The following is a 72,089-nucleotide window of genomic DNA, read 5'->3' as shown; positions in this document are numbered from 1 at the left end:
AGCGACGTGTTCATAACACTTACGCGCACGATTCACGCAACCTGCCCATTTCGGTAATTTGACACGTTAGGAATCTAAACGACGACCAATAAATCCGATCCTCCACATAAAACGACAACGAAATATTCATGGATCACAAGCACATCGCGCTCTAGATAAACCGAACACCACCATTGCCAAGTGCCAACGACCCCCACTATCTCTCCACGCGCCGCTCTCTCTCCCTCCTCCATGGCGATCACTCTCCACCTCTGCCGAATTCCGCCGCGTACCGATCTCTTCTTCTCGGAGAGCCTCACCGGGAAGCCATCTCTCAGTTTCCGGAAACCTTTCTCCGTCCGATGCTCCGGGGACTCCTCTTCCTCCGCCGTCGAGTCCGACTTCGACGCCAAGGTCTTCCGCAAGAACCTCACTCGAAGCAAGAATTACAACCGCAGAGGCTTCGGCCACAAAGAGGCGACTGTCGAGCTTATGAACCGCGAATACACAAGTGAGTAATCTATAGACTATAATCAGCTGCAGCTACTCCTCAGAATCAGTAATTAAGCAGCTAATGAGTCGATTAATTCATTTTAATTGTTGAGTTTTGATGATTTAAGGCGATATTATTAAGACCTTGAAAGAGAACGGGTTCGAGTACACCTGGGGAAACGTGACGGTGAAGCTCGCCGAGGCGTACGGATTCTGTTGGGGCGTTGAGAGAGCCGTGCAGATTGCTTACGAGGCCAGAAAGCAGTTCCCCGATGATAAGATCTGGATCACCAACGAGATCATCCACAATCCAACGGTCAATAAGGTCGCTATTAATTTTTGCAATTTAATTTGGTTTAATGTCATTCATTTTATTTGTAAAATATATCGAATGTATTAAAAAAAAGTTAGTTAATTATTTAATCAATTTTTTTTAGGTCAAACAATAGATTTTGTTAGATTAATTATTAGATAATGTAAGGGCTTAACAAAGTGCCACTTGCTAATTATTTAATTAATTGAGTTGAGATGAAATCGGCAGAGGTTGGAGGAGATGAAGGTGGAGAACATTCCAAGAGAGGAAGGGCAGAAGCAGTTTGATGTGGTGAACGAGGGCGATGTGGTCATTTTGCCTGCTTTCGGAGCCGGAGTGGATGAGATGCTCAACTTGAGTAACAGGGATGTTCAAATTGTTGACACTACTTGCCCCTGGGTTTCCAAGGTTGGCATTTTACTTTTAGTCCATCGACATTTTCGGCGAAAATTTAAATTGGGTCTGATATGTTATGACGATGTTTTCGCGTGAAGGTTTGGAATACTGTGGAGAAGCACAAGAAAGGAGATTACACTTCGATCATTCATGGGAAATATTCTCATGAGGAGACTGTGGCCACGGCTTCTTTTGCCGGGAAATACGTTATAGTGAAAAACATGGATGAGGTATACAAGTGTTTCGTACTTTTTCGTAGATTTTCTGGCGAATTTAAAATTTTTAGCTTCAGTTTATAGTGCTTCTCTTTGTCAAGCTAATGAGTTATTAATACTAATTTTATTTCAGGCAACATATGTGTGTGACTATATTCTTGGCGGTGAACTTAATGGGTCTAGCTCGACTAAAGAGGCATTTATGGAGGTGCTGTTTTGAGTTGCTTATATGGATTCAATTGGTTTTGTATAGTATCACGCAGTGTTGAAGTGTTTTTGTCTTTGTATGCAGAAATTTAAAAAGGCACTTTCTCCTGGGTTTGATCCGGACAGAGACCTGGTAAAAGTAGGCATTGCAAATCAGACTACGATGCTTAAGGGGGAAACGGAAGAGATTGGTTAGTCTTTGAAGTTATGTTAAGTTAGTCCATCATTTGGTGAACAGATTATTAGGGTAAATAATGGACTGCCTCTTTCAATCTAACAGGAAAATTAGTAGAGAGGACCATGATGCGTAAGCACGGAGTGGAAAATGTCAATGACCACTTTGTGAGCTTCAACACAATATGTGATGCAACTCAGGCAAGTTCTTTCTCTTGTTCATGGCTTTTCTGGTTAGAATCTTATTAGATTTCTATTAGAACAATGTGTAACCATGCCTTGTCTTTTATCCTCTCGTAAGATTGTATTTATTTTAATACCCCACAGCAGCAGTTACGTGCACACCCTTGCGAAACTTTTGCCATTTGGCTTGAAGGCAGGGTTACTTTAAAACACTTGCTCACCAACAGTTTTGTATACATTTTTTTGAACGTTCCGAGAGATTTAAAATGTGATATGTGTTCCGTTTATAGGAGCGACAAGATGCAATGTACAAGCTTGTTGAGGAAAAGCTTGATCTTTTGTTAGTCATTGGTGGGTGGAACTCGAGTAACACCTCTCACCTACAAGAAATTGCAGAAGAACGTGGAATTCCCTCGTATTGGATCGACAGTGAGAAGAGAATAGGCCCCGGAAACAGGATAGCTTATAAGCTCAATGTGAGTCTCTGAAGCCATAGAACTGCAATTTAGTTTGTTCTGGTTTACAAAATTATGTTATTCTTCTTCCAAAACAATAACAGAAACAAAACTACCTTATTCCGTTATTCGTTGTCTTTCCTATATGGCTTTGTACTTATCATACCTGTCTGTGGTGTTTCTTTGATAGCATGGCGAGTTGGTCGAGAAAGAGAACTGGCTGCCTGAAGGTCCCATCACAATTGGAGTGACATCTGGTGCCTCTACTCCAGATAAGGTAATTCTTATCTATGTGAATGTTATTTGAACCACTAAACCGCATTTGCTGAAACTTGAAAGCCACGTGAATCCACGTTATCTGCCTGACTTTTAACTTCGTAGCTTAATAATTGATCAATTCAAATCCATTTGGGTTTCTCCCAGGTCGTTGAAGACGCTCTTATCAGGGTGTTCGACCTCAAGCGTGAAGAAGCCCTGCAACTAGCATAATCCAAGTTAGGCATCATCGCTTGATAGTTATATAAGCAACAGGAAAGTGTACTGTATCTTATGTACCCTAGAAACGTAATTGTTGCATCTTGTATGATATTAGGTCGAGGTTCCATTGTTGTACCTTGTATGTGTTAATGTGCCTTGATTTGAGACCTGTAAACTCAAGTCCAAATTCCTCAATTACGGTCTCGATGTAACCGAAGTTCTACATATGAGATGCCGTTTTCACGATGGACAAAATCTTGGGTGCAATCAAGTTATATCTCCTATTTTTATCACGTGACATGCTGCTTCATTTGTAGGCCCGTTGATATTCATTTTCCTTTTGAATTTCCACATTTTGTGAAACTGATAATTTGTTTGATAATTACTTCTAATTTTAAGTTCTAAAAGAAAAAACGAAGACTAAAAGCACTTAACAAACAAGTTTTCAGTTTTTAAAACATGAAAATTGAAAACTAAAAATGAAATGTTTATCAAATGGCCGTTAAAGAAACCTAAAATGGGAAGACAATCAAAAGCACAACTCCTCCAAATGCATTCACATTTCGTCAAAGAAACGATCCATTCACAACTTCGGAAAGGGAAGCAAATAGGCACAGATTCTGGGAGCTACATTCACGTACATTTAGGGTAAAGTGCCGATTTAGTTCTTAAACTGTCACTTTACTGAAAATTAGGTCCCTGGATTATTTTTTTAATAAAATAAGTCCCTAAATTAATTAGAAATTGCTAAATATTATCGAATCTTTTGACAATGCAGTTTCATAACAAGTTTTGAAGATTTGGAGCATCAACACTTAAAAACAGTTTCCTTATAATGTTCATCATATATATTGTCGTAAAATGCTTATTTCTAGTGTTTTTAGGTTTGGTGCAGAGATATTAACATTATTTTCGGGATCATCTTCAGGGTCAAGGTCTGCGTGAATAATCAAATCTTCAAGTATGGCGCAACAGGAAAAAAGCCGGTCCATTGAGTGAGGAAACACGACATTAACCTGGAGAAACTTCAGACTAGGGAAACAAGTTACTGAAAAGAATAACTGAGTTCAGACTCAGCTTCAAAGACACCAATGTTTTGCACATGTAAAGGCTCTTGGAAACTCAAAAGGTAGGAGTGGTAAATTTTGCTTGCGCAGGACTTCAAAAGGGACATGTATGTTTGTCACTTAATACTATGGTTTAGTAGTATATTTCTTTACCTGTAAGTGAGAGATCTTACGTTTGAGCACCGTGGATAACGACTTTTATACTCTCATAGTATCAAAAGAAAAAAAAGAAAAAAAGAAAAATGCTCAAGTTCCTCTCAATAAGGCTGAAATGGAAAGATCTAAGCTAGATCACATTGGACAACTTGTTTCCAATCCTACAGAGTTTCAAAAAGAGTGGTTTGAACTTTATCGCATTGCACCTACCCGTTAACTTGACTTAGCCCACCGTTACAATTAGTACAGTAAAACCTTTATAAAGTAATATTCATAACGGAATAATCTCTTCAAAGTCATAAAGAATTTTCAATCCAACTTGGGACCAGTTATGTGTTGAAATAAACTCTATATTGTAGTAAGTTATAATTTTTCTTGATCTTATCCTAAGGAAACACGTCTTTACGTAGTTATATTTGTCAATGAGTACAAAAATATGCAAGAGATAAAGTACTTGGCGTCCAAAAAATCCTATTTAGGAAATACAACATTCAGTAAGGATAATATCTATTAAGTAATAACCTCCCTAAAGTTATAAAATTGGTTTCGTTTTAACAATATAACATTGGAGAGGTTTTAATGTATTTGGATGGATATTTTACTGTTGTAATGCGTTGAAACCTAAAAGAACAAAACGAAAGAACGCAACCGAAGTCAGTGTAAAGAATAGTATCCTTTTCGAATCCAATGAGGCTCAACTGTTACAATGTGTATCGTAAGTTCGATAGTTGTAGGAGAAACAACTGTACAAATATAAATAAATACATACAACTTAAGAGCTTCGAGTTTGCACCAGCCCTGGAAACCATACTGTCATTGGTATAATGCTGGTAAGTATACATATAAAAACACAGTCAGCTGCTCTGCCGATGTGTTGATTTCTGCTTCGAAAACAAAGTTTAGGTTGAAGAACGGCAGCTCAACTGCTCCTCCAATGCGCAGAATTATGTTTCATAAGTTTGTAATGAATGCTCTCTTTTTGTTTGAAGTTCTGTACAATCATTTTAAACTGGAGCGATATCTGGATTTGACTTCGGTGGTCAGAGAGCAGCTATTCCATCTTAGATGCTTCAGAAACTAGCCAACAGTGCTATCTGATTGCCTGGAAAGAGATGAGTTAACTAGCTCTGGAACCCTATCAAGCAAACGGTTCATCTCCTCTGGAAATTCTCCCTTTGCACGGTTAGTTTTTCCTCCTACGATCACTGCTGTTCCATCTTGTAAGGCCCAAATCTTTCATTTGTGCAGAGTAGAAAACAAAGAAACATAAGCATATATGAATAATGTGGGGGAACAGTTTCAATAATCACAATAATAATATCTAAAAAACCGAAGAAAGAAATATCAACGTAACATATAGGCAGACTGCACAATTAGAAATATCAACGTAACATCAACGCATCTATGATACGGTCCTGAACTACACATACTTCTGCATTGGAAAATTCAAGTGATCCTACAATACCAAATTCCACTATGATAGAGACAGACTGCACAATTAATGACACCAATTTCATGTAAGCCTGCTTGATGAAGACAAATATAAACCATTTGAACCATCATCGAACATGGGGCACATGTTTACTGGTTTACAAACACATAACAGTGACCTGTACGATGTATAATTAAATTCTACCTGTGAATGAGAAAGAAAACTGATGCAAGTAGTAAGCATTAGAGCACCAAATCCAGCATATACAACAGGCACTCCTGGGTCAGTCTGATAAGGACAAGGTTTAGTTTCAAGGCTGAATGAATGCAGTTGAAGAAAAATGTATATTTTTACGTATATAAGAACAATTAGTTTTCACCTTCAAGTCAAGACCGCTACTCCCAATTGCATCTACAATAACAATTTTGTTGCCATCAATTTCAATTGGAAGCTTGGAACTTGGTCGTCGGACTCCAGCAAATTTTCCTTCTTGATCATACAGGACAATTGATTGTAGATCCCGAGCAAGCATTGATCTGAAATTAGAGAAAAGAATGCAGATAAGCAACAACTGGAAACAATAATCTGCCAGCGGAGATGTGGCCCCTGCCGCTCCTTTTATAGATGTAGGGGCAGCGGAAATAAAGCAACCTGTAAAAAAGCTTCAAAAACTCTTCATCCCAATTCAGCCTTGGGTAATTGTTTGAAACACTAACAAGAACCCATTGGGAATTTAGCTTCCTTATTCATGTCTACTAAGGTACAAGAAAAGATATAGCTGTTAGAGAGTCACATACATTCCCTTGACATTAGGAGCATTAACATCGCCAATGGGTAAGAAGGACCCATAAAGCTTCTTGTCTCCATTTATCTTAAGAGGTGCCATCGCCAAATTGAAAGGTCCTTCGTTATCCTTGAGTACTTGAAGTGCTGAAATACTCCAATCTGTCTGGTAAATCGTGATCCCTCCATACCTTAAAGGGTTATTTACACTTATTGTTTTCCTTAGCACCTCCTTGCCGTCAAGGTCCAATAGTGAAAGATCAGTGTAAAACTGTGATACCTGAGACATAAACGAGGGGGTGAAAAGGTAAACCACCTAAGCACTTAGCATTACTGATTGAGCACAACTTGGGAGATGATTATGTCATAATAAAGTTTATGATTTAAAACATGTGAGTCAAAAGGTAGCACAAAACAAAAAAATAGAGCACACAAACATTCACCTCACCACTGTCATAGTAGTTCATGTAGAATTTGTTGACATGAACCTCTGTATTAAAAGACTCAGTTGGAGTAGAGAGAAACCCAATTGGGCGCATCACATCTCCTACAACAAAATTCAAACCCTGAGGAACCATGACTGTTCCTTTGAAGCTCCCGCTTGCACTAAGAGTTCCACCTACCATTATTAGCAGCATTGCTAGATGTACTCCAATAGGGGCAAACCGACCAGCCAGCCCCTTGAAAGCATATAAAGAAGGCCCCTTCAAGAATACCTGAAAGGATCAAGAAAACCATAAGGAACACGTAGCTATAACTATAAGGAGATAAAAGAAATTCGGGAGGAAGTATTTACACCTCATATCCAGCTCCCATAAGGACAACGCCCAAATCTTGAACTGATGCTCTTGGCAAAGAGTCCGAAAATCCCTGCTTGTGGATGGCCTCAGAAGATTGCATAAAGTTCCATCTGTTTTTCCAATTAAATCCATGGTTAATAGGGCAGTGGGCAACCCAATTTCAGTTAGGGAATGATGTAAAAATGAAAAACGAAAGCAAACCTTCTCGCAACCTTGACCAGGGGTATTTGCGTAGTGTAAGTGCAGGCCATTAGTGATGCACCGAGGAGAGCCAATAGTGAAAGGAAAATGGGGGAAGTGAACATGTGGTCAAACCCAAGGGTGAGAACCCATCTCCAAGTGAAAATTCCCAACACTGGATTACTTTCAGGGTATTTATCGAAATAGAAATCCGGGGCCTCACCTTGATCAATGAAAGTTCCTGCAGAAGCATTGCATCCACGTAAGGCCAACTTACAATTCTATATGAAGTTAAAAACAAATACCTCATTAAAAAAAAAAAAAAACAAGGCATTGCTTACAATTAGGCGCATTACGAAAAGGGCATTTCGTATCAACTTTATTTTCTCAGGAAAAAACATAATTATCCAAAATAATTAAATCAAATTTGATTTCCATCTCACGGTAAAGAGCCAGGGAAACAGGCTACCTGGACTAAAAATTCAAAAAACCCAAAATTAAGCAACTACTAACAAGCATTAAGCACCAGCAAGTAACCCAATTAAGCAAACAATCAACCAACTAAAAACCCAAAAGCAAAAATCATTAAGCTGCTTATTCAAAGATAACAAAACCCAGAAACTCAACATACCCAGAGCCATAAGACCAGCAATGGCAAACATTTCTCCAATAGCCAAAGGCAGATAAGACAGAACCGAAAGAACCCTTCTAGGAAACCTTTTCACCAAACCCATCACCCCAGTCCCACCCCCTGACTTCACCGGAGCTTCCTCGCCTCCGGCGGCGTCGCCACTCTTCTCCACCAGAGGCGGCGGCCCTCCTTCGGAGAGTATAATCTGCTTAGTTATGTTGTTGCTTTTGTTCTTGCTCTTCTTGCTGTCTTGAGGGGTCTTCAGCCCACAAGTGGTGGTAACTGAGAGGGAGAGAGGTGGTTGCCGGAAGGAACGTCTATGAATTTGGGAAGTGTGGGGAGAGAATGTGGTGAGTTTGAAGGGGCAGTGGAGGAGAGGGGCTTTGAGGAAATGCGTTCTGGGTAGACATGATTTGGGGACTGTGGTGGGGTTTAAAAACTCCATTGATGGAGCTTCGTGAGAGCTCGAGTGTTATCAGATCCAGAGCAACTGTTTCCGTTGAGGGAGTGAGGTGTAACGACCGGTACTTATGTTAGTTTATCCTGAAAGGAGATGTTTATATACAATTAAACTATTTTGGGCCTTTTGAATTGGACATGACATTCGTGCCGTGTTTTCTGAATTGTGTTGTTTTCGTAACATATTCGATCATAAATTGTGTCATGTAACATCCGTTAAAATAAATAGGTAATACGATTTGATCCAAATCAACTTGTTAATATTAACAGATAATATGATCTAACTCATTATCCATTAAATAATACTTAATATATCAATAAATAATAAAATAAAAAACATAATACTAAATTAGTATCTATATATCGCTAGTGACCCTTTACCACAATGGTGAAAATGTGTTAAGTCCTTACATGACAGTGTGAGTTCAAACTCCATCGTTGCCTAACGTAATATCTAATCCAATAAAATCAATCGTTTGACACAAAAAAAAAAAAAATATATATATATATATATATATATATAGTATCGACATTAATTATAAAATATTAAATGCTTAAAGATATGCAAAATAAAAAGAGTATTTTTACTTTTAATAATTAATTAATTTTTTTTTTAAGGTTGTGGAGCATTTATCAAAAGCCAAAGGCAAATTTGGAAAAATAACCAAAGTTTAGACCCGATATGGAATTATAGCCACCATTTTAATTTTATGATAATTATAACTAAATCAAACTTTTAAACAAAATGAGAAATTAATCTTCATCACTTTTTTGTTTTCACTATTCACTTTGCACATGCAATTTCGTATTCTTTCTTCATCCATTGCAAAATATATCAGAATGTATGCAATTTAGTTAGTGAAACACCAAATCCATTGCAAAATATTCACTTTGCACATGCAATTTCGTATTCTTTCTTCATTGCTAAGCATGATGTCAATAGCTACTGAGTGCGCGAATGCATCGTCGATGATCATCTCATTCCTATTCCAAACCTCATCCAATACTGCGTAGTGGACCAAGATTTTGCGATTCTCGGGAGGCCGACATGTTTCGTCTGAAACATTACCGTAATCTAGAATAACCTCATGCGTTGGAACAGATGAGTGAGAGATGCTCGGATTCAAACTAGGGTTACTAGTTAGTGTCATCTTCCTCTTTCGAGGTTGTGAATCCTTTGAACCAAGAGGTCTACCACGCTTCAGGGTTGGAACAGATGATTAACTAGCTGCCAATATACCTTACTGTGTGGAAGGTGAGGCCTCCCCACCTTCGAGGGCGGTCCGGCCTTCCCAGGCAGGTTGTTGACGTACGCGGGGTACATATATCCTTGCAAGTGCGTTTGCAGCGGGTATATGTGAACTTGTCACCTTTGCTAGATCATTAAAACTATCTGGCAGACTGGGCAATGCGGTGATAAATGAGACATAGTGGGAGCATACCATGACAATTCACAGCGTTTTAGGGGAACATTAACATGCTTATCTCCTCCTAACGACGGGAAGACTGTCTCATCAAAGTGACAATCCGCAAAATGTGCGGTAAAGAGATCTTCTGTCAAGAGTTCTAAGTAGCGAATAATTGATGGCGAATCATAACCGACATAGATTCTCATTTTTCTCTGAGGACCCATTTTGGTACGTAGCAGCGACATTATTGGCACATAAATGGTGAACCCAAATACCCACAAATGCGAGACGTTAGGCTCATATCCAATGACCAACTGTAACAGTGAATGTGGTTGAGTAGCGGTGGGCCTCAGGTGGACTAACATAGCTGCGTACAACATTGCATAGCCCTAGGCAGATACCGGCAATTTGTTTCTCATGACCAAAGTTCGAGCTATCAATTGAAGGTGCTTTATGAAGCTTCTGCTAGGCCGTTTTGGGTGTGAACATGGGGAACATGATGTTCCACATCAATCCCTACTGACATGCAATAATCGTCAAAAGTCTATGATGTAAACTCTCCAACGTTATCCAGTCAAATTGACTTAATCCGATAATCAGGGTGGTGAGCCCTAAGCTTAATCATTTGAGCTAGAAGTTTAGCAAACACGGCGTTGCGTGTGGACAATATGCAAACATGTGACCATCATGTCGATGCATCAACCAACACCATAAAGTATATAAATGGTTCGCAAGTTGGTTGGATAGGTCCACAAATGTCCCCTTGAATCATCTGACGAAATTTAGTAGGGTCGTGAATAATCTTTGTAGACGAGGGTTGAGTATTCAACTTCCCTAAAGAACACGCTTTGCATGGCGGGAGTCTAACATAGGGATGTAACTTATGCCCATGTGAAGATTTGAGGATATGACGCATCATGTCACGTCCAGGATGTCCCAAATGGTCATACCAAAGCAACAAAGTGTCCTGGAACTTAGGCATAGGGCCGCCCACATTGTGGGCTTCTATGCTGCTAATGGTTGTGATGTATAACCCACTTGGCAGATGTTCCAACTTCTCATGAATACGCTTTTGGCCATATTCGTATGAAGTGATACAAAGAAATTCAGAACCATTATCTTCTTTGATTTCAATATGATATTGATTATCTCGAATATCTCTAAAACTTAGCAACGTTCTTTCGGAATGTGGAGAATAGAGTGCCTCCTTAATGATTAAGATAGTATCATTGGACAACATGATATGTACCTTTCCGTATCCTTCAATTAGGTTGGATGAGCCTAAGAGAGTTGTCAAAGGAACTTTCTTGGGTATTAAGTTAGTAAAATAGTGTTGTTCACGCAAGATGGTGTGCGTGGTTATATTATCTGCCAGACAACTAACTTCCCCGTAAGACATACCTAGAAATAAATTGATTGAATTGGTCACATGTAAAAATATAATTCCATTCATTCAATTAAGCAATTAGAGAAAATAATATCCATTCAAATAACAATCCATAATTCAAAATAAACCAAAACCAAACAAATTATTCCAAATACTTAGAAAAAGTATAATGCAGATAAAATGATAAATTCAAGAATTATTTTAATTTTAAAAAAAGTATAATAATGACATGTAATTTAGCATGAGATGGTTATTGGTCAAAGCACTTTAATCAAATTTTAATAAGGCACAGATGTTTAATCTAAATGATATAGAAAAACCGTAGTGGATTCTAATTTCCCCAATTTGAAACTATAGGTTCAATTTAGTTTTTATGAACAATTAGTTCATAATGAGAGGTTCCTGCAAGAAACACATAATGCAATATACTAATTTAAATATAATGTATTTGAGGTTCTTTGGGAACTCAAGTGTGAGAGCTTCGTTACTACGAAAGTATGTCACGGTTCAAAATATAAAAATAAATTATTGAATCATTAATGTCCAAAAGTAATCTTTAGGTCAATAATTTTGGATTCATTATCAGATTAATGGACTGCAGGTCACTTGTAATTAATTCAATAAATTTGGCCATGTGGGATCGATTGTAGAGGCTAAATAATATTATTAGATTGAAAAATATAGCCCAAAAAATATTTGGGCTTGGGTTGGGTACCTTGAGTAAAAGGCAAGGCCCAAAAGAGGCATCGGGAATGGGCTGCAGGCCACAAGAGGACGGGAAAAACCCTAGTCGCAGCTGGGTTTCAAGGTTGGGCTAAAGGGAAGGGCATGGGCAGGTCCAGCGCAGTGCTGGCCTGTGGGTTTTGGGCGCAGGAATGCGGAGCCCAGCCACAAAAAGGGCTGGCTGCATGTATGAGGCCACAAGGACTAAGCCCAGTCTTGTGGGCTGGTGTGGAGGACACGGCCGTGACGCGGGCTAAGGCAGCAAATAGACTTGGGGCTTCAGGCCCTGTCGAGGTGAAGTCCAGGCCGAGGCCTGGTTTTTGCGTGCATAATAATGGTGGGTGTGCCGCACCATGTCCAATTCCCTTTTTTTTTTTTTTTTTTTTCAAAATCCTCTAGGGTTTAGGAAACCCTAAATATGCTTCTAATTTATTTTATATAATTTGACTCACATATTCCACATAACAATTTAACTGTGTGATGCATGAAATAAATAAATAAATAAATATATATATATATATATATTGACAAATATATGAACATATACAATATATATATCAAAAGGAAAATATAAACATAGAGGGGTTCATGCATCATGGGGAATGTTTTCATGCTTCATGGATGTTTCATATATCTTCCTTTATTTTAAGCGTACCTGATTAGCAGAAAATGAATAAGCCTTTGAATTTGGTGGAAGATAGCCTCCTCTTACGATGCGTCAATTCCTCAGTTTCTGGCAAGAGCGTGTTGATAACGTGTTGTATGCCTATTTGATTGAACGATCTAGGGTTTAGAGAGAGAGAAAGGAGGCCATAAATATTGAGGGAGAAGAGAGTGTGATTTTATTGTGAGGTGTGCTTGATTCACCCCATTGTGCCTTTATATATAGTAGTATGATAGGTGAAAACCTTTCCCTTTAGGATTACAACATTTAATAGGTTATCTACTCCTAGTAGGAATATAAGGTACATTCCCATATCTACTAGGATTTACACAATCACATTCCTATTCTAAATATGACTGCAACAATAATCACAAAGTAATGAAATAATTGCTTCCCAAGTTACATAACAATTGAAATATTTAAATTACTTGGAACTAGATGCTTTCCATACTACTGATGGTAAACTAGATAAGCATACAAATGAAATATTTAAATTACTTTCGTGTTGTTAGCTAGGATATAAGTAGAGGTGTATGCTCTTATTTTGTGCATGGTTTTGTCTATGCTCTTATTTTGTGCTAAGATTTTTTTCTTTCTCTTTATAGATATGTCTAAAAATATAGTTAGAGATGTACAAGATGCACATGGGGAAGGTAACGAAAAAAAAAAAAGGCAAGGCAATGTGGGAAGATGCAAGTATTAAGACATTTATAAGCATTTGTGTAGCTGAGACATTAGTCGTAAATCAAACAGGTGGTCATCTTAATAGGATTGGATGGAAAAGTGTTATTAAGAAATTTAATGACCTTACTCAAAGGTCGCATGTTCATAAACAACTCAAGAACAAATGGACTACACTTGAGAAAGAATGGCAATTGTGGACATCATTAGTTGGTAAAGAGACTGGCTTAGGATGGGATCCTGTGAAGCAAACTATCATTGCAAATGATGAGTGGTGGCAGAAAAAAATGAAGGTGAGAAATTATTATCCCAAGATAATGGAGAATCTAAGTTTATATTTATGTTCTGTTATCACAATTTGTTAACTGTAGTTGTTGATATTTTAGGAGAATATTGAAGTTGCAAAATATCGAAATAATGGACTAAAAAATGTTGACCAACTAGACATTTTGTTTAAAGAAGGAGCTGTTACAGGTGTAGGTGCATGGGCACCCTCACAAGGGTTGATGAGTAATAATGTTCAGAAAGCTCCAATAGGCGAACAAAATGACGGTCAAGATGATTTGGAGAATGATATAGATAATAATGATGGACTTGACGACGTAGCCGATGCTTAGACACCTCATGATGATGATGAGGAGCTACTTCCGCCTGGACATGAGGAAGATCATGGAGATGAAGAGATTGTTAATGAAAATTTTACTCATCGGCGAGAGTTAGATGTTGAACGAGAAAGAATTGCTAATCTTCTTATATCTAGTTAATAGTTATTTACATTTGATTGTCATGCAACTATAACGTGTCCTTTTTTTTCTAAGAAACAAACATATAGTTTTAATAAGTATGTATCATTTTTTTAATGATTGTTACTATTTTTAATTGAATTTTCATCAACAATTTTAATCAAGTTGTATGCTAATTATATACAAAAAATACTTATGTAAAAATTATTGAGAATTATTAATGAAGGCGCTTTTTCATTTTACAACCAAACACTCTATTTAATATAAAAACGCTTCTATACAATACAAAAGTTGCATGCCAAACAACAAATTGCTTCCTCAAAAAAGCGCAACTGAAAAGTGCTACAAACAAAAAGCGCTTTATTAAATAACACGTCTAAACGAGCCCATACACTTACTGTAATCGTAAAAGGGGCAAACATATACATAGCAAATATATAGAATATTTTAATCACAAATAAATGTGATACTAAGAGCAATCATATAGAGTATTTAATCATAAATATAATTGATTTGGAGAAAAGAACATACAATCCCTAAATATACATAAACCCTAATTTCAATCATACAATCCTTAATTCGCAAATACCTAATTTTACAAATCCTAATTTGAAATCTTACAAATACCAAATTTTATAAAGTCTCTATAAACTATATAACATTGACTCATATTTCAGTTAACCGTAAACGTCGAAATGTGATATCAACAATCCGAACAGTTCATTTTTTTGCATATGCTAAAAGATCATTTTTAAAAATAAAAAAAATTGAAAAATGAAATCCGGTGAGAAGAACAGACCATAGATGACAATCAATGGTTAAATATATATATCTAGGATTTATGGATTATAGTGTTGGATTTCGGAGGTGAGCCATTCACAAAGTTGTAAAACTTGTTATTATGAGTAATTATATATGTTTTTTTTTATAATATTTTTCACACTTCTACATTAATTATGACTTTTATTAATCTTAGTACTCAGACAAAAAAAAAAAAAAAAAAAAAAAAAACAATTCATGAAGTTTGGAGGGTTTTAAAAATCTAAATGACGATGTAACCATTGTCTAAGCGTAGAGGATGCGATCATGAGCATTTAATATTTTTTTTTAACATTTTTCACACTTGTAAATGAATTCAAAATAATTTTTATTATTGTGCTTTGATATTTTTAAATTGCTTTGTATTTTTAATGTGCTTAGGATTGTTTTACTATGACTATTATAGTAACTAGTAAAGTTTTTTTTAGTAGTTTAAAATTACCAAACTAACTTTTTTCTGAGCGGGTTGAGTCGGGTTATGCGCGTGTAAACCCGTTAAGCACCCATTATTAACTGGTTCTTAACGGGTGACCTGATCACTCGTTAAGAACCCAATTAGTTATTGTGCTTGTTATTTTCATGTCGTGTTAATAGGTCATATAAGAAACTGCCATATCTGTTTCTAACCCCTTGCTCTTTCGCAGAAAATTTGTTTAGGGTGATGTTATCCACACATCCATTTTTACCTCACACACACCATTTGTTAATTTTTGTTCTTTGATTTTCTTCAATTCATTTGATCTGATGGTTGGAAATTGTGAGGGGTGTATGGGAGGTAAAAAGGGTGTGTGGACAACACCACCCTTTATTTATATATTATTTCATTCTTTATTAGGAAACTCATTTAACATTTATTTAAAAAAAAATGCTAAATGTTTTTATATCATGCTAGAAGCATTCTAGCCGACCTAAACTATGTTGTACGCTACCCACTTCTTTACAGAGTGTTAAGTGTCCCTTCAAATAACCATAGATAATTTTCTGGCTAAATATTATTTTTCAATTTTTAAAAGTAAATTAAACACAAAATTTAAACAAAAACAAACATAAATTGAAACCCAATAGTCATCAACTTCCTCTACCCACAATCCGGACCACCTCAACAGCAACTCCACCCCATATGTTTTTATTTTAATTTTTTTGTGATGTTTTTGAGTTACATTGATTGCGTTTTACCCTATTTTGTGTTAGTGTGCAGTTACATGTATGTGAAACTGCACACTAACAAAGTTCAATATATTACGTGAAAAGATGTTTTCTTACCTGTTTTGAAGTCCAAATAAAGTTATTGCCTGTTTTGAAGTCCCAATAAAGTTGTTGCCTAATTTGAAGTCCAAGTAAAATTGTTGCATGTTTTGAAGCCCAACTAAAGATTCCAAGGCGAATATGACTTGTTAGAAGACCAAGAACCAAATGGTAAATGAATTGGGATTGCTAGCTAGTTTTGGAATATCAAATAAAGCAAAAACGTTAAAAATCTTGGCTTAATGGTTAGGACCCCTTGCAAATTGCTGCAATCTCTTTTAGCATATAAATAATAGGGTTTCACATCATGTTTACACAAGCCCATTATTGGGAACAACCACATTTATTTATTTTCTCTCTTTTGTTGGCCTTTCTTTCATAAATGAAACTCTATTTCCATTCACCATCCGCTGCCACGAAAGAAACCACGCATCACTTCAAGTACACAGTTAATGTGGAACTCCTTCAAGTACAGCACTGCTACGTGGTTTCCTGGGTAACAGCAGATGGTGGATGGAAATAGGATTTTGTTTATGAAAGAAAGACCAAAGAAAAAGAGAAAAAAAAAAAAATTTGTGGTCATCCCCAAGAGGGAGCTTGTTAAACATGAATGTGAAACCCTGTTAATTATTTATATGCTAAAAGAGGCTGCAGTAGATTGCAAGGTGGTTTCAACCATTAAGTCAATATTTTGAACGTTTTTACGTTATTTGATATCTCCAAATCAGGCTAGTAATCCCAATTCCTTTCTCATTAAGTTCGTGGTCTTCTATCAAGTTAGATTCGCCTTGTAATCCTTATTTGGCTCCAAAATAGACAACTTTACTTAGACTCCAAACTAGGCAGCAACTTTATTTGGACTCCAAAATAGGCAACAACTTTATTTGGACTTCAAAGCAGGTAACAAAACATTTTTCTTTGTTTGAATAAGGTTCTTTTGTCTTCAAATGGATTGTAAAATAATGTAGTTGCACACTAACATAAAATAGGGTAAAACGCAATTGGTTTAACTAAAAAAAAAAAAAAAAAAAACGCATGCACATACACAAAGAGACTAAAAATGGATAGTATAAATGTGGAAAATATATGAGTTAATAGGTTGGTTTTATTATGAACTTTCCTAGTTGAAGTGTGATTGTGTAAATCCTAGATTTGATTTGATTCTAGTTATTCTTTCCTATATGAACTCGTATTCCTTGGGGACGAAGGATTTCTTCTCTGTCTTATTACTATAAATAAAGGCACTATGTATGAGGGAATAACACACACACACATTCCCCTACGATTCTACAAACACATGTCTTCTCTCTCTATCTCCTTGATGCCGACTCTTTCTCCTTAGTCAGATAAAATAGGCTACAACACATTATCAACACACTCCTACCTCTACGCTTAGGAATCTGACGAGGAGGTTTTCTGCATCAAACCAGTTCATCCATATCATCAAGCAATCAGGTTCTTCCAAAACAACGGTTTTTATGTTGATATTTTTGCAGCCTTGATAGCATATACATTCACCATAATGCATGACCCAACTTTACGTTTTTCAAATTTTAGATTCTACATAAATTGTGTATGCATTATATTCATAATTGTTGAATTATGTGAATTTGATATTGCCATGAATTGCATCAAATAACTGCTCATGCATTAAATTATATAATATGCATTGAATTGAATTGAAAAAAAGAAAAGAAAAAAAATGCAAAAGAAATCGGAAAGGGCAACCTGGGTTCTTCGAACCTATGACCTCGAGCCATTCGACCAAGCTTGCCGCTTGGGTGGTCGAGCCGTGCCAAGCCGCAAGTCCCCAAGCCGAAGTCGAGGGCTCCAGGTTTGAAACCAGAGACCCCAACGCCTTGCACGGTGTCTCCATCATTGCAGGTTGGCCTACATCCAATCCTCACCCACGGGTCATCGTGTTTTAACGACCTACTATTCGTCCCCGACACCGATTGACCAAGATTCCCTCGAATCTCGTCAGAATTTTTCTAATTTTGCCAATTCGTATTGCTAGGGTTTTGGTAGAACATTGAGATTTCTCAATCTCTGTTCATATTTGTGGTCTCCATTGACCAATAAACTCGCCCCAATCATTGTTGTCCCAAAGCACGGGTGCCTGAAGCGGTGGCGCTAGCTTTCTTCCCCGACGAATACACCCAACTACGGTTGGGGTGTCTTTGGACCCAACCCGAGCCTTATTGGGCTTGTCTCTTGGCCTGCTTGTTTTTTTTCCTTCTTTGGGCTCGTTTGCAGGATCCAAAACTATTAGTTCGGCCTTGGAAAAAAAAACAAAGATTTTTCTAGGGCTTGCCTACAGCGGCCCACTACCTTCGCCCAGCCTATCTCCCGTTTGCCGTGGGCCTGCAGCCTAGCCAAACCCATTCCAGCTTAACTTTGGGCTTCGATCACCCGTGGGCTTTGGCCCATGTTTTTGGGCCTCGAGCTTCAATTGTTTATTATTTTTAGACAATTTGGGTTTTATATTTTTTAATCCACACTTTAAATTTGGCCCAAAGTCGAAAAAATTAATTCAATTATAATTATAGATCTGAAGTTCTGTTTTGCATATTTCTTTGTTGTATATTTCAATGTATATATTTGTGTTTGTCTGCAGAAACATAAGAACCGGAAGTTCATAATTATTTTGAAACCTGAAATTTCTACAAACATGCCTTGTTTGAAAACCTGAAGTTGTCAATAAAAAAAAAAAAAAAACAAATTCACCCATGAAAACCCAAAGTCTTTCATGCGAATTTTAACCAATACATGTCTATTAGAACCTGAATGTTATACTCTTATGTGAATGGATGGATATTTTTCTCCATTACACTAATCACATCTTGTCCATCTATTTTGTTATAGGATGTGACATCCCACATCGCCCAGGGGAGTGATCCTTATATGTATATTCCATCTTTACCTAGAACGAGGCATTTTGGGAGCTCACTGGCTTTGGGTTCCGTAGGAACTCTAAAGTTAAGCGAGTAGCGCGTGAGAGTATTCCCAGGATGGGTGACCAATAGGGAAGTTCTCGTGTGAGTTCCCAAAAATAAAACTGTGAGGGCGTGGTCGGGGCCCAAAGCGGACAGTATCGTGCTACGGTGGTGGAGCGGACTCGGGAAGTGGTCCCCCCCGGGCCGGGATGTGACAATTTGGTATCAGAGCCTAACCCTGGTCACGTGTGTGCCGACGAGGACATCGGGCCCCTAAGGGGGGTGGATTGTGACATCCCACATTGCCCAGGAGAGTGATCCTTATATGTATATTCTCATCCCTACCTAGCACGAGACTTTTTGGGAGCTCACTGGCTTCGGGTTCCGTAGGAACTCCAAAGTTAAGCGAGTAGCGTGCGAGAGCATTCTCAGGATGGGTGACCCATCGGGAAGTTCTCGTGTGAGTTCCCAAAAACAAAACCGTGAGGGCGTGGTCGGGGCCCAAAGCGGACAATATCGTGCTATGATGGTGGAGCAGGCTCGGGAAGTGGTCCTCCCCCGGGCCGGGATGTGACAATTTTTTACTTTGACCGTTGACTTGGACCTCAGGGTCAGGGCGTGTCATAAGAACATGCTGAATTTGAACAAACTCAACTTCACCACTTTGGAGGTCTCTGGAAGGAACTACCTCAAGTGGGTCCAAGATGTGAAGCTCCACCTCACTGCAAAGAATTTGCGTCCCGTCATTGAAGATAAGACGGACAACCCTGTTAGCGAAGCTAAGAAAGCCACTGCTATGATCTTCATCCGAAGACATATTCATGACGCACGACAAACTAAATATCTTGCTGAGGAGGATCCACGAACACTATGGGTCGCTTTGGCCGATTGCTTTGATCACCAAAAGGACATATTTTTGCCTAAAACAAGACATGACTGACAGCATTTACGTTTCCAAGACTTTAAGTCTGTGAATGAATATAATTCTGAAGTTTTTGAATCCGATCATTTCACAAGTTTTGTAACGAAACTTCGATCGACGAGGATCTCTTGGAGAATACCTATTTGACCTTCTCCGCTACTAATATTGTCCTACAACAACAATATAGTGCTCAGAAGTTCACCAAGTGCTCGAATTTGATCTCTATTTTACTTCTCGCTGAAAAGCAAAATCAACTGTTGATGAAGAATCATGAAGCTTGACCTATTGGGGTGACTGCTGTACCTGAAGCAAACGTTAACACAAACAAACATCCAAAACGCCAAAAGAGGTGTGGAAGGGGGGCCAGAAGCCACCTTGCCAAGGTTAACAGAGCCAAGGGCCATCTAAGGGAGGAAACAAAGCCCAAAAATGCCCTAACCACGCTCCTAAGGCCCCCAAACTTCAAGAATAAGGGCAAAGCACCCGAAACCATGGATGCGGACATGTGCTATTGTTGTGGTTCAAAGAACCATTGGTCTCGTGTTTGCTGAGCTCCCCAAAAGGTTGTAGCTAAGTTTGAATCAAACTTTTTACAAGTGGACGAATCAAAGAGTTCGAAGATGGAGGTTTCTGACTTTCAAGAAGCTATCATGCATTTTTTCTTAGACTATGGATTTTGTCCCTACTCGGGTTTTTGCCATAGCCTTAGGGTTTTTTAGTGAGACTTACATCTTTATGCAAGTTCCTACCTTATTGAGAATAAGCGTTGTTCCCAGAATCAGTGTCGACGAGTCGACTTCCTCAACTTCTACATGATGCAAAATCTACTTTAAGTATTTACACACTCAAGGGGGAGTATTATGAACTTTCCTAGTTTAAGTGTGATTGTGTAAATCCTAGATTAGATTTGATTCTAGTTATTCTTTCCTATATGAACTTGTATTCCTTGGGGATGAAAGATTTCTTCTCCCTCTAGTTTAAGTGTCATGCTATAAAAAGGAGTACTCCTTTTTACCACTAAACCATCTGATATGTCAGTTGATGATATGACATGACAACTCACTTCAATTTTCTTTAAATGGTTACAACAAACATTGGGTCAGTTGCTAGCTGAGTCGCTTGTTGCTAGCTTGACATGTGTCTTAAATAAAATAAGTTTCCTAATAAATGAGTAATAAGATAGAAACAAATTATGCCAAAATGATATTATTTATTTCATAATTTTGGAGAGATTTTTTAAAGTATTGGGTATTTAAGTGGTACTCCACATGTTATAATACAATTAGAGGAAATTATACCTTTTTTTTTGTCCCTATTTATTTAATGACACGTGGAGTACCTGCTTAAATACTCGCCACTTAAAAAACTTTCTCATAATTGTGGTCCAAAAAAGATAGCCTCCCTATCATATTCTAAAAAGAAAATCTGATAACTACAGGGGTTTTTATTTATGGATAATACTTTCATTTTTTGTTTTTCATTGAGGGATGAACTTATTCTTTTACTTGCAAATAGTATATTTTCACTATAGTTATTTTATAATCGAAACTACTCAACTTCTCAATCATTATTTGAAAATCATACTTACAAAACATCATCCGAACCGGAAATCGTTTAGTCATCTAAGATATATCAAATAAATTGACGGTTTTATCATTAATATATTATTTGGTATTTACATCATTGATTTATTTGGTACATGGGAAATAAGGAGTTAATTAATAATAGAATCCCTTGCTTTGGCTCTATCATATGACATATGCACAAATTCAAATCCCACAACCAATAGGTAAAGCGACAATAAAAACTGTACCAAAAGCGACAATAAAAGCTGTATCAATGTAATGTACAATATATATAAACAATATTCATCCGTTTTGGAAGAGCTGTACATAAGTTAATCATATTGGGAATCAAATTTTTAAATGAAGCGATATTTTTATTCTAAGTTATATTACAAGAAGAAGGTGGGTTTGAGCTTGGAACGCAATGGGTTAAAGAGGAAGACCTTAACCACTAGGGCAATTCACTACTTTCAACCGGAATAAAACTTAATGTATCAATTTTTTATGTCGTTTAATGTTCCCATTGAGGACATCCCAAATGACTAAAACGAACCAAGACCACAAGCTCCAAACCAAAACCTTTTCCACCAAATCATTCTTTCTTTCCCTTGGCAAAGAGGGATGCAACATTACGAGAATTGCTATAACTGGTAACACCCTTGTCATACAAACTTCCATGGTACGTCGACCAAACCGAAACAAAGCTCTGATCGTAGCAAACACACGTTGAACAAAACAGTTGGCTTCGAGACTAAAGGCAGTGCCAGCAATAACAACAGGTACAGACCATGATCCCAGACCTGCGGCACCGTGTGATTCGATCCCTTTTCCGTAGAGAGGAACCACTGTTTTCTCCTCTATAACAGCCTTGCAAACCCAGCAGTTGGAATTTGAATTCCATTTGTTAACCCATTTGTTCAAACAAGGCCAACAATAAAGATGCCCACAAAGTGTGACAATCGGGTCTCGGGCTAATTCGGAGCAAATGTTGCATTTGAATCCAGATGTTGGATCCGATTGAAGTTTCGATTTTCCGTAAGAAAATATGAGTTGGCTGAACTCTACACCAGTTCTACAAATTGGGCACTCATTGTTGGAATGTGACTTGAAAAGCCATTTCATCAAACAACTCCAGCAGTAGAGGTGGCCACAGGGTGTTATGACTGGGTCTTCCGCTAAGGCCAGGCAGATGTTGCACTCAAAACCACAAACATCATCACCTCCAACATCCATGGGAGCTCTTCAAGATCCTAAACCGCATAAATTACCAAAATTAAGTTTAATTAGATATAACAAAAAACATAGGAAAGTTAGCGTAGCAAGACAAACTACAGCACCAAATTTTCTAGGATAAGGGAGAAAATACAACAAATTAAGCATCTTAAGAAAAGTATAATACCTCAATATCAGCAAAATACAACATATTACTGCTATGAATTAGGGTTTTTCTCTGATAAGCTCACCTTAATTTTCAAGAAGGTCTAGGAATGGTTCTGACTCCTGAGATCGAAGCTCGTGTTCCTCGTTTGTTCAGGTGCTTCTGGAAATGAGAATGGTCTGAGGTCTGCTATAGGTAACACTTACAGTTTTAAACAAAAATTATAAACAGTTTATAGTTATTTGTTTTAAAACCGACAACTTGTTTGGTTTTTAAATTTTCCTAGTGATTTGGGAAAAGAAAACAGCAACCATTTGGAAACTGTTTTTAACAAAAAACTGTTTTTCCTTTTTGCTAAATGAACACACACCCCAACGGCTATCTTGATCGAAAGGGTTTTATACATTAATAGTTAATTTTCGGCATCTTGTATATATTGTTATCATAAGAAAATAACAACCATCGAATCAAAAAACTAATCATGGAAATGATGTATTCTAATGAAAATGTGAAGCGTACAACACTCCCAAATTTAAAATATAGAAAATTATGAAGTTGAAGAAATATATAATTTGTAATTTTTTTTTTTTGTTATATAAAGGATGTTCTATCCTAATTTATGCTAGGTGGAGGAGATGAGAACAGTTTGAACTTAAAACACAATAAGGTTGAAGGAGAAGGCCTTAACCACATGACAATCCACCACTTGCACATTACAATAACGAAAGTTGTACAATCACTTAATTAGCACATAATGAAATTGAAACTATTTCTTTAGTATATACTTGAGTAATTAATTTGAAAAAGAAACATTATAGCAGTACTTAATGGGAATTAATACAACGTCATCTTTCAAGACAAGGCCGGCGGTAACAAGGTGTTACAATTGGGTCTGCATCACCTATTTCACGGCAAACATTGCATATAAAACCACAAGCATCATCCATGACCTACAGAATCCCAAAACACGTTGATCATCGACCATGCATATTCACAGTAAAACTTTGTACAAACAAAGAAAACTAGGCGTATGAATAACTACAAGACCAAATTTGTTCACAGTAATACCTTCTACCTGTCATCCCTCTTATCTTTAATAGGCAAACAAAGAAAGCTTCGGATGGAGAAAGGATTACCAAGTGAAAGGGATTCGATCGACGTTTGCCATCGTCTATGGTGTCCGAACGAAAACATTTTCCTCTCCTATTTTTTATGCACCGAAAAATAGAAAATCTCAAAAAGAGATGGAGAACTGTTCTTCTTGAATGCATGACCCCTTAAGGACGAGTTTGCTCTCTGCCGATTAGAACTGGTTGAATGCGGTCACCTTTCTCTAAATTTCTTGGGCCATAAATAAAAATAAGGCCTCCTAGGCGGCCTATTCATTTTTATTTATGCAAAAAATTCGGCTCACCTACTTCGAAGTCCAAACTAAGGTTCAGACGACCATCTCCCTTCACTTTAACCTGTCTGAGACGTTATACAGGATTCCCTCCAACTACACGCCTGCCACACAGATGACCAGAGCCCAGGAATATTTTGCCCTCTTAAATGCACGTGCATGTATCATTCAACACGCTGATGTCACTACTGCGATCGTGGCAACTGCCACAAGACATAACTGAAAATTACCTACCAAGAATTACAGTTATTGTCAACGCCAAACGAACGGTCTACCTCTACTCTAGCTCAGTGATATGTCGAGGGTGCTCATTCTCCACTACCTATAAATAGAGCCAAAGGCCTTCGCACTTGCGGCCTTCGTCAAATTCAATCTCTACAATTAAATAAAACCTTGAGCGATTGTTCAATCAACCCAACTGCAATTCAGTATAAACCTAATTGCTCTTGAACAAAACTCTCTTAACTCTTTAGCTATAATCTCAAAGACGTCATTTGAATCAAACATTGCCTATGATCCCTGAGATCTAACACTTTTACAACTTTGCCACCTCGTGGTATAATTCGGTAGATGTGTACTTCCAACCACCCTGATTTCCTCTCTGAGGTACATGTTTTGTACTAAGTCTAATCTGACACTAGTGATCTCGGTGGAGTTCTCTAGCATTATCTCTGTCTTCATGACCTGAATCTTATTAGAGTTTACTGATTTCTTTACATTGTCAGTCAATTTACATTTCAAGTCATGTAGCTCTGCCCATTGGCACATATTTTACTACTCTAAACATTTGTAGTCTTGACTCAATCATGAAATGATTACATTTTGTTGTTTTATTTTCTATTTTGCTTTCATTTACTTTTTAGGCAAGTAAACTTAATGTTACACTGAATTTTAAATCCTCATTTGCTCGAGGCACAAAAAAGAACTTAGTCGAACTAGCATCCCACTCGGTGCAATATCATTTGGTTAAGAAGTCAGTTTTACGTGCAACTTTCACACACACACTCAAGCATAACACTGTATGTTGGAACCCTAAACCCAATAGTGGCATGCCTATTTTATCTTTCTCTCGAGCCATCTCATGCCACTGAGACCAAAAGCAACACTTGAGGTAAATACATGTTGAACCCAGTCCAAACTCTATCTGAGTTTTTGACACCAACAAAAATAATAAATAAATCAATATATCTAGTTTGTTTTGATTAGTACAATATGATAATTTATGCTCATAAGTTTATCTACCGTTGGATTAATCTAAAGACTCATATTAAAAAGATTCTCATAGGTTCTCAAAATGAGAATCATAAGTTGTATGGGAGGAGATTTGAATTTGGTGCCGAAGATGAAGCATACTGCTCTAGCCAACTTGACTATTAAACCTTATGATCTTTTATCTCTTGACACTCACTAGATTAATGAAGTCTTTATTTTCAATTATGCCCTTGTATGAAAAGACAATAAATGACAACTACTATTTCCAAAAAAAAAAACTTGTGAAAAAAAATTCTTCCTATCATCACTCACGCCAAATCCTTGTTCACTCCACACAACAATCAGAAGTCACTCCCTCCCTCCAAAACCTCCAAACCCCAACTCCATCCTCTTTCATGTTCATTAAGCATTGATACACATTTTCGGAACGTGGCTTGCCAGAAGTGGTATGCCACCATTTTTCTAAAAAAAACAAAAAAACTTAAAGAATTAAAATTGTATTAAAACAAAATTTTAATCTCTACCTTTCTCTTGTAAATTGCTAATATTGTCATTGTCTTGCTCTTGACATATGCTCCCACCTTGGCAGGATTTGCACAAGTAGGTGGAGCAATCTGTGGAGAAGTTTGATGACATTTTTTACAACTTAGATGCTTGAAACTGAGATCTTTATAAAGCGACCGGAAGGAGAAGGCATCGGGCAACTTATTATCAACGTCGCCGACGATTTTCTAGCCAAATGGTAACGGTGCACGCATTAAGTACTTATTTTTTTCTAAGGCGGAAAAAGTCTGAGAGAACCGCTTTGTACGATAAACAAGATCACAGAAAATACTTTTTTCTAAAAATATTTGGAAGTACTTATTTCAACTTTTCGTAGCTTTAATTAGGAGAAGTTCTTCAGGAGAGAAGATTTTCTCCGATTCCTTTTTGTAAGGATCCTGATAATCTTTAAATTGTGTTCGTTTATCGTACATCATGTTATCAGAAATTATTTTAAATATTTTTATTTAAAATTAAATATAAACAGTACCTGAAGAAAGTTGATTGCACAATATATGGTAAACAGATAAGATTTAAGAATCGCACGATATATGATAAACAGACAAGATTTAAAAATCTTCAAAATTCTCACAAAAAGAATTTGAAGAGAATCCTTATTCGTTCTTCAGTTCCGATACCAGGCCAGCTGTCTCATATGACCCACTCACAAAAACACCCCATACCCCACCTCAATATTTGTCAGGGCCACCATTTCTCAAATTTTGGTCCCACTCCTCTCTCATACAACACCCACTCTGAAGGCGCACCCAGGACCTTCTCCATAAGTAGGCATGAGTTACAACTGAATTGAACGAAATACTATAATATAAGAATAATATTATTTAGACATCAAAAGCTGATATTATTTACTGGTACACTCTCTTGTGCAGTGCTTACTAGTAGAGTGTTCATCAGTAGAGTCTATCTTTGGTATCCAAATAGAAATGGATAATACTAAGGAGAATAAATTTTTGGACTAAATTTTAGAAATTAAAGAATATGAAAGTTGATGATTGGTTTATTACTTAAGTTTTGATAGACGTGTCTATTTTCACTAGTGACAAATCATTTAGTTTGGAAATTTAGTCTTCCTAGCATTACCCAATAGAAATAAAGGAAAAAATAAAGAGACACTAGACCTACATACCGCTACATAAAACAAAACAAGAATGTTCCAAGCTCGAAATAAGGCTTGTTCAAATCAGACACCATAGAACATGTAACCCTAGTGAACAATTTGCTTTGAATTTTTCCCAATCGCACATTATTTCAATAAAATCACACTTGTCCAATTGTCGTACACATTTTCGCCACACAATCACACTTGTTTCATTCCGTGTCCAACATCATATAGCTGGCAGAACAACAATTCCAGTCCCAGCTAGCACGGTTGACATGAACTGCAGCACCTTAGATAAACAATTGACATTAAGAGCTGGCATTCCTAACTTGATGAACTGATCGTCTATTCGAAGTACAGAAGGAGTTCTTCCATCAGAATCAAGTAACAATTTCGTTATTCAAAAAATAGGGATTAATTTGTTTTTCTTTATAACAGCCCTACAAACTGGGCAGCGGGGCAGCGGGGCTTATTGAATAGTGATGAGCGAGCACAAAGCCATCTGTATAAACAAGGCCAGCAGTAGAGGCGGCCACAAGGTGTTAAGATTGGGTCTTGATCAGCTAATTCTAGGCAGATGTTGCATTTGAAACATGAAGCATAATTATCTCCCATATCACTTGATGAATCACCAACCTCTATGATCTTCATATAACCATCAATAGCCTTCAAAATTACAAAATAAAACATCGATTATCAACCATAAGTATTTGCTGTGAAGAAAAATAACATTAAGAAAAAGGGTTAAGGATTCGTTAGGAGAAAACTTGCACTCGATCGACAGTTTTATTTATTTACCTCTGTTTTCTTGCTCGAAAAATGTTATTTCCAGCCCTAAAAGCTTGACCAATTGAAGTTTCTATTCGGTTAACAACCAACACATAATTCCAGTAAAAAGAAATAGCGAGAAGAAGAATGTAACACAAATACACATGCATGTGAAACTTCATAGCTAGATTTTATTATTTATCATAACTCAGTAAAGAAAAATCACAGACGACGCTACCTCGATAGGTTTAGGGTTTCAAATTAGTCCCTTTGTTTCTTTTTGTTCAAGAAAATTTATGATACATATCCTTTATTGATTTCATATATAGTCGTCCATAAATACAATTACAAAGCATTAAGCAAGAAGCTAATAAAAAGGAATGAAAAGGAACTAGCTAGGCAAGATAATAACTTTGCAATAAACGTTAAGAAAATTAGTAGGGCCATTCACACATAAAAAATTTGAACTTGAGAGTAAAAAGTCGACATAATGCCCTAAATAACCAACTAACGAAGTCCACATCTACTATTAAATATCAGTTTAAATTGCATCTTTTGTTATGGTTTTCAACGTTAAAATATATACACACACTTTTAACTACGTAAATTAACAACTATCTTCAAAAAGAAAAAATATATAGCTCAATTTTCAATTCACTTGGGCTTAATTCAAATCTCTCGCCCTAAATATGTGGTTGTATTAAGAACTTTCAAAACATATCCATCCATCCCCTTATCCTCTCAATGCCTACCGCCTAAAATAACGACGCCCACACACTCACCAAAACTCCCTCTTTTCCCAGTTGCTTGCGATGCCACTGCTTCACACTCTTTCCATCATCCCACCTCCCTCTCCCTCCTCCTCCTCCTACTCTATCGCCACCTTAAACCCTAATCCCCATCCTCCCTCCCACTTCATCAAGTTCCGTACATCCTACCGCGAAAACCTCCGGTACCTCAAAACCCTGCGCATCATCTCCCCCGAAACCAGCCCCAAAAAGCTCCCCCTCCCCGACGACACCGACCAAATCCTCGCCACCGTAGGTTTCCTCAAGTCGAAGGGCTTTACGGACCCCGACTTCCCAAGACTGGCCTTCCTCTCCCCTAAGCTCTTCTCCCCCTCCCTCGACCCAACTGACATTGCCCCCGTCTTTGATTTCCTCGCTTCTGATCTCTCCGCTGACCCTGCGTTTTCCTGCGGCCTCATCCTTCGCTGCCCCGACCTCCTATTTGCGGATGTCGAGTTCTGCCTCCGCCCCACACTGTATTATCTTGAACAGTTGGGGATTGACAAGCCCAAGTCACCGTCGAATCTGAATGCACATTTGCTGAACACTAGGGTGGAAAAGCTCAAGAAGAAGATGAGGTTCTTGAGGAGTTTAGGGTTTTCGCACGAGGAGGCGGCCAATGTGTGTGCGAGGCTGCCTGCGATTTTTGGGTACAGTGTGGAGGATAACTTGCGGCCCAAGTGTGAATATTTGGTGAAGGATATGGGAAGGAGTGTGGAGGAGTTGAAGAAGTTTCCGCAGTATTTTGGATTCAGTTTGGAGAAAAGAATTGTCCCCAGGCATTTGCATTTGAAAGAAAGGAATGTCGAGATTCCGTTGAATAGGATGCTATTGTGGAGTGACCAAAAGTTCTATACAAAATGGAAATAATCAAATCGATGAATGGTATGCAAGTCATTTTGTTCAAAGATTTTATTAGAAACATAAGTTTACCAATTTAATTTTTCTTCCGTATGCGAGTAGAGAGAGACATAAGGGTACAGAAACCGTCTACGTATATCGACCGTGGATTTCTTCGAGAAATATGTTGGAATAAGTAGAGCCCAACGGCTTGCTATTCAGAAAATCATAATTTGTACGGTTAATGCAGAACATCGAGGGGAAAACAATCCCCGGAGGGCAGCCTGCATATCATTCGTTACCGTGACCGTAATTGTATAAGGACGGATCACAAATTGGAAACTCAGAACACACGCTCCAGAAGACGAATCTAAGAATTGCCAACCATTGTCCGTAATGAAAAATTAGGCACTGTATAAATGGTTCACTCGCTTCGAGTGCATTTCCATCGACAATCTTGAATGGTACAATTGACACCGTAGTGACACATTTCTCATTCATACACTGCGATTAAACTCAGTTATAAGTAAGAGAAAAGTTTGACAGCTTGTCGTCGTAACACCCAACCAGGGTGTTCCTCAATCGTTGGATACTATTTTCGAACCAGAATCATTGTATCCTTTTTCACACGTCAAAATGATGCATATATTTGGAATCATGTGCAATTGCATGTCTCCACAAAATTGCACGGCTACTGCAGTCCAATATTGAGAATCACTTCGACAGGTAAATCACCGGTTCCAAATCCTATCAAGAGTAATCAAAAGATAGCAAGAGAGGGAAGAATTAGCAAACTGCAAGATCAACATAGCCACACGTTCCAGCGTAGTTGAAATGTCGCAAACAATTTCACAGCTGAGGATAGTAATTTACCAAGGATTCAGAGAGCGAGCTCTATTTTGTTAAAAGTTCAATGTCCGCTCCAACTTCAGCAATCTTGGTTTCTTTGGAAGCCTTCGCTATTTTAGCAATGTTTTCAACATCGAAGTCAATAGCTATCTTTTTCACAAAGCCCTCAAGCATCTGTTTTAGACAAGTCGCAAAACAACATAATGAGCATCACTGATCAGACCAAATATAACCACTAAGGGGCGATTTCTGATAGAGTAAAATGATTCAAGAAAGTAGTCAAGACAGCTATATGAGACTCACATGTACAAGAAAAGTGAAACAGCGGTCCACCCAAGTAAAACACTCAAAAACTATGAAAGCATGCGAAACAAAGACCCAAACAAGAAGAAAAACATCCAGGAAACAAGCAGAACAAAAAACAACCAAGGAAACATGAAAACTAAGAGATGGCTGATCATGGAAAACATTTTAAGACTATTAGAAGAAAAAAATTTGTAAATTTATTAGGTGAAGAATATATTATCCTTGCCTAACATAAGTTTTGTTGCCCTACCCAATAACACCCAATAACAATATGTAAATGTATTCTTCCTTTGCTGTGTATTTAACTATCTACCTGAATTTTGGAAATTGCTTAAGGACAAAACATCAAGTCGTAAAAGTTTTAAAATACATTCGAAGTTGTAGCATGGAAGATGATGGCCCTCTTTTTTACATTCTGTATTATGGTGTGGAGCAGGTTTCTTCCAAGAACTGTTACACCTTCCTGACGTTTTAGTGGGGATCAGCAAACAAGGCGGCTATTACAGTATTACTCCTCTACACTGTATTTAAACTACATCGTTGTACGGGAACAAAAGGATTGTTAACATTAGAGCAGAGAAGAAGATGGTTTGCTTGTCAATTTGACATAGGTGATCTACCTAGCCATCTCCTTTTGTATTTTCTGATTCATTCATATTACATTTTGTTAATACAACTCTCCATGTACAATAGGACAATTGCTTGACTTTTTGTAATAATTTTTACTTTCAAAAGAGTTTTCTTGAGATTTCAAAATTGTGAAACTTGCTAAAAAAGTGAACAGCATTCTAATGAACATGAAAAGTAAGTACCATACCCAAGCCATGAACTGGCCCATTGTACCACATGTATGATAAAAGTTACAAAATAGCACACACTCTAGAAAAGAAAAGATATTATATTGAAAGAGGATAGGGCACCATTGAACCAAGATATATGAAAGACCATGAAAACACACAAAAAAACGCCCTTGGGGGAAAACGAAAAATAAGAAAGAAAGCAATATATGCCAACTTATTTTCAAGAAAAGCAAGTACTAGCATTAAATGGTTATGAGTTCTCAACACATACCAGTGATCCAATGGCAACTAAAGCCCGAAATTTTGCATCAGCGTCTAGATTTTCTTCTTCTGCAATCTGCCCAAAAAAAAAAAAAAAATCACTTTCATGATTCACAACATTTTAGAAATTCTCTATAGGATAGAAAGATAATCTAGTCCACCTCGAAAAAAACAGGGGGCCTCTTACATCCAAGTTCAACTTTTGAGGATGGGACTTGAATAAATAAGCAAATAATTGCAGAAGAAGAAAGGGCAAGTAATAAGATGATGTATTATACCTGAAGTGCTGAAGAAAGAACCTGGGATTGACCTTCTTGATCCTTCTTTTCGGTTAACAAAACAGCATAACTATCAATCCCAAAGGAAAAACTCAATCAATTAAAAAAGAGTATTATATACCAAGTGTGGAGCACATTATGTAACAAACATCAAATTTTCCATTTTGGTTGGCTTTGCAATCTTTGTTCATCCTATTAAGTGGAACTATCACAAATTTGGAGAAAGAAAGATAGGGGGTGGAAGGACAAGTTGTTTCATGTATCATTACTAATTCGACATACATTGATTTTGCATTGTCCATGCATAACCTATTATGCATATATCATATATGACAGGCAGACAATATAACTTTCAACCTCCCTTTAAGTTTCTTCTTTACATGCATAACAAGTTAAAAAGTTGAACACACAGGTGTACAAAGATGAAAATGTCGGTATTGGTGGAAATATTGGTAGAATGTTGATAGCTAATATTGATTTAAAATTATTGAAAAGACGAAATTTATTTTAAAATATAGAAATTCAAAATGAAAGTTTAGGAAATGCTAAACAAGTAACTATAAACTATGCATCATTTCTTATTATGAGAAACTAAAAACTTATCAATTAAACAAGTTTGATATAGCATAAATATGAATCAGGATATACTTGGATAAAAATACTGTGCGCCACTGACACATAGGACCTTCAAACTTCAAGTCTAAAGCGTAAACACTTCTTACTTTCATTTACATAAGCATTCTAATGGGTATCTTTAACCGAAAACAAAAACTCAAATTCTAAATTGCAATCTTTTTTTTTTTTTTTTTTCACTTTATAACTATGTGCCCATACTAGCAGGCTAGTATTCCTACTACCAAGTTTAATTCAAGGTGGGTGTGTGTGTTTCTGTTCGAAAGTCCATTAAACTAAAGTGGAAAAACATGTTCAACAAAAGCAGAAAATATCCTAAAAGTAACATGTTGGTGACATCATTAAGACATCGGTACACAAAGAGAATGACAATATCTTAATGGTTCTCACTGACACGGTGACACCAAACCCACCAGTTCTCACCGACACCAAAACCAACAAAATCCAAATTACATATCACTATGATGTCCGTGTCACCAATTCTTCATTGTTGATAAAATAAAAAATGAAATTTCAGCACGTCAATATTTATAAAAACCAAGCCCTAAAGCACATTTATAAATTAAGTGAAAGCTACAAAGCCTCAAATTTATTCAAATGCTGTTTATAATTAGAATGCTAATATGCTACAGAAACAATTTCCCCGCAGAAATAAATCCAAAAGGAAGGAAAAGGAAAACAAGGTCAACCATGCATTATGATCACAGTTTTACTTGAAACAGATTACATATGCAGGGAACAGTAAACTTACTTGAGAATCAAGGTTGCATATGATAACTGCAAATTCTTATTTGGAGATGAATAACAACTTGAATACACATCTAGAATCTGCAAGGCGATTCAACAAATCAAATTACTAAATCATGATATCCAGAATCCAAGATGCACTAACCATGAAAGGCAGTGTACCACTTGCCATAACAGTCATTATTCAAGTACAAAAACACATCTTTTTAGTTGTTCAATACATATTCACACAACCAGCCAATGCATCTATATTAATGATTCATTCAAGCAAGTGATTGAATCACACTCAATCTAATGATTCCTGCAACAATCAAAGGATAGATATCCTTAACAGAAAATACTCATCATAAAAATAAAATAGAAAGAATGCAATAAACATTTAATTTACAACTTTACATGTTATATAACCGCCGAATCATTAACAAAGAACTACATTTGTACAAGTAATCATGCAAGGTGGAAACGGATCTGCAAATGTGACTGGGAAAGAACCCTTTAGCCTCTCAAAAACCATAATGGTCACACGAACAATCCTGAAGGAAGGCTAACCTCAGTCCGATGCTTTTGTAACCAATTGTAGTAGCACGAATTCTTGAAAAGATTGGTCACTGCACGAACACTTGTTAAGAGATTAGCAGGAAGTGGCGGATTTGTTGCAACTTTTCTGATCAACTCCATTAGTAAATCTGGTTAGACAACAAAAGGTAAGAAATAGAGATAAAAATTGAAAAGGACAGCAACAATGAGAAGCATGACATTTGCAACATTGTTAATGTTTTTCTTATACCATATGTAGCATGCATTTCAAGATATCAACTTGAGCATGTTCCTAGAATATCAGCCCTCATCAACCCGTCTTTAATTTTTTGGTCTTTCGACAGGTTTTATTGTTATGTATTTTTATAGTTCACGATAAAAAATGAAGTACTTATCTATTTAAGATAAGAAGAAACGACTGCACAAGATAAAAGTACAGCATTGGATATTTGTAGCACGAGTACCATTTTCAGCTTCAAGATGCTGGAGAAGCCGAGTTGCCCCATCAGGGTGCAGAACAATCATCCTCAAAATATCAATAACTGCAGATATAAAATAACAAATATACTTGAGTTGGCAAAATTATTTATGAAATACAAGGTGTCCACACAATAAAACTACACACCCATAGACTTCCGATGTAACAATGGACGAGCATTCAACAATTCACATTAAAACAAAGCTTACTGATTTTGTACTAAGAAAATATAATGACTCTTTTTGCCATACCTATGAAAAATGAGATGTTATGAGCAGTCGTGTTATGCATAAATGGCCCCAATCCCAACGCAGGAATTTTACCTTTTCAAAATGAAAAATCAACTATACACACTTATACTCAGATAATTCATGTCCCTTTCTCTACCATTTTTCATTTTTTTTTTAACCTGTAGCCATCAATCATAAAGCTAAGAATCCACTTCAGCTACATCTAAAAAAAATGAGGTAACCTGCAAGCTGGCAAGGTTCAGTATAATGCCTAAGACACAATAGGTTCAGTTATAATGCCTAAAACACAATCAGCCACGATAAATCAGCCACAAGCCAATTCAAATAGTTGAATCCATTAGAGATTGCATAGTCATTAGATAGCATGAACCATCCAGTTATTAACTTGAGTTCATTCTTAAACATTGATTTTTTTTAGTGTCAACTTGTAACCCGAACAGATGGAATAAATGTGCTCCAAGACCTCTAAAAGATGAACAGAGCTATACACAGAATTCCTCAAAAGTTCGCACACTAACCTGGAAATAACATTGCAACCGGCCATGATTTTAGCAATCTCAGCAACAAAGCAATGTCAACTTCGGCAAATTTACTAGAATGATAATGTGATGTGTCCTTCAATATTTTAACTATAGCACCCAACCTGGAAATCTCAACCTCATTTAAAGATGAGTTCTTCTTGTCCTTCAAGAATTTACCAAAGGATCCATTATTCAGGAAAACATCCTATGGTTAATAGAAAAAAAAGAGACACAATTCTAAAACAGAAAAAGAAAACAACTTGTACCTAGCTGCTCCTCAGGTTTGGCTAACAAGCTTGGAATTTAAAAATATAAATAAATATAAAGATATAAATAAAGTAATAAAAATATTATTTTGGAGTCATTCAAAACCCTATCATGTACAATGAAAGGAATAGGAAAAAAAAAATCAAAATAACTCCAAATTAATACTTCTATTAGTTTGTTGAAAAATAATGAAAATAACTCTAAGTTGGAGTTATTTTCATATTTTCGAATTAATATTAATTTGGAGTTATTTTCAAATACTTCATATAAACTAATAAAAATACTTAAAACAAGTTTTGATGGAATACAATTTCTGCTACATGTACAATAACAATGCAAATAAATGTCAGAAAACAGTGATCATAGAAGTAGGAACCTCAATAGTTTCTATGAAAAATATAATTGTTATATCAGTATCACCCAGGTACAAAAATTTCACTCCTTTCTATCACTGAAGAAATAACCAGACCCATAGAGCAGGTCTGGAAATTAGTTATTACAAACACATGACCAGGCCACAGTGGAATTAAACAAACTAAACAAGGTGCAAAATGCTAATTAGAATGAGCACATATAATTGAGTGGTCAAACCCAAAGAAAAATTCAAATTTAACGAGTGTAGCAAGCCTGTGTATTTAACAATGCATCATCTCCAAACTTTGTGATTTGTGTTTCAGTAAATATCAGATAACTCCCTATATGTATCACCATACAACTAGAAATGAAGCAATGGGTAGCTTACAATTATCTGTTAAATATGAGGACGTTTCAACAATGACAAAGAATCATAATGGTAAAGGTTGGCAAAAACTTATCAAAAGGACTGCCGGGATTTATTTTCAGTTGATTGATATCAAGTTATAATGCTACTATCTACAACAATATGCCAATTTCTAAAAAATGAAAATAATTTGAAAAACAAATGAAACTTTCAGGCATGCAAAACAACAAACCTGGTCAGAGAGTAAATTACTGTTGAACTCTGTAATCTTCTTTAGGATCCCATCAAACTGGGCGACGTCAAAAACGAGCATTCCTTTCTGAAACAATAAAAGCCCCATCCAGGCGAAAAATGAGATTGAAATAATGATTTCAGTGTAGAACTGTGACTACCGGTATTTGCGTCTAAGAATAAAGCATTCCCAAAGATGACTAGACTTAGTTGCAGTAAGTTTTTACCCCAACTACTAGGGAACAGCTATGGAAACATTAAGCCCATAAGCAATCTAATGATAGTGCACAACCTCAGTTTTTTTATTTTTCCCTTATTTGAAGGAAAATAACAAACAATAAAAAACATTTGGCCTAAGCTATAACTACATTGTCAGACAAATTATCAACATCTAATACATGCTCAGCTTTTAAAACCCAGTTATTAAGTGGGGTTTCCAGATCGTACAAAATAATCAAATTGTGCGCATTAGTTCACACACAGAACACTCAATATAATAAATCATCGATAAGTTCAAAATACTCACTCAACTGGGCCTTAGCTTCAACCACATGGATGTGCCAATAGGTCTCATATCGACCCTGGTCTTTATCTAAAACACTATTTTAGAAGTACTGAGGCTAAGAACCTTCACTATTGAGCTAAGTATATAGTACATGGATAAAACATATAACTTCAATGTGATCAGCCAATACTTTTTGCATTAACTCACAGTGCATTGCAATCTAATAGATACATCCCAAAAGTTTAGCACAATCTGAAAGATCCTACCTTAGGAATATGTTTGAAAGTAGGTTTTGCAGAAGCTGTTACAATAAGAAAAACAAAAAAAATTAAATAACTGTTATTGGCAAATTTATAGTAAAGATAAAAAAATATGGCATACTTATTCAATTAAAGAAAATAAAAAAGGCAAAAAGATACACACCAGACTTGTTTGAAGATTGTCCAGGTACATAAGCACTTGCTGAAATAATGAAAAGATAAACAAGTAGTTATAATCAAGTGAAAACTGGAAAGCAAACAAGGAGACTATATCACATGAATCACCAACCTATAAAGGTTAGATGGCCACAACAGAATACTTACACCCAGTGTAGGGATCACGAAATGATGGATCAAGGGTGAAATTATTTTGTCCGGTATTTTGGAGGATGAAGGCAACAACTTGTTCTCGGTAGGAAAGAGGAAGGTTCTCCCTCAGAAGCCACTTGTCAGCAGTATCATATGGATTATCTGAAACATTAGCAACTCAGTGTCACATTCTTGCAACAATGTCTTCAAGTCACACCAACTACAACTAAGGGCTAGAAGAGGACTGATACCTGATCGATTGTAAGGCAGCTTACGAATAGGCTCTCCATCTCCAATGTCGACATCAAATACTGAAGAACAAGAAAGTGTTCATAAATTTTAAAATGTCTACGCACAGAAGAAAAATCAGATCAAACATTGACACAGATGTAAGATCCAGACCATAATCATATTCGTTTCCATCAAGAACAGGACGCTTCATGCCGTCATCTGGCCCATCGACAACCTCGCCAATCTGAATTGAAAGAAGTAACAGATGAAGGGTCCCAACTTTTCAAGAATTATACACAAAAATCAGCACCATGAAACATTTAGCTAGCTCTTGTTTCAGTTCTTTATTTAGGAAGCACATTTGTATGACCTTGATGTACTGTGAACCCAGTATGAGGATTAATACTTTAGAAGGTAAATTGTATTAAAGGACTAGACAAAAATTAATCCATAAAAAAGATTATCCCTCAACCTATAAATCTCTGAAACACAAAGGTATGTCTCTGTTACGGACCACAATGAGACCAACAGGGGTTCAAAACTACTCGTATCATTTTTTATTGTTTTGACTGCAAACAATTATGCAGGCATTGCCTAATTCAACAGCTCAAAAAATGTAAATCCCTAGAACTAATCCTAAACATAAATGATGGTATGAAAGCATTAAAGTTCAAGATCACTGCGTCAATCATATGTTGAATAAGGGGCGAAAGTACAAAACTACTCGTATCATTTTTTTTATTGTTTAGACTGCAAACAATTATGCAGGCATTACCTAATTCAACAGCTCAAAAAATGTAAATCCCTAGAACTAATCCTAAACTTAAATGATGATATGAAAGCTTTAAAGTTCAAGATCATTGCATCATCAATCATATGTTGAATAAGTGGCGAAAGTACAAATACACCCATAAATCAGAGGCCTAGCCTGATGAATGGCATAGGCAAATTGGATAATAAATGTGCTAGTCCCAAATCTTTTTACACTGAAACCATACATCTTGACCCTCAAATTAGCCCCCAAAGCAAAAGGTATGGAACCTAAACGTGATTGATACACTAATATAACTACTATCAGTCGTATGTCCTAAAATCCAACATCTGCAAAGCACAAACACTTGAACCATTTCAAAACTCTACGTGTCTGCAGTCCCAAGCATAGAATTTTTTTTTTCCCACAGGAATGTTGTTCATATAAATTCTTTCAAAACACACTTATTTTCTTTTAAAAGAGCTGCTGTTAAGTAAGACGATGGTGCACCTGCAATGAAAACATGATTGCAAGGATTTGAAAAGGAGGGAGTCCACAAGGCAGGCCTAATAACTAGCCAAACCACCTGTACAAGCAATCCAACCCAACTGTTTTAATCTACGTGGATTGACATATTTCCTCTTGCTGTCAATTTTAACAGCAGCATCTTTTTATTTTTATTAAACCATAAAACACCCATGCTGCTTCTTTGCCATTGGTTTCATCTTGAATAATGATCCATGTTTCCCCTGGTGTATGATTTTCGCAGATGATAAAGTGTTGATAGATGAAATGCAGGAGGGAGTAAATGTGAAGCTTAACCTTTGGCTGGAAGTGTTGGAATTTAAAGGTCTTCGCCTAAATAGGTCAAAGACTGAGTATGTGGAGTGCAAGTTCAGTGGGAATGAGGTCCAAATGAGATAAGGGTGAGGGTTGGAGATAGGAAGTACCAAAGAGTGAACGATTTCGTTTTCTTGGATCTATCTTGCAAAAGAATGAAGAATTGGATGGAGATCTCAATAATAGAATACAAGTTTGATGGCTGAAGTGGAAGAGTGCATTGGGTGTGTTGTCCAACCGTCATATGCCACTAAAGCTCAAGGGAAAATTTTATAGGATGGCAATAAGGGAAGCAATGCTTTATGGCATAGAATCTTGGGCGTTCAAGCATCAACAAAAAAAATGAATGTAACAGAGATGAGAATGCCTCATTGGATGTGTGGGCAAACAAGAAAGTACAAAATTAAGAACGAGAATATATGAGGTAAAGTAGGTATGGCCGCAATTGAAGATAAGATGAGAGAAAATCGGTTAAGGCAGTTTGGACATGTGAACCGCAGAACTTCAGATGCTCCAATTAGAAAATGCGATAATGAAACAAAAGCAAATGGGAAACGGGGTAGGGAAAGACCTAGGAAGACTTGGAAAGAGACTTTAAAAAAAAGACATGGAGTACTTGGAGCTAACTGAAGACTTAGTGCAAAAACGAGCACAATGGCGTTCTAGGATTCATGCATATAGAAATTGCGCTGACCCCACTTAGTGGGACAAGGCTTTGTTGTTGTTGTCAAATTGCCACGTAAGCTATTACATTTTATTTGATATCCTAAATTTGACATTTCCATTGAAGGTGATCTATGGATATTAATTTGAAAAAGTGAATTACCTTATCCCACTTCTGTTCTCTCATATTCCATGCATATGCCACACCATTGTCCCCCTCTCTGATAACTTTTGTCTGGCCATTACTGGTTCCTGATGACAATACCAGACAACATTATTTGATGTGAGATTTATACTTGTCAAAAGAATACAACAATCGCATAATCTTAGCAACTTAGTGGAAGATCTCACTAGCAGATGCTGCACAAATCACATAAAAAAGTATAACATGATATAAGTAAAAAAGACTTGTCTTTCTCAAATTGAATAATTGTTCAAAAATTGAAACTAGAGACCCGAAAAATTAAACAATATACATGCTTGTAGTACCAAAATGACAAGGAGAACGCTAAAATCCAATAGAGGAGTAAAATTGAAATCGCACCTGGAATCTGTAAGGCTTCTAGTCCAGGTAATTCTTCCAGTTTCAATCCTCCGACCCTCTTCCTAAGAGAAACAAGTTATTGCATAAATACAAGTAAAAAAGGTGAAGAAGATGACACAAATAGTAACCAAGAAATGATGTCTTAAATCACAAAGAAATAGATACTGACAAAATTTAGAGCATCTAATGCAAACCAATAGGCTTGGTGGTCAGGATCTAGATGTTTTATATTGTGGCATGAAGGCTTCGAATACCCAATGTACGATTTTATATTCTCAAAGATACCCTGCAATAGACTTCTGTAAAGGAAAGGGGAAAACAAGAACTAAATACTAGAGGGAGGGTAAGAGATCACTAGAATACAACATATGCCTATCAAGTAAACATTACAAAAGGATTTATATTATTATAAGAGATTATAGTCAATCTAATTCTGGAGCATTGTGCAGACAGACAGATGGGTCAAGTCCATATTATTAGGCATAGCAGGTTCATAGCTGCTACATGACATACAGGAAACCAGAAGATGGCCACACCTGCTAATTTTGTGCTGAGAAAGTTGGGAGAAATATGACTCCACTTCTAGGGCGTCTGCAATTTTATCCTGATTTATGGTCCAGATGCGTACAACTCCATCAGAACATGCTGTCACAATATCCCCATTTTCCAAGAATTTTGCATCCCAAACACAGCCAGGATGCTCTATGCTCTGCATGCAAACTCCATCTGTAAAACACAGTACTTCCACTTAAATTACAATTCAGGCCATAATCGACCACTTCTACCTGAACTTAAGACTATAAAACTGATGCTTATGCCCTCAGATTTTGAAATTGCTAATTAACATTCTGATGCTTTCTACAAAGCAAATTTCACCGGCAAACATAAAGAAAAGAAAAAAAAGTCCAATGTCCAAGAATCCTTGGAGTAAGGTGTTTGAATCTTTCTTTTTTATTCCCCACAACCAAGCACCAAGCAAGAATTTTTTTGATAGAATTATTAGGTTAAAAAATTAATCACATTCGTAATTTTGATGCAATTGTTTTCCAAGTAACGAGAACGCCTGGGAAAACAGGAAAATTACAAAGCAAGATGGACAAGGAGTCCATCAGGAACCAAACACAAGAAAAACAAAGAAAAGCCACTAGACCCATATGTTTTTTTGCAATAAAGTCCTTCCATCCACAAAAGAGTATAAATGGGTCAAAAAAACCACAAAAAATTGCTGCAATTTCTTCAAAGTAAGAATTGGATTAACTATGTATTCCTCATGTATGAATAGCAAGCTGGGAATTAACTAACACAACTGATCAACAGCCTGCCTGTGAGTGACTTCAATTTCATACACCGTACAAGAGCAGGCAAAAAGCACACCAGAATTTGCATGATAGAACAAGTAAAAATTATAAGTGAAAAATAAAAAAAGTAGCATAAAAATCAGCAGCAGTTACCCTTCCATATCTTTGCATAACAATCTTCGCTGCTACTGACTATTAGTCCAGACACATGTGAATCAACAGAATAGACAATTGAAGTATGACCAACCATCTCCATTAAAACTTCACCAGTTAGAGCCCATAACCTGATGGAACTGCAGCATGCCAAAAACAAAAGGTATGGTTATAGAGACCTTCAATCCAAACAGACACCTTCGTTTTTGTTTGTTTGTCTTTTTCTTTTTGGGTGGGTGATGGATTGAACGAGAGAAACAAGGAAATTAAGACACCAACTAGCATATCCGAGTAGAAACAATGGAGCATTTATTATTTAATAAGTTTACAAACGGGACATTTTCTAGTAACACTTGGAAATTTGACAACATAAATTTAAATTCAATATTAGCCAAAAAGGGAGACTTGCTCAGACTCACGGTTAGTAAAATAATAATGTGGTAGAAAATTGTCTTATAATGGACGCATTTAAGCAATATAAGTCAAAATATTCAACATGTTCCCAATATTTTAATAATTGTCAAAATTTTCAAAAGCAAGAGACATTGTGACTACATACTCTATGAGTGCTCATGTATGTGTCTTTCAATACGTGAATGGGTAGTGCTATCCCCACATCCATTTTACTTCTCACACACCTTAATTTCCAGCCGTCAAATCAAATGAATCGAAGAAGATCCATAGTTAAAAATTAACAAGGTTGTGTAGGAGGTAAAATTGGGTGTGCGAATAGCACTACCCCTTGTGAATATATCTTCATAATACTACAGGACCACGTTACACTCTAAGCAGTAATTAGCATTAATTGTAGAATAAGCATCTTTTTTTTATTTGTCGTACATCAAGACAGAATTAGAATCCAATCATTCATTTTCTCTGTGCTAGAGTAGTTAACAAGCTCCTAGTTATAGTGTCTGACAATTGATTTTTAAACATGATTTCTGTATGCACATTAAGCAGCTTTTGGATGTTTTATTTTCATTTTGAATGCACATTAAGTTATTCTCTACTCATTCCCTACCGACACTAAGACATGGCTTCAGAATTATGTTCATTTTAAAGGAACCAACTAGATTCAATATAAGCACAAACAAATGCAAAATCAAGCTCACCCATCATGTGAAGCAGAAAGAATTCCCAATTCGGACATCACTGCCAAGCCTCTTACAGTGTCTGCAAAATGTGTTAGTACATACATACATACCATAAGTAACTGCAAACATTCTGTGCAAGTCCTTTTTCTAAATAGGGCATTCCTATGCATTTTATTTATGTTACAAAAGAAAAAAACTTAAAGCCAAAAGACATTCTGTGAAAGTGAGGACCCAGGATTGCGAGTTATCTTCAAATCAAATCATCTTCATGGCAACTTATATCCACATGTTATCTTTCTAGCTCTAGTTTAGTATCCTATTCATGGAAATCACAAAGCATGGTAAAACAGTCTCTTCGTTCTTCAGTAAGCCACAACGTCTAATACTCCCAAACACTATCACATTTCTTCAGGGCCCACAAAATTCAAATGACCTAATAAAATTAACATAGGAAAACGTATTACCTGAATGCCCAACAAAAGTGTGAGTGCATGTACTTCCCCTCCAAAGTTTTAAAGTAGTATCACTTGAACCTAGATAGAGAAACAGAATAAACACCATTCCAAGAAAAAGATAAATGCATTTGAATACCGACTGTGATGAAAATAATCATGTGTGGATTTCCCATAAATTTAGGGACCAAAGTAGAAATGTAAACAGGGCATAAAAATCAAATAATAGGGACTGGAAACTTCCATGGCATGTTGTGTCTTATATTGTTTGCGTAATAGAAATGACATTGTAGTGTCCACTAGCTGTCTAGAATCCCAAAAGTAACATGGTTCCCATTCATTATGACCAACTCAAAGTCTTGAATGAATTAAAATGCTAGTAGGGCACATAATTGACTGCAGCCAACTTTCAAAGTTATCACAGCTAAGAGGCCAGGAACTCTCATCCAATGAAATTTTGATCCTACCTACATGTATCACATAGCATATATATCAACTACACACAACGCCTAAACATGAAATGTGCCACTTACAAGCCCCAAAAGCTACTCATCCAACATGCATCACATGTTGCGGTCACCTAAGCCCAGCTGGCTTAGCAAAGCCCCCTAAACCACAATGTCACCTATCCAACCACTGTTGCAGAGTCTTCTGACTGGCTCAGCTGGGCCAAACAATTGACAGTTCACTAATATGTTTCTAGTTTCTACTCACTTTATTTTTATTGTTGTTTTGTTTTGGGGGGGGGGGGGGGGGGGGGGGGGGGGGGTGGGGGGGGCGGCGGGGTGTTGTTTTGGGTGTGTGGAGGTGGAGGAGTACAAGATAGAGACATCACTTGCAACAAGTTAATAACCATACCTGTGACAAGCTCGCCCGAAGGAAGCTTTATAACTGCTTGGATGGCTGCCTTATGAGCCTCCCAAGACTCTACCAACTGCCCATTCCTCCATCGCCTTAAGGTACTGCAGAAAAAGACGGCAGAAGAAATTTAACATCACAGTTTCAGCGTGGTATCTCCAAACCAACTTATTTCACAATAATTTGCTCATTGGCGAAATGAATATAGCGCAAAGATCAAATCTTTGACCACATCATGCGTCAACAAACAACAACGAAAGTTAATGGTACAACATGCAAAAGTTCATCCAACGTATCCAGCAAACTTGGAATAGGGTAAAAACCAAAAACTCACGAGTCAACAGAAGATGAGACAATGTCCCCATTATCCAAAGCGATGCCTGTGACCTGCAACTGATGGCCCTTAAGAGTTTGCACCTTCTCCCCAGTCCTCAAATCCCACACCAGCACCATTGTATCCATCCCGCCGGACACAATTCCACCATTAGGGTATTGCTCATTGGGTGAAATCCACACCACTGGGCCCACAAAACTGGTGTGGCCGAGCAGAATCTTCGACTCCGAGTACCTCCGTTCATCAGAAGGGTCCAAGGACCAGAACCTAACAGTTCGATCACGCGACGAGGTGGCTATACCCGCATTGCCACACACAGAAATCCCACGAACCTAAATCCAAACTCATTGTTCATCATCAATCACCAAATTTCAAGTACAGAAAAAACCCAAATTTTAGTTCAAATCCTTCCGGGTAATAAACAGTACAAAATTATCGAAATTGGTTGTAGATTCAGTAAATTGTGTGAAAAAAATGAAAAGGGTTTGGTGGGTGAGAGATCTTACGTCGTCTTCGTGGCCGCGGAGTTGGCAGCGCAATTGGTATTCTTTGAAATCGATGTCCATTAGAGCGAGAGAGTGAGTTTTTGGGAGTGATCGGAAAAGAAAAGGGTTCTAGTTCGATGAATTTGAGAAGACGAAGAGTTGTGGGGGGTTTTAGGAGTTGAGAAGAAATTACATATAATTGTTTGGGTGCGAGAGCATCACGAATGAGCTTGTTCTCCAAGTTATTGATACTAGATTTGTCAGGCAATTTTTAACCCATTTTATTTGGTATCGAAGATAGGGGTGGGTTCGGTTCCGTTCGGTTCGGTTTTTTACCAAAACTGGAAATCGAACCGAAATTACTGTTCGGTTCGGTTCGGTTCGGTTTTCTCTCGGTTTGTGTTCGGTTCGGTTTTTCTCAGTTTGGTTTCGGCCCGGTTCGGTTTTTTTTTTTTTTTTTTTTTCTTTCTTCTTTTCTCTTCCAAGTAGCTAAAAACAATTGTATGAAACCAACTTGCAACCATTTTGTAATAAGTCCCATTTCAACATAATCGTCAAAATAAGCATTCCAAAATTTCTAATATAATCATTCAAAGACAATGAAATAATCATTCAAATTTCTAATATAATCATCCAAATTTCTAATATAATCATTCAAACATAATCGTCAAAGACAATGAAAATAAACATTCAATTCAAAGTTCAATTATAATCAAGTGTTCCAAAGTCCAAAGTTAAATAAACATCAAAGTTCAAAGCTTCCAAAAGTCCAAACTTAAAATAACATCAAAGTTCAAAGCTTCCAAAACTCTTCTTATGCCTTAATGGTATGAGAGTGATCCACCAACTTTTTCAATGATAATTTGCTTGCTAATGCTTGGGTGGCTTAGGGGGCAACATATCACCTTTTTTTGAACTTCCACTTGCCATTTCTACATACAAATAATAAAAGAAAAGATATTATTTAAAATAATCTAACAAAACCAAATGCAATAAATAAAATTACCTTTCTCAACTTCTTCACAAAACTCCATCTCCTCAATGGTTGGCTCATGATGTAATGCAACATGAATGGACCTAAGCCAATTTTGAGTACATATCAAAGCCTCCACCATTTTTTGACTTAAAGAACTACGATATGAATCAATTATCCGTCCACTTGTACTAAAGGAGGATTCCGAAGCAATGGTTGATACGGGAATAGCTAAGATCTCTCTTGCAACACGTGCCAAAATAGGGTACTTAGAAACCTCATTCACTCTCCACCAATTCAATACATCAAAGTTCTCCTCTTCTTCTCCTTCATTAGGATCGGAAAGATACTAGTCAACATCACTATGCACAACCCGGGCTCTCTTTGCTTTTCTCATTTCACTTTTTTCTTTCAACTTTCTTTCTATTTCGGTCATGCTTGATGAAGAGTCTCCACTTGTCGTTTGAGAACTACCACCACTTATACTTTGTTGTGTACTCAAAGACATATTTTCATGAATCTTGTAAAGATCAATCAATAAGTCCTTCACCCCATTTGTGGCACTTTCAACCTTTTCTTCATCCTCACCAAATTGTATCTCAAAATAATCAACAACTTTATCTAATTTGTGGCGAGGATCAAGCATAAGTGCTATAAAAAGATATTGATTCATGTCCTTAAGTGAACCCCAATACTTGTCATATTTTTCTTGCATCAACTTGGAGATCATAGACAAAAGTTCATCATCTTTGTTTTCATGCAAGAGACTTTTGATCTTAAACAAATCACCAAAAGTAGTATGAACGGTTGGAGTATTAGAACAACATACTTTTAAAGTGACTTCATAAAAAGGTCTCAAAAAGATTGCAAATATCCCTGCCTCACTCCAATCATCCATCGAAGGTGGCCCCTCCCTCATATTATCATGATTGTCTTTAACAAAGTACGGAAGGTAATGACCATCATCTACTTTTAATCTATCAAAAGCCATCTTGAACTTTAAAGCCGATTCCAACATTAAAAATGTGGAATTCCACCTAGTAGGGACATCCAAAATCACAAGCCCTTTGCTCTCTATTCTCACTTTCTCAACACACCTTTTAAAGCTTTCCAACCTTTGAGGGGAAGATCTTACGTACCTAACCGCATTACGAATGCTTTGTATAGCCGTATTCAACAATTTCATCCCATCATTCACAACCAAATTGAGGATATGAGCAACACACCTCATATGCAAATATTTTCCATCATGCAAGAGTGCATTAGGAATCCCCCACCCACTTATTCGGTGCACCAAGTCCCTTAAACCGGAATCATTTGCGGAAGCATTGTCAACCGTAATGGTTAACACCTTCTCTATACCCCACTCCACTAAACACTCCTCCAAAAGTTGAGCGATGGATTCTCCTTTATGATTTGGAATAACACAAAAATTCAAAATCTTTTTATGTAACATCCAATCATCATCAATAAAATGGGCGGTGAGAACCATATAATTGGTTTGTTGAATAGAAGTTCATGTGTCGGTTGTTAGACACACCCTAAATGTCTTCAATTGACTCTTCAATTTATCCTTTTCGGAATAAAACAAGCTAAGTACATCCTTAGCAATTGTCTTACGACTAGGCACTCTCCACATAGGACAGGCTTGCATGCAAAAACGGCGAAAACTTTCTCCTTCAACAAAAGTAAAAGGCAACTCATCTATAATTATCATCTCAACACAAGCCTTAGTTACTTCTTGTTGAGAAAAACCTATAGCTTCCAACTTATCTTTCGTGCCGGCAAAGGTTAAGATCTTTTGCCTATTTGCGGCAAATATTTCCTTATTAGGACCGTAGCTTCTACATCTTGCTATATGGTTTCTTAAATTAGTTGTACCATTTTTATCTGGGTCGGCCATATATGATTGAGCGCAATACTTGCACAACCCCTTAACTCTACCACGCTCAATTTTTCTTTCAAAGTGCTCCCAAACTTTAGACCTTTCATGACATTTTAATGATTCCAAAAGAGCTTCTTCTTTACTTACTTGGTCACTTTGGTCACCTTCTTTTGGAGTTGCATCGGCGGGATTTCCGGATCCACCAAGAGAACTAGGAGTTTGTCGAGGTGCCACCATGGTGTTTTGAGAGGGAGTTGATTCACCAATGTCCATCTAAAATAAGAGAATCATACAATTAATTTTTCAAATAAGAGATTCATTACAATTAATGAATTAATTATTAAACACAAGGGCAAAAGTAATAGAAAGATATGACTACTTACTTCCGATGGTATACTCGAAGATGAGTTTGTTTGATCATAAGGGCTATTTGATTTTGATCTCATTGAGTTTGAACTTGAGCTTGAGGCCCTTGAGACCTTTGACGCCTTTGCGTTCATCTAATTCACACAAAACAATAAGAGGATAGTAGTTAGTACTACAAACTTATACAAAAGTAAATGTTAATCAAAACTGGCAAGCACATTAGTAGAAAACTAGCAAGCACATTATTATATCTTGAGAAGATGCAATTTCTGGTGTGACAAGGTTAGATCTGTCTAAAAGCAACTCTGTCAAATATATGCTGCATGGATAGCTTCGATTCCAAGTCACAACCTCACTAGTTGACGGATGACGGAATGAAATGTTTATTGTTGTTTGGTAACACTTTTGTCTATTCATTTTTATGCGATTCATTGTTTATGTATACAGGTTCTGATTAATCTCAAGTTATTGGGATCAATTGGCCTTTTTTTTCCTGTTATTCTAGCGGTAGTCCACGTTAAAATAAGGCTTATTTTTAGCCAAGCCTACTAATTAGGCAGTGTTAAATCCTAGCTCATGCATAATTGGACAATAAAAGCGATAGTATTATGAAATTGAATCCTCCTAAATTCGAACTCAAACAAACAATCCAAGGGTGTTCAATTGAAAATCAAATCAAAGTGCTTTTCATTCAATTAGCCAGGTGTATCTCATTACTTGATCTTTTTCTTGCTTTTTGATACATAGACATGCTAAAATGCCAATACATGAACTTAACCAGGAATGATGTAAATCCTTCCTATTTTCCACGGGATATGCATATTAGAGAGGTACATTTTATAACCGACTTGATGCAATTGATACCATAAAATAATAACAAACTGCCTTGTTCAGTCGTCAGCCTTTTTGCCACCAACTACACTATTAGATGAGCTATCTTGTACACTACGAGAAGAAGAACATCTACTTGACGAACTGCCTTCTCTGTGTTCCAGCCTCGCTGACTTTTTAGATTTTCTTCGTACTGATGACAAATCCTACAAAACAATGAAGTTAGGTAAATGAGGACTGCCATTCCCAAAAATGTAAAATGAAACCAACAAGGTCCATCGTAATTGCGTTAAAATGATTGGATCTTTTCAAGCAAAATTAGGGTCTATTTTCATAATTTCAAGCAATTGGATCTTTTCCCTCTTTGTTCTTTGGATTAAAATTTCACCAAAATTCAATACAATCATGTATTTTAAAAAAATGGAAGAAAAACCCTAATTTTAAACAAATTGAATGAAGACATGAATTGGGGGAAACAAATGGGTTTCAATCGAAGTTTTCAAACAAGAAATAAGAATGGTCACAGTGAATTTTTGAAGCAAGAAACAGAGAATTTTTGAAGCAAGAAACAGAGAAACAAGAAATAAGAATTGGGGGAAACAGAGAATTTTTGAAGCACCTGAGTCACTAACCTTTTGCTATGAGTGAGAATGGTCACCACCGCTGGCGCTAGCTGGGAATGAGAATGGTCACAGTGACTCAGCGAGAGCTTGAGAGAGGATGAATTGGGAATGAGAATGGTCACAGTGAGCTTGAGCCTTGAGAGAGAGAATGAGATTGACAGAGTCTGAGAGAGAGATGAGGCTGAGAGAGGATGAAGAAGACCGAGAGCGGAGAGACTGAGAGTGAGAGCCTTGGGAAAACAGGCGAGGCGGGCGAGACCGAGAGCAGAGAGACTGAGAGCGGATGAAGAAGACCCTAGGTTTTAGGTTAAACTTACACTCGAGGTAAACGGTGGCGTTTTAGAATTAGGATTGTTAGCATAAAACGACGTCATTTTGAATACTTCGGTTCGGTTCGGTTCGGTTCGGTTTCCGAACCCTAGAAACCGAAACCGAACCAGACATTATTCGATTCGGTTCGGTTCAACCTATTCGGTTCGGTTTTTTTTTTTCGGTTTTTTCGGCCTCGGTTCGGTTTTCGGTCCGGTTTTTTTCGGTTTTCGGTTTTTCCAACCCACCCCTAATCGAACACTCTTCCCCTTTTTCCTAATTTTATTTTGTTTTTATTTGAAATTTTTAGAGGAATACACTTTGTTAATTTTTATCTATTTATCTTCTTTGATTCATTTGATGTGACAGTGAGAATTAAGATAGGTGTGTAAGAAGTAAAAATTAGTGTGTAGATAGCATTACCTTTTAAAAGTAGGAACTAAGCCAGATTTTTTTATGGATCTTGGAAATAGATATTTTTAATTTCAATTTAAAAAGTTTTGGAAAATGATTAATTCATTTCGTAATTAAAATTTAGGATTTCATAAATTTGTGCCAAATTTATAACTTTTGGAATTGGACTAAAAATTATGGGAGTTGTATGGTTTCATCTATACTAAGGGAGTTGTAATTAAGAAAATAAAATCATATTTGAGTATATTGTATAACAAATAACAAATGAAACATATCTGGAATTAATAAGTACATAATCAAATGTATGTAATAGAGTTAGGCAAATTTCGAAATTTTTCAGGTCGACTTCGGAATTTCAAATGTATTCATTATCTAATTCTTTTCGAAAATTGAAATTTCAGTTTCATATTGAATTGGATAGAATATTTTGGAATTTCTTGAATTGAAATCTGATATTCCTTTCCAAGTTGCACCCAAGTTGAAACTATACAATGCATGAAAATTGCACATATGTTTTCATCAATGTGGTTATGTCTAATATTTTTTTTTAAGAATTTATGTGGGATTGTTATTAGAAGAGCTAAGAGGTTGTTTGATAATACTTTATAGAACAATTTTTGTTTACAGGAGTGTAAAATGTGTTTATTATGTTGTTTTTAAATAACAAAGTCACAAAATGAATTGTGTTTTCCAAGAATAGAATCCAAAAGAAAAAAAAAAAAAAAAAAAACAAAGATACTTATAAAGATAATTAGTGTTCAACTATTTTTCATCATCAAAACCAACACATCAACCATCATTGTCACCACCACTCCTATCACCACCATCGTCACCACTATCTTCATCAACATCACCATAGCCACCCCTCCCGCCAAGGCTGGCCCAGGCCTAGTGCCAACAAAACGCCTGTCCAGGGGCCAAAATTGACAAGGACGCCAAAAAAAAGTTTCCAAATATTTAGGTATTAAAAAAAAATTATTTTGTCCAAAGTCCAGAATAGACGCTAGAGTGGAACGGCCCATGTTTTGGGGCATAAAAATTAAAAAAAATTAACAGAAGGGGGACACTCGTCCCCCAATTAACCTTTACACATTTGAAACGTTCCCCAATCTCCACCCCGTTGCCCTGCCTTCTGCCTTCTTTCTATTCTTTCTCCCATTGGATACAAGTGCAGCATTCAACTCCTAAAATTTCAAAATTTCATTACAAGATTCCCATTGGCTGCAACTACAAGCTGCTGCACTATAGCTTCCAAAGCCACTAAGGCACATCCCACAAGTCCTTTTTAATGACCATCACCAACCCTTTTGAGTTTTGAGACAATCCTTTTTTTTTTATAATTTAATATGAAATTTTCCAAGTGACATAGAATTATAGCGTAATATGGGTATCGATTATTGATATGAATCATATAATTAGTGATTATAGAATTATTGTTTATTGATGAATTGAATTCTTGATTATTGATTAATTGAATTATTGATTCCATTCCAAACCAAAATTTTTTCTTCAATTTTATCAATTTTAATAATATGTTTAGTGTTTTTTTTATAATATCTAATATATGTTGGAATGATAATTTTAATTGAAAATTTTTGTTATATCGTGTGTAGGATGTGAAATCCCGTCATCGGATTTCACTATTTAAAATTACGTATTTCGTATTCTTTGTTTCGACGCGTTTATAATTACGATGTATAGTTTTTTTTTTTCCGATAAGTAAAAGAACAAAAACACCCTTAATGAACTAAACAGACTTTTCGAGGACGTATCTAATTCCTATATGTTTTGTCACTTTTATTTACATATTTGGATAGAGCTCGACCTCATGAGTGTGTAGGCGGAAACTGTTCGCGAAAGGGAGCTATAACGAATGAGATATAAACGAACAAAGACTGGGGCGAAATGGTCATTTGGCCATTATCTGGAATGAGATATAAACGAATGAGGGAAAGGAGAGAAGGGGAAGGCTAGCCAACCCAAGTCACTTCTCGACCCATTACACCTGCATGACCCGACTAGGTCCCTGCATGAATTTCCAACGTGAAATTGTCAATTTTTCTGGTGAAATTCATCTAACCACCACCTAGAATCAACTCCACGACTCTTCTTCTTGCATTTACACTCAAAATCTGATGAGTTTTGGCTCTAGTTTTGCGAAGAACGGCGTCAGTGGCGTATAGGGTCCCATGGCGGTGATCCGCCATTCTTGAAGCCAATTCCATCTACCACCACCACCAATAGACTCCCCCAAAGCCCATGCATTGGTTAGGGTGTCAGAGTTCATTTTGGCGTTGAATTAAGAGCATCCATTTCTAGGGTTTTCGACGGATTGAGGCAATTTTCAAGTATTTTCATGCCGAATTGGACTTTAGCCCAGGTATGAAAGTCGTTTCTCTCATTGAGCTCCATTTTCTTGTGAAATTTGGTAATTTTTAGAGTTAGTCGAAAAATTGCGTTTCCGTTCACCAGAAACCGCCACCTATAGTGGCGCGAGGCCAATGGGCTGACGATGACTTTTTTAAGTTAAATTGGGTGTCTTGATTTCAAATTTGATATTCTCTTGATGTGATTTGATTGTTTGAACCTATTTTCATTATGGTACGCCACTTGATCATTATATGAATCAACGATCCGACCGTTGGATTTTCACCAAACTTTAATGTGCTATAGTACATAATATTTAAGGACATTAGAAACTTACAAATCAGGAATTTGACGTATGGATATGGATGAATTGAATTTTTAAGTTTGTAAAACTAATATTTGTGATATGGTTAGTGAGTGACTTTAATATATGTGATATGGTTATTACCCTATTTTCGTATTTAGTATTCTTTGTGGATATGACTTGGTTTTATAAATGTGATTTTTAATGTTTAGCCACCAATTTATTATTATGAAATGTGATTTGATTTGTGTATTGGGAATATTTGTGAAATGTGATTTGAAATAAATGTTGAATTGTTTGTAAAATGTGAGGGCCAGTAGTGGACCATTAACCCAGTGTCATGGGGGTTTGTTTGTTTCAATATTATTTCATTTCTCGCTTCGTTGACCCATTCTAAATTTAGTACTTGTACTTTGTTTCATCTTGTTAAGCCTTTTTAAATTGAGCACTTGATTCATGTTTTGTTACTTCGAGTCGTTGTTATGTTCCTTGGACTTTCACTCGGTTCCGTTGAGTGGTCTGGAATCCCTCGTGCTTCGCGATGTCGTTGTGTGGTCTGGAATAGTATCCGGCCTTGGATTTCATTGAGTGGTTCAATATCCATTGTACACTGCGATTCCATTAAGTGGTCCGGAATCGTATCCACTCAGGTTCCGTTGAGAGATCCGGAATCCCTTTTACTTCGCGATTTATGTTGAGTGATCCGAAATTGTATCCTGATCTGAACTTCGTTGAGTGGTCTGAAATCCCGCTTGGTATTTTGGTTTCATTGAGTGGTCCGGAACTCGATGTTGTTGGATTTTGTTGAGTGGTCAGAAATCAAATTCTTTAGAGATTTAGGCTTCAGCAGAATTGTGTCGCTCTAGCCCTGCATTTTGGTGTATTGTATATGTTATTGATTGATGTGATTGTTGAATGGTGTTGGAAAGCACATGTGTGTGTGTGAAATGCATGACGACAACTCTTGTTTGGCTTATGGTTGATGTGTAGTATGGTACTCTATGTTTTCAACTAGAAAGTGTTTTGCGAAAAGTTCAAAGTTTGACAAATGGTGAACTACGAATGGCTTGATCCGGTCGGAGGGTACATAGGCAGTTTAACAAAGAGGTTAGATGTAGCCATAGAATAAATGAAAAATTACTACGCAATTCAAATCTTGAGTTTTGTTTTATCCATATCCCTGAGGCGAGGTATGTTTGATATATAAGTGCTTGGTGACGTCACGTGTCGATCCTGGACGTACGTCAGGATCGGGGCGTGACAACTTTTAGTGGTATCAGAGCTTAGGTATTAGATCTAAGTACCTTTACGTGTGAACGTTAATAATTGTTTCATGGAATTGGTATTGTCTTTGATGACATGGCTATGTTTATGATTATTTTTGTGTGGTGAATTGAAGTTCGGAACTGTCAAACTTGAGGTTAGCTTAATCTGACAATAAATGAAGTGTGAACACCATTTAGTGTTTCGTTCTCAGTGGAATTATCGAAGTGTTGAGTAGGTAGGGATGACAATGGAAATTTCGAGGATTAAATTTTTATAAGGGGGAAGGATGTAAAATCCCGTCCTCGAATTTCATTATTTAAAATTACGTATTTCGTATTCTTAGTTTCGACACGTTTATAATTATGGCATATATTTTTTTATAAGTAAAAGGATGAAAATGCCCTTAATGAACTAAATGGACTTTTCGAGGACGTATTTAATTCCTATATGTTTTGTCACTTTTATTTACATATTTGGATAAAGCTCGACCTCACAAGTGCGTAGGCGAAAACCGTTCATCAAACAAAGCTATAACAAATGAGAGATAAACGAGAAAAGATAAGGGTAAAATGGTCATTTGACCATTATCTGGAAGGCTCCAGATTTGCTATAGCACTGATTTGGTGCCATGTGTATAACTAGGACTGAGAGATGAGGAGAGAAATGAAGGAAAAGATGGAGAGACGGGCCAATCATGGGGGAGAAATAAGGGAAATAAGAGAAAGGGAAAGTCAGCCAACTTATGTCACTTCTCAACCCATTACACATGTGTGACTCGACCCCGTCCTTGCATGAATTTTCGACGTGAAATCGTCACTTTTTCTGGTGAAATGCGTCGAACCACCACCTAGAACCAACTTCACGACCCTCCTTCCTACATTTACAATCAAACCCGACCAGTTTTGGCTCTAGTTTTGCGAAGAACGGCATCGGTGGCGCCGAGGGTCCCATAGCGACGATCCGCCATTCCTAAAGCCAATTCCATCGACCACCACCACTAATAGACTTCCCTCAACCTGAGGAACAAAGTCTATGCATTGGTTGGGGCGTCGGAGTTCGTTTTGGTGTTGAATCAAGAGTATCCATTTCTAGGGTTTCCGACGGATCGAGGCATTTTTCAGGTATTTCTTGGCCAAATTGAACTTCGGCCTAGGCATGAAAGTTATTCCTCTCATTGAGCTCTATTTTTCTGTAAAATTTGGTAATTTTTAGAGTTAGTCGGAAAATTGGGTTTCCGTTTGCCAGAAACCGCCACCTGTGGTGGCGCGTGGTTTGTGGGCTAACGATGCATTTTTAAGTTAAATTAGATGTCTTGATTTCAGATTCAATATCCGCTTGATGTAATTTGATTGTTTAAACCTATTTTCATTATGGTAAGCCACATGATCATTATATTAATTGACGACCAAACCCGTTGGATCATCGCCAAACTTCATTGTGTTATAGTACGTAATATTTGAGGACAACAAAAACTTATGAATCAGGAATCTGACGTACGGATTTTGATGACTTGAATTTTTAATTTTGTAAAACTAATTGTTGATTGCCACCTAATTCTAGCAATTGGCAGAGATCCGACCGTTAGATCGTTCCAAAATTTTAGGTTATGGTTCTAGAAGATAAATGAGACTCTTGGGAAATTACGAGTCAAAAATCCGTGGTCGGATATTCCGGATCGATTTACGTAGGGTTGTGGACCTTACCGTTGACTGAGAGTTGACTTTTGGTCAACATGTCTCGAATCGTTTTAAATACTAAAATTAGTATTACTGGAGACTAAGTGAATTCTAGTGGGCCTACATTGGTTAGTGAGTGACTTGAATATATGTGATATGGTTATTACCTAGTTTTCATATTTAGTATTCTTTGTGGATATGACTTGGTTTTATAAGTGTGATTTCTATTAAAATGTGATTTTTAATGTTTAGCCATCGATGTATTATTATGAAATGTGATTTGACTTGTGTATTGAGGATATTTATGAAATGTGATTTGAAATACATGTTGAATTGTTTGAAATGCGAGGGCTAGTAGTGGATCGTTAACCCAGTGTCATGGGGACTTGTTTGTTTCGATATTGTTTCATTTCTTGCTTCGTTGACCTGTTCTAAATTTAGTACTTGTGCTTTGTTTCATTTTGTTAATGTGAGATCCCACATCAGCGGGGGTGAGGGTTGGTCTCTAGCCTTATACGTACATGCTCACCTTCCATTGAAAGATGCATTTTGGGAACTCACTGGCTCCGGATCCCATAAGAACTCCAAATTTAAGTGAGTTTGGGTGAGAGCAGTCCTCAGATGGGTGACCCTCCGGGAAGTTCTCATGCCGAAACCTAAGAACAAATATGTGAGGGCATGGCCTAAAGTGGACAATATCTTGCTATGCGGACTGGGATGTGACAATTTGGTATCAGAGCCAGACTCACTGTCCATTCGAGTGTGCCGACGAGGACATCGGGCTCCTAAAGGGGTGGATTGTGAGATCCCACATCGGCGGGCTGAGGGTTAGTCCCTGGCCTTATATGTACATGCTCACCTCTCACTAAAAGACACGTTTTGGAAACTCTAGCTCCGAATCCCATAAGAACTCCAAAGTTAAGTGAGTTTAGGCAAGAGCAGTGCTAGGATGGGTGACCCCCTGAGAAGTTCTCGTGCCGAAACCCAAGAACAAATCCGTGAGGGCATGGCCTAAAGCGGACAATATCTTGTTATGCGGACTAGGATGTGACAGTTAAGCCTTTGTAAATTGAGCACTTGATTGTAAATTGAGCACTTGATTCATGTTTGGTTTCTTCAAGCCGTTGTTATATTTCTTGGACTTTTGCTCGATTCCGTTGAGTGGTCCGAAACTGGGTTCCACTGGGGTTCCGTTGCGTGGTCCAGTTTCCTGCTTCGTCTGGATTCCATAAGTGGTCCGTAATCTCTCGTGCTCTGTGATGTCGTTGAGTGGTCCAGAATCGTATCCTGCCTTGTATTTCATTGAGTGGTCTGATATCCATTGTACTTCGCGATTTCATTGTGTGGTCCGGAATCATATCCACTCGAATTCCGTTGAAATATCTGAAATCCCTTTTACTCCATGATTTCGTTGAGTGGTCTGAAATCATATCCTGGTCTGAATGCCATTGAGTGGTTTGGAATCCCTCTTAGTATTTTGGTTCCATTGAGTGGTTCGGAACCCGATGTTGTTGGATTTCGTTGAGTGGTCCGAAATCACATTCTTCAGAGATGTAGGCTTCGGCCAAATTGTGTCGCTCTAGCCCTGCATTTTGGTGCATTGTATGTGTTATTGATTGATGTGATTGTGGAATGGTGTTGGAAAGCACTTGTGTGTGTGTGAATGGCATGATGACAACTCTTGTTTAGCTTATGGTTGATGTGTAATGTGGTACCCTATGTGTTTCTACTAGGAAGTGTTATATGAAAAGTTCAGAGTTTAACAAATGGTGAACTACAAATGGCTTGATCCAGTCTAACAAAGAGGTTAGATGCAGCCATAAAGTAAACGAAAAACTCTTTGTTAGGAAACAACATATTGAAGTCATGTCTTTTAGGTTAGATGCAAACAAAATATTGAAGTCATGTCTTTTAGGAAACAACTCTCTGTTAATATGAAAAAGAAAAAAGGCAAAGGATAATAAAATTGTCGAAAGTGTAAAAGGATTTCTAATAAAAAAAAATTCAAAAAACAATGAATCGGTTGAAAATTTGATAGAAAATGATGTTGGTGATGAGTTACAAAATGTTGGTGAAGAGGCTCATGATCATGAAATTTGTGGTTATGTGGAGGAAAATGCTGGTGATGAGTCTCATGACCATGAAAATGGTGGTGATGTGGATTTAAATGTTGATGATCATATTGTTGTAGAGGAAAATATTGAACCTCCATAACCTATATTCCATTTCAACTTTTATGATCCAAGAGTTTGGAATGGTATTACAACAAAAATGAGAGACATACTTGTAGAAAAAAGGCTAATTAGAGAAACTATTCTCACTTCTCCAAAGAACAAGCTCTCTACAAAATTTTCCTCACACTACTATGATCGAAAATTACCAACAAGTGAAATTTGAGATAGAAAATGACCCATGTACTCAAAAGAGTTAGATAAAGTCTTTTGATTTTGTTGTAAATTGTTTAGAACAATTCTCAAAAAGTGAGTTAGCAAAAGATGAAATTAGTGATTGGAGACATTTTGTTAAGAAGCTTGACAAAAAAAATCAAACAATTGACAAAAAATTTCAAATGCAAACCAAGAACCTAGAGACTCATTCTACCGACAGCTCAAATCCACGCCAAAATCCTCACACCTACGAGACCACTCTATCACCCAGTGCTTTATGGTTAAAATATTTCAAATTATCACTTTTTTAACTTAGGGATTTGGATTTGCAGGTAATTGCCTCTAAAATTGCGCACACCAAGAGCTTCCTTCATCCGCATCTATCTTCCAAGGCCTCTGGTTAGGTAAATTTTTTTTTTTTTTTAAATTTATATACGGAATGTCCTTGGCTTTCAAGATATTACCGTTGGCTTTCTTTATTCTGGGTTATTGTTGGAATTATTCACTTGATGTATTTGCACATAAGGAGATTTTAATCTTTCAATATACTTTTTTTTTTTTTTTTTTGAATTTCCAGGTTGTTGCTCAGTAAAGAAAAAAAATTGAGTTATTGTTCACACTAATTGTTGAAAGAAAATAGTTTGGCTTTGTAATTGCTTTGAAATTGAATCATAATTATTTATATGTTACTGTGCACTCTGCAATCAATTCTTTTATCTACTATTTGAGAATTTTTTGTTGAAGAAGTGATATTATTTTATTGATGTTCACTTAGACTTAAGCAGTAAGCACTTTGTATTTGAAGAAAGATAGGGGATGTAAATCTAAAAGCTTGAGCAGCTTTTAAAGTAACAAGGTGATCAGGAAGAAGGGATAGACACCCATCCAATCATAAAAGATGCTAGTACATATCAAATACATGCCTAGTTTTATAATCACTTGGCCCTTGCTTTTTAAAATAATCTTTAAATTTCATTGCATTGAACTTCCCAAGTTGGAGCATCAAAACCTTAACTCTATCAGAATTCTTTCTATCAGGTACCCCCAACCCAAAGGCATCCTTAAATTGCATTTTTGAACTCCAAATTATCCCAGTCACTAGTTTGCCAATCACATAGAAGTGTAGGTTAGTTGTATTGACCGAGTAATGTGTTAGTTATAGGTTAGTTGTATGATCTGTCAACAGGCTTGTTAGAGATAATTTAGAGTTGGTTAGTAACATTGCTTAATATTTATGCAGCTATGTTCTTTATAAAAGGCTACCATGTGATATCTTAATTATATGTTTTTGGTGTAAGTATATTAACTATGTAACATTGCTTAAGATTTATTGTGGAACTCCGACACGATGCCCAAAGTGATGCAATTTCAAAGTTTGATCAATATTGCATATTAATTGTGTACCTTGAAGCAAAATTCCTTCTAGCCTTAACCCACAAACACACTATTTGACACACCCCGACCGAAGTCAAGGCATGCTGGCCGTCACGTGAGAGTGACATAACCATGTGCACCGTGCGGAAGCTAAGAATAATAATAAAGTATGAATAAATAAAAACCGAGCTATACATTGAGAAGATAACAAACAAGTGCAAGCGTAAGTGTGAAAAATAATATTCAGAGCACAAAAGACCTATTGCAGTCCAGGGGAACAAACACTAAATAAACACACCCAGAGGTGGTCCTACACTGGTGATAATCTGTCAGGTATGCTATAAATTCCTCGAGAGCCACCGAAAGAGCTATCCAAACTAGAACTTGGAGGGATGCAAAACAGAAAGTGTGAGTGGGCAAAAACAAAGCTTTTCAAAAATCATTTCAATAACAAAAGTTCTAACCCCTCGTCGTAAAACCTGTATAGTTTCCCAAAAAATAGAATATGCACATATATAGAAAACATGCTCAGAAATATGCCATGTCGAATGCCTCTATATAAAATGTAAGTACTCAGGTAATATCAATCAATGCCATGTAATCTGTCAGCCGAAGTCACCTAACGTGACCTGTACGGCTGAATCTAGAGCTCAAATCTTTAACTCACTAACTATACCTGCACACGAGTCGGAACCACCTAAAGTGATCTGTACGACAGGACTGGGTGTAAAATAAGTACGCTTAAGTGCTACGATCACGTGAAGATTGGGCGAATAATCGCGGGTCACCTACGAGTCGGAACCACCTAAAGTGGTCTGTACGACAGGACTGTGCACCTAACTTGGATCAAAGATGAGTGTGTGGTGCGGGAGGTGAACATCACGTGAAGGACTGTGCCCTACTCTGGGCATGACCACTAACACCGGAGGTGCAGGTTATGAGCTCTCTATGCATCTCACATCACTACTAATCACAAAACATAAACCATAACTTACCTGGCACTTACCTGTGCATCCGCAACATCAAACATACATATATGCAACTACTAATGCATAATGAAATAGGCAAACGCAATGCATGGCCTTTAAAAACATATAGACAATTCATTTCATTTTCTGGGAAAATCACAAGTATATAGGTATATACAGAAAACCAAAAAGCCACTCACTGGTATGTAGAAGGGTCGTAACCCCCTTGCTTCGAGTGACTGCGCTTGTCCTCGGGATAGGTCTCACCTATATGCGAAACAACTATAAAAACGTTAATTTAAAGCACATAAACCCAAACTAGGTAATAACTTCTCATACAATGCTCAAATGGGGTGTATGAATACACCAACGTGATCTACTCAACCTCACGAACATCCCAATATTTTTAAAATAATTTTCCGACACCGCACGCGCCCCCACGCGCCGGCCAAGACATAGCCACATACGCTGCCCACGCGTAGGCACGTGCCTGGCACACTGATGGCGTCAGTTAATGCCGTCAGAAATATTCCGTTATATCTGACAGATTCCGTTAAAGTTAACCTAACGCCGTTAGGAATATTCCGTCCAAACTGACGAAATATTCTGTCGTCTTCTCCGGGCAACCTCCGGCACCGTCGCCGTGGCCAGAAAACTGGGAAATTTTCTAAACTTAATTTCTCACTCGTTTTTCACCCAAATTTCACGAAATTGGTACCAAAATGAAGCTTGCAACTAGAGGAACAAAACCTTACCACTTTCAAGCACTAAAATCAACGGAATCTCACCGGAAAACTTCACCAAATCTGGCCAAACCTGCAACTCACGATCCCGACGTCCAAAACCTTCAAACGAACCACCCCGAGCTTCCTAAGGACCTCACCAAGCTTCCTACAACCCTGAAAATCCCAAAAACACATGATTTTACGTGTGCATGAACAATACCCCGAATTAAACATCTCGGGTTCGACGTGAAAACGAAGGTGCCCTTACCTAAAATGGGTATGATTGAACTCGTATGAAGCTCACGAACACAAAGGTATAAGTCTCCACCACGATCTACCACGTTTTCGAAGGATTTGATCTTGTCCGTACAAAGAAGAAAGGAAAGGGAGAAAGAGACAGGGATACGGGACAGGGAAAGGATGATAATGAGTGTGGTGTGTGTGTGTGGTCCAAAAGCAGCCAAACCAACTTCCAAAAACGACCACACAATGAAACAAAAACACTAGGGGCAAAACCATCATTTTACCCTTATGGTACGAAAAATCCGGGACGGGCTGTCGCACTATTTTTCCAACATAGAGTTCATTCAATTGCGTGGATCCATTCATGTCCTTTGCAGGTTGATAGTGGTATTCATTAGATCACCACCTCCATTTTGAAGTGCATTGACATATATATATGAGCAAAGTTAACAAAATTTGAGGTACCTAATCTTTTTGTTTGAGTTTTTTTATAGGTATACAACAGAAGAAGTAATGATGCAGTTGGAGCTATAAAGATTGCACTTATTCAAAGGGCTAGTTTCTTCTAGATTGCTTGATGCTACACATTTTGTATCAACCAACTCCTATTCAAGGGTTTTTTTTTTTTTTTTTTGTTTTGTTTATGGCATTATCTCTTTTAAGATGCAATTGAGATGTATTGTATTTGGGTTACCTTGGACATGTTTATGTAAAAACTATTGATATTTAAATTATGTGTGTTTTTGTGATTAAGTTTTAAAGTATTTGCTTGACATTCATGGTAAGTTGGCATTCTAGTTTAATTTACTAAAATGATAAAAAGTAAAAGAATAAATGAATGAAAATAAAATATAAAAAATTCGTAAGAGCAAGTGAATATATACCTATCCATCACATTATATTAGGATTTGTGATGCCTAGGTTGTCACAAACTGACTCAATATTGACATTTGGGCATAAAAATATGTGAGAAATCGGGCATCATGCATATTGAAAATAGGTGACGAATAAAAAATTCGTCACATAAACTATCGGTGATGCCACATAGGTGACATGATTTGTGACAACCAAAATTCGTCACACATAGTATATGTGACGAATTTTCAATATTCTGTGACGCTTTACCTTGGTCATTGAAGCCCTATTTTCTTGTCACTGTTCTAAAAATCCCTACCTAGGTTTTAGGTGGCTAGCCACTGCCCCAATTAATGCCTAGGCATTTGAAAATTAAGAAAGGGCGCTAGACCTATTGAGGCCCCCGCCTAGGCCGCTCAGACTCGCCTAGGCACCGACCAGGTTGCGACTCACTTAGACAGAAAATAGATGGCTTTCATTTTACATTTTTTTTCTATAAATTGTAAAGACCTATTGAATACTTAAATGAACACACATTATATGCTTGTTCCCTATGTTTTCATTATGTCCAATACTTCATAATATATATGTCATTCTATTTTATAGCTTATGATGAAATTATAGATATTTTAAGTATAAACAGACATTTATTTACAAGAAATATGATAGATTTACTTAAATCCACCAAGTCCGCCTAGGCCGCCTAACTGCCTAGGCACTAGGCCCTAGCCTGCCGCCCGACTAGTGCCTAGCGTTTTTTAGAACCTTGTTTTTTGTAGTGGAAGACCTTATGAAATCTCTAATGGAAAATTCTTATGTTTACTTGAAATGATTGCGGAGTTTGATCCAATAATGTAAGAGCGATTCCGACTCATTGACAATAAAGAGATACATCATTTCTATTTGAGCCATAAAATCCGAAATGAGTTGATAGCTACTTTAGCTTCAAAAGTCAAAACTGATTAAAAAAATGAAGGATTCTTTAGACATGCCCTTGAAACTCTTATTTTTTTAAAATAAAAACCCACCAAATATTAAACATTCAAACAAAACCCAAATTTCAAAAATACTACCATCTAGACAAATACGTAACCAATTATTATAACATATTTATAACTTATGCCACAAGACTCTAATTATGTCAATAAAGATTATTACTCACCCTAATTATGATTACCAATTAAACGTATACAAAAATTATATGGAAATTTTACATTTCTTGTATAATAAATATTAGTAACATATACATATACATATACATACATATACATATATACATATATACATATATATACATATACATATATACATATATATACATATACATGACACACCCTGACCCGAAATGTCCACTTGGACTTTAAATCGAGCTGTGCTGGCTGACACCTGAAAGGTGATGAAGCCATAAAGTGCAGTGAGGCGGAAAATGTGAATAAATTTAAACCTAACAGGAGTGTACCCAATTCACACGTGATGTCAGAGCATAAGTAAAGTACAATAAGGGTAGGATAAGAATTATATCGTTGAAGGTAATCACCTATATCAAAGTTTGCCAAGAATCCTTGTCGACATGTCGACACGAAAGCTCAGCTACTAAAACCTGGAGGGGTGCAAAACAAGGGTGGGTGGGCATAAAAACTTTTTATGTACTATGTTTGTGAAAACCTTTTCGAAAACATAACAACCCTTTGCCGTAAAATAAGTATGGTTACCAAAATATACGTACTATGTATAGCATGAGAATACTTACCCTAGCCTGCAATATCTCGAGAATTCAATACGTCATAATATTTTGTAAATAAATATCTAACGTCTAGTAATCACATAATCTCATATAAACAAACATAACATAGTGAGTGCTCATTGATATATGCTGACATAGAAGTTCATGCAGAGATATTCTGACATGAACATGACTGGGTGTAATAATGATATACACTCTAGTACTACAATAACGTGAAAATTAGTGCTATGCGTATCACATACGAGTCCTAATTGCCTATAGCAATCTAGGATAGGACTGGCACCTACAATGGATCCAAAGTGAGTGTATGGTGCGATGTGAACATACACGTGAAAGATGGCCCTGGCCCGGCCAAGTACTAACATCGGTGCAGCAACGATGAGCAGATAACGTAAATAAAATCATACATCGGTATATCAATAATTTACTTCGACATAATACTATTCACTGCTATAAATATAAATAAGGCATCCCGTAATAATATGCATCCATATGCATCCCGTAGGATTCATAATAATCTCATAATTTCAATCATAGAGACAATTCTTCTAATGTCAATTTAATTATGGAATCACTTAGAAAATGCATTATTAATCTATGTATGGAAATTCAAAAAATATATATACTATATAAAAGAAAAGACCCACTCACAGATACTTGCGAAAGTCATAACTGTTTGAATGAGGGAAGCCAGAGTCTCCGATAGTAATCGCACTTAGGAATAATAATGGGACCAATAAGTAAAAATCAACTAAAACGATTAAATTTGAGAAAATGGAGTGCGAATTTGGAATCAGGGCGTCGAAATACACTACGAAGGTTCCCGCACAATTTTCGTAAAACTAAAAGTTAACGGCCAATCCTAGAAAGTCAACCGAGTCCCCTGGTGGTCAACTACGTTAAAACCTCATAATTTCACTAATGTTTGGGCCGGGTTTGGGCTTAGGCCCTTTTTTATATGTATCGGGTCGGGTTGATCCATATGGACTCGCAAGTCGGCCGGTTTCTACAAAAAAGAACATAGGAATTGAGGATGGCCGAAAAACTTCAAAGGCCTATAACGGGACCAAAACTCAATCATTTTCTATGATTCAAAAGCCAAAATGAAGCTGAGAGCATAAGGAACCAAAATCTACATAAGTGGGGGTGAGCCGTGGTCGGAGTTGGCCGAAAAAAGCTTGTAAATGCTAGGTTCCTCGTGGAAAACTAGGGATTTTTCCCCCGTGCCATTTATGTACCAAAACCGCCACCAAAAACCTTAGAAAAGCTAGAAATACACACCAAAACATGATCCATCAAGTTTTAAGTTGTTTTCAAGACTCACCATTGTTGGAAAATTAACCCACCAAAACCGGGCTCGGGTTATACGGCGTGGGTTCGAGATCGAAGCTTCATTTTTTATTTTTCTGGTTTAAATCGAAGAGACGAGGCATGCGGGTTGGTGGTGCTAAGATTAGGTGGGGTTGAAATCTTGGCCTCATGGCTGATCAATGTTGCAGAGGGAGAAATGGGTTCGAGAGAAATAAAATGAATAGAGAGATGCGGGATGAGATAGTGAGGAGAGAGAGAGTGTCTGGGAAAGTTGGGAAGGGAGGCCACATGGAAGAGAAGGAGTGGTGGCTTTGGTATGAGTGTGGATCCTACAACAAGAAAATTATTAAAATATTAAAAATATCCACCCAAAAAAAATATTAAAACAATAGTATAATAATTATGAAAAAATATAAAATATAAAATAGTAAGTTTTTACGAAAGTATATTTCGGATTCGTAGCTCCGTAGAATCTTTGTCGCAACTTTGAATCCGCTTATGCTTACGCGTTCGTATCATTGAGTGCTTCAAAAATACGGTAAACTAGTAACTCGTACACGTCGCGAAAAGACGGTCAACGAAAGTCAACATTCTCGCCTCTATGGGCATTTTCGTCAGTTCACACTTTTAAAATTAATAAACTAGTAAAATTAGGAATGGGTTGTTATATATATTAATCTACCGATATTCATAAAAATAATAGGCACACCTTTTGTGTGGAAAAATTCCTTTGTACGACCAATGATTTTGCTTCAAATAATATTGATTGACAAAAAAACAAAGACTTAATTAATATTTCTTTACTTTGTAGGTAAATTATTTCGCATCAAATAATCTTTTTCGATAAATTATATTTGTACAAATTATATTGTAGGTACATTACTGTAGATACCTTATTTTTCATAAAATTTAAACAATAAATAAATTATATTTGTACAAATTATAGTGTAGGTACATTATTTTTCACAAAAATTAAACAATAGGTTATTTTTTTCATAAAAATTAGACAATAGGTCAATTATATTTGTTCAAATAATAGTGTAGGTACATTATTTTTTATTAAAAAAAATAAACAAAAGCTAAATTAAGCAATAATTTAGGTACAGTATTGTTCATAAAAAAAAGGGTCAATTATATTTGTACAAATTATAGTGTAGGTACATTATTTTTTATGCAATAGTGTAGATTAAAATATTGTCTAATTTACTACAAATTTGAAAAACAATTACAGTCTTAAAGATAGTATAACATTAATGCTTTTTTTAATTTTTTTTCGCAAAAGGACTAATTCTACAATTACTTTTAATATTTTAATATGCAATGAATTTAAATAGTAATTCTTTTTTTTTTTTAAGAATCATTAACCCTTCTTTTCAAATCTGCATAATTTTTCTTTTTAATAAATGATATTATTTACACTAAAGGGGTGGGAGAGTGGGCTAAGTCTCACAATGGACTAGTAATAATGTGGTTCAAATTCATATTTGATGAGAATTGAACCTAAGACCTATCACTTACACTAAATGATAATATACATTAGAATTGATATTAGGGGTAATTTAGGCATCCAAAAGATGCAAAACATGTAAAATCAAATAGAATTAATAAATTGGCTTATGTGAGGTCTTATTCAGATAAAAAAAACTATGTCGAATGATTTTAAATAAAGAAACTTGAGTTTTAGGGGCTAAAGTCACATTGTCAGAAAAATAAAAGAAGCCAAAATTTTTTTCTATCATCCTTGATTGTACTCCTTATGCAAGTCATGTGGAACAAATGACTTTAATTTTGAGATACGTTGACTTGTCAAGTAGTTCAATAAAAATAAGGGAGTATTTCATGGAGTTTTTAGGTGTGGAAACTACATCAAGACAAGGACTTTTTAATGAGTTGCAAGATGTCCAAAAGTCTCTTGATCTTATTATATTGATAATGTGAAGGGACAAGATTATGATAATGGATCTAACATGAGAGCAAAACACCAAGTTGCCCGTAAAAGATTGCTAGACATAAATCCTAGAGCTTTTTACATGCCATGTGGATCTCATTGTCTTAATTTAATAATTTGTGATATGGTAAGTTCTTATCTTAAAGCAAAATTTTTTTTTGGAGCATGTCAATGTATATATACAGTTGGAATATTTTGCTTGAACATATTGATAATTTAACTTTGAAGTCATTTTCAATGACTCGATGGGAAAGTCACATGGAAAATGTTAAAGCATTTAAATCCCAAGTAGCCCAAGTTAGTAATACTTTGTTTAAGTTGGTGGAAATTACTGAGAATCCCTAATTGAATAGGGATGCAGGACGTTTAGCGTTAGAAGAACCTCCAAGTTTTGATTTTGTTGTAAGTTTTGGTTATTTGGTTTTTATTGAAGATTAACATGGTGAACACAAAATTTCAATCTGAAAACATGCATCTTGATGTTGCTGTAAAGGCATTGGAAACAATTTTTATGTTTTTTGAAAACTATAGAGAAACTGGTTTTGTTTTTGCCATATACTAAGACTTGATTTGGGAATTTACCTTGTTTTTCAAACTATATGTCATAGACCTAGAAAAAGACATAATGATGAAGTTGATGGTAATAAAAAGGAACAACAGTCTGCTGAATAATCATTTAGAGTAAATTATTTTCTTGTTATAGTGGATATTGCTCTTTTTCAACTGAAACACATATGTGAACATCTGAAGGCTTTTGAATTTATTTTTGGCTTCTTGTTTGATGCACTAATGTTAATATCATTGGATGATCAAGAGCTAAAAGAATGTTGTATGAACCTTGAAGCACATTTGAAACATGAAAATTCCACAAATGTAGATGGAGCGTCTTATGTTCCGAATTGCAGATTTGGCAAATGATGTTTATCTGAAGAAGCATTTCTATCTAATAAGTCTTGGATATCCATAGAAATAACAAAGTTTGTACAATAAATTGACATATGTCCAAATGTGTTGATTGTTTATCGTGTCTTGTTGACTGTATCCGTGACTGTGGTAGCTGTAGAAAGAAGTTTTTCATAATTGAAATTATTAATTTAGCTACAGAAAGAAGTCTTTCATAATTTGGAGACCAAAAGTTATAGGAAAAGATAATATGTTTGTTAGTCTACTATGTATATGGTTGATGAAATGGCAAGATTTATTTATTTATTTTCTATCTTTTTTATAATAATACCATATTCCATTAATTTTTCAATAACGTTAACCTAAATTTTCAAAAAAAGGTATAGGTATTTTAGTTTTTCGCAAACTTATAAATGATCTTTCTTGAAGAATATAATAAATTAGATATCTGCATTGAATAGTTATTACTTAAAACAGAAGCAGTAAAACAAGTTTGAAATAATACGTCCAATAGTTCAAATTATGATAAAAATTATAGATTTTGAGCCTATTGACAAATGGTACTTATGTTGTTGATGACTATTTTTTCATATGTTTAATCGATGTAACTTTAGTTCAGAATAAATGTATATTGTTGTAATTCAATGGTTATCATATCATTGTTGTATATTGGCTTATTATACATTGGAATGCATCCTCAAACTATTGCTTAATTATTAGTACCACTTCAGTAGACTCAAAATGCATGCCTATATAGATTCAACATACATATAGAAAATTGGTCCTACTATTATACCTTAAATTGAAAATGTATATTACTTTATTAAAACCTACTGATTAGTCAAACGATTAAACATTTTTTTCTTTCACAAACAACTAAATGTTTGAGACAATGAGGTGCAGTGCTGGATTAAGAGATTGAGAAATTGAAGGAAGACGAATCTGAGAAAAACAGAGGTCTGGATTTTTGGTTAGGCTTATTAATTGATATGAAATTTTATTTGAACATGTAACATTTTGCTACACTTTAACCTCTTTCTACGGCTAATTTAAATTTAAATTGTTAATTGTTTATTTTATTCTATTGCATAATTATTCCTAGCATTTGCCTACACACTTTATATGTACGAGCACATTTTGTTTAGAAAATGAGAAGGAGAGAGGGAGAGAGAGAACGTGGGGGGAGTGGGAGGTTTTTGTTTTTGGTTTTTTTTTCTTCTAATTTTAAATATTAGAGATATTTTAACATCACCTGTAGGTGATGCTTCAATAAAAAAAAAAGAAATTTGGACCTGTGATATTACATTATCGCCTATCATTTTTTTGTGTGATAGAAAGCTAAGTTGTCTTTTCACCCTCTTTTGATTGACAATGAGGGTTTTATTAATTATTAGAGATTAAGTACAAAATGAAATTAATAATAAAATTCAAATTTATCAATAAACCCATTAAAACATCACTTCTTGTCTATCCTACGTTCATTTTGGCTAAAATCCTAACAGGTCTTGTAAAGGAAAACAAGTTTTTTTTATTGATGGATGGTGATTATGAAGTTTTGAATCCTCCAACTAAGGTATAACTCAATTTATTAATATTTTGTTCGTTTGATTTCAATTTTTTTAAAGTTTAGAAAATAAGTATTTGGGTTTCAAATTTTTTCATCAATCTTGTATGGTTTGTTAAACTTTTTGCAAACTTGGATTCCGGTATTTGTCTGCATCTCAAAACACCAAAAGGACTTGTATTGTTCGTTTGCGCCCAAAAACATTCTACAACACTATAGGTTCTGGTGTCTGTTTGCACCCCAAAACTTTGGATTATGGTGTATGACATAGAACTCCCTTTTATTGCTTTTCTCTGCCGATGTCTGTTTGCACCCCCAAAACACCATTTGGCATCAATGTAACTATTTCCTATAGTGCCACCTATCACTTTATTTACAAGTAATAGACTTTTTAGTGCAAACTTGCATATTTGCAGAATCACAAAGACCTTAGAGCAACTCCAGCCCTATCTTTTAGGCTAGCCCAAAGCCTGAAAAAATAGGCTGACACCCAAAAAAAACTCCTCCACTCCTAAAAATAGGCCAACCCAAAGTCCAAGCCAGTTTGTAGGTTGGCCAAAAATGGGCTAAGGAAGAATCGACCTATCTGGCGTCATGCTGACACCAGCATGACTTTAACAGACAACACAAATTTTGTTTGCGTTAGGTGCGTGGTAAATGGTGCGAGATTTACTTGACACTCAAATTAAACCCTCTTTGACAATTGTAGTAGAATGGATAAGTGAGGGATCGTTCTAGACCGGGGATTAGGAGGGCTTGCTAAAACCTTCTAAATTGACTTAAAAACATAAAAACTAAATTAAAATACTCTTAACAAGACTACTATGACTCAGAATGGCTTTGAAAAACTCAAATTGTCTAAAACAATCAAATTGACTCAAATAGAAGCTAGAACTTGATTTAAACGAATTTGCAATTGTTTATGACTCCAAAAGCTTAAAGATACAAAAATAAAACAAATACGAATGATTAAGACTTAACAAAATAGGGGGGGAATTGTGGTTGGACGATATTAAATTAAAAAGACAGAATATAATTAAAGGCAAAATGTAAATATGAATGTGATAAAAATATGGATGATGGAATAGCCAAGGGGTTCTTCTCCACACATGTTACACTTGCAAACAAAATTGATTCTCAGTTGGTCTTTCGATAAGTTGTGAAACTCAATGCTCCAAGTTAATTAGATCCGCTTAGATTAACTTTCAGATTTCCCTAAATTCGTTGGATTGAATGGAATACGCATTACAACCAAATTATTCTTAATCAAAGTCCCTAACTATGGAATACGCATGATAGAGACATTCAACAAAGATCATTAAGTTCAACGGAAATCATAAACATCGACGAGGCATTCGTTACTATGGAATACGCATGAAACTTATGCCAAGAATTCGTTTAACGCACTTATATTCTAGCGTCATATTTATGCATGAAAATTAAGCTTGCAATCTCAATGAACATACATAAATAAGTTATCAATCAAACAGTTAAACGAATTGAATCCACAACTTATGAAATTCCAACCAAACGTAATCAATTCAAATTGCAAATATAAACATAGTTTCGAATCACCCCCTAGCTAAAGGGGGTTTAGTTCCTCATAACTTTGAAATCAAAGAAACACCTAAACATTCCAACAACTCAAACTTGAATTGTATGAACGTTTAGGCACTCTTATCTTCCATTCGTCATACGTACAAAACAAAGAGAATTAAATTATAACTTTGAAATCAAAGAAACACCCAAACATTCCAACAACTCAAACTTGAATTGTATGAACGTTTAGGCACTCTTCTCTTCCTCTTCGTTGTGTCACAAGGTCTAAGGAGATGTTAAGGGCTTTAGGTGT

The 72,089-nt window shown here is 36.4% G+C and overlaps 5 protein-coding genes across 5 annotated transcripts; 3 read left to right on the top strand and 2 right to left on the bottom strand.

The window, feature by feature from the left end:
* The first annotated feature begins 116 nt into the window (after positions 1–116).
* Positions 117–3,184, top strand: LOC137727738 (4-hydroxy-3-methylbut-2-enyl diphosphate reductase, chloroplastic-like). Its single transcript, XM_068466553.1, has 10 exons — positions 117–490; positions 600–796; positions 1,013–1,192; positions 1,279–1,410; positions 1,529–1,603; positions 1,688–1,793; positions 1,883–1,977; positions 2,250–2,435; positions 2,605–2,691; positions 2,838–3,184. The coding sequence occupies exons 1-10, from the start codon at positions 232–234 to the stop codon at positions 2,901–2,903; spliced, it is 1,383 nt and encodes a 460-aa protein (XP_068322654.1). The 5' UTR covers positions 117–231; the 3' UTR covers positions 2,904–3,184.
* A 1,584-nt stretch (positions 3,185–4,768) lies between these two features.
* On the bottom strand, positions 4,769–8,456 carry LOC137729758 (cytochrome c biogenesis protein CCS1, chloroplastic-like). Its single transcript, XM_068468778.1, has 8 exons — positions 7,941–8,456; positions 7,331–7,550; positions 7,128–7,239; positions 6,773–7,045; positions 6,344–6,609; positions 5,926–6,082; positions 5,751–5,834; positions 4,769–5,347 (listed from the first exon to the last, which is right to left on the bottom strand). The coding sequence occupies exons 1-8, from the start codon at positions 8,383–8,385 to the stop codon at positions 5,192–5,194; spliced, it is 1,713 nt and encodes a 570-aa protein (XP_068324879.1). The 5' UTR covers positions 8,386–8,456; the 3' UTR covers positions 4,769–5,191.
* Positions 8,457–12,023: 3,567 nt separating this feature from the next.
* LOC137728138 (L10-interacting MYB domain-containing protein-like) lies at positions 12,024–13,880 on the top strand. Its single transcript, XM_068467015.1, has 4 exons — positions 12,024–12,255; positions 13,188–13,235; positions 13,336–13,556; positions 13,650–13,880. Exons 1-4 carry the CDS (start codon positions 12,024–12,026, stop codon positions 13,878–13,880), a joined length of 732 nt encoding a protein of 243 aa, XP_068323116.1.
* Positions 13,881–28,691: 14,811 nt separating this feature from the next.
* On the top strand, positions 28,692–29,855 carry LOC137727447 (transcription termination factor MTEF1, chloroplastic). The gene has a single exon (XM_068466307.1). It carries the CDS (start codon positions 28,729–28,731, stop codon positions 29,572–29,574), a length of 846 nt encoding a protein of 281 aa, XP_068322408.1. The 5' UTR covers positions 28,692–28,728; the 3' UTR covers positions 29,575–29,855.
* Positions 29,856–29,937: 82 nt separating this feature from the next.
* On the bottom strand, positions 29,938–45,454 carry LOC137728050 (uncharacterized). Its single transcript, XM_068466927.1, has 23 exons — positions 45,223–45,454; positions 44,717–45,048; positions 44,383–44,486; positions 43,537–43,605; positions 43,091–43,151; positions 41,979–42,118; positions 41,064–41,253; positions 40,528–40,589; positions 40,147–40,235; positions 37,901–37,973; positions 37,750–37,809; positions 37,514–37,660; positions 37,353–37,391; positions 37,196–37,230; positions 36,426–36,512; positions 35,203–35,368; positions 34,420–34,497; positions 33,968–34,104; positions 33,423–33,499; positions 32,039–32,108; positions 31,771–31,836; positions 30,418–30,567; positions 29,938–30,291 (listed from the first exon to the last, which is right to left on the bottom strand). The coding sequence occupies exons 1-22, from the start codon at positions 45,280–45,282 to the stop codon at positions 30,439–30,441; spliced, it is 2,271 nt and encodes a 756-aa protein (XP_068323028.1). The 5' UTR covers positions 45,283–45,454; the 3' UTR covers positions 29,938–30,291; positions 30,418–30,438.
* Positions 45,455–72,089: the final 26,635 nt, after the last annotated feature.

The sequence above is a fragment of the Pyrus communis genome, chromosome 3 (assembly GCF_963583255.1).
Source record: "Pyrus communis chromosome 3, drPyrComm1.1, whole genome shotgun sequence".
Taxonomy (NCBI): domain Eukaryota; kingdom Viridiplantae; phylum Streptophyta; class Magnoliopsida; order Rosales; family Rosaceae; genus Pyrus; species Pyrus communis.
The sequence above is the reverse complement of the archived record's forward strand: the minus strand, read 5'-3'. Positions and strand labels throughout refer to the sequence as shown.

Excerpts from the sequence above, each read along its gene's own strand:
- LOC137728050 (XM_068466927.1), bottom strand. The coding sequence starts at position 45,282 with ATGGACATCGATTTCAAAGAATACCAATTGCGCTGCCAACTCCGCGGC. Across the intron at positions 44,487-44,716 it reads GTCTCATCTTCTGTTGACTC|TACCTTAAGGCGATGGAGGA; the intron begins GTGAGTTTTTGG and ends CTTTTTCTGCAG. Across the intron at positions 43,606-44,382 it reads TTCGGGCGAGCTTGTCACAG|GTTCAAGTGATACTACTTTA; the intron begins GTATGGTTATTA and ends TTCTCTATCTAG.
- LOC137728138 (XM_068467015.1), top strand. The coding sequence starts at position 12,024 with ATGGGCAGGTCCAGCGCAGTGCTGGCCTGTGGGTTTTGGGCGCAGGAA. Across the intron at positions 12,256-13,187 it reads TTTTTGCGTGCATAATAATG|ATATGTCTAAAAATATAGTT; the intron begins GTGGGTGTGCCG and ends TTCTCTTTATAG. Across the intron at positions 13,557-13,649 it reads GGTGGCAGAAAAAAATGAAG|GAGAATATTGAAGTTGCAAA; the intron begins GTGAGAAATTAT and ends TTGATATTTTAG.
- LOC137727447 (XM_068466307.1), top strand. The coding sequence starts at position 28,729 with ATGCCACTGCTTCACACTCTTTCCATCATCCCACCTCCCTCTCCCTCC.
- LOC137727738 (XM_068466553.1), top strand. The coding sequence starts at position 232 with ATGGCGATCACTCTCCACCTCTGCCGAATTCCGCCGCGTACCGATCTC. Across the intron at positions 491-599 it reads TATGAACCGCGAATACACAA|GCGATATTATTAAGACCTTG; the intron begins GTGAGTAATCTA and ends TGATGATTTAAG. Across the intron at positions 797-1,012 it reads ACAATCCAACGGTCAATAAG|AGGTTGGAGGAGATGAAGGT; the intron begins GTCGCTATTAAT and ends TGAAATCGGCAG.
- LOC137729758 (XM_068468778.1), bottom strand. The coding sequence starts at position 8,385 with ATGGAGTTTTTAAACCCCACCACAGTCCCCAAATCATGTCTACCCAGA. Across the intron at positions 7,551-7,940 it reads TGCTGGTCTTATGGCTCTGG|GAACTTTCATTGATCAAGGT; the intron begins GTATGTTGAGTT and ends ATGCTTCTGCAG. Across the intron at positions 6,610-6,772 it reads ACTACTATGACAGTGGTGAG|GTATCACAGTTTTACACTGA; the intron begins GTGAATGTTTGT and ends TTTATGTCTCAG.